At 37.1% G+C, this 72,089-nt stretch overlaps 4 protein-coding genes across 4 annotated transcripts; 1 reads left to right on the top strand and 3 right to left on the bottom strand.

The window, feature by feature from the left end:
* Nucleotides 1-2,361: 2,361 nt before the first annotated feature.
* On the top strand, nt 2,362-5,829 carry LOC137738411 (uncharacterized). Its single transcript, XM_068478048.1, has 6 exons — nt 2,362-3,022; nt 3,114-3,266; nt 3,342-3,452; nt 3,563-3,607; nt 3,817-4,559; nt 4,984-5,829. The coding sequence occupies exons 1-6, from the start codon at nt 2,365-2,367 to the stop codon at nt 5,641-5,643; spliced, it is 2,370 nt and encodes a 789-aa protein (XP_068334149.1). The 5' UTR covers nt 2,362-2,364; the 3' UTR covers nt 5,644-5,829.
* Nucleotides 5,830-27,547: 21,718 nt separating this feature from the next.
* Nucleotides 27,548-28,468, bottom strand: LOC137736141 (vicilin Car i 2.0101-like). The gene has a single exon (XM_068475467.1). The coding sequence runs from the start codon at nt 28,466-28,468 to the stop codon at nt 27,548-27,550; it is 921 nt and encodes a 306-aa protein (XP_068331568.1).
* Nucleotides 28,469-44,724: 16,256 nt separating this feature from the next.
* LOC137736647 (vicilin Jug r 2.0101-like) lies at nt 44,725-48,195 on the bottom strand. The gene is given in 8 exon segments (XM_068475881.1): nt 44,725-44,958; nt 45,309-45,633; nt 45,944-46,223; nt 46,318-46,367; nt 46,369-46,404; nt 46,577-46,752; nt 46,849-47,283; nt 47,394-48,195. Coding segments are annotated over 8 exon segments (2,280 nt in total). The 3' UTR covers nt 44,725-44,782.
* A 10,491-nt stretch (nt 48,196-58,686) lies between these two features.
* Nucleotides 58,687-63,060, bottom strand: LOC137738050 (type IV inositol polyphosphate 5-phosphatase 7-like). Its single transcript, XM_068477654.1, has 12 exons — nt 62,757-63,060; nt 62,545-62,632; nt 62,069-62,225; nt 61,861-61,965; nt 61,024-61,768; nt 60,732-60,925; nt 60,515-60,623; nt 60,278-60,426; nt 59,888-60,153; nt 59,277-59,361; nt 59,007-59,173; nt 58,687-58,906 (listed from the first exon to the last, which is right to left on the bottom strand). Exons 1-9 carry the CDS (start codon nt 62,784-62,786, stop codon nt 59,931-59,933), a joined length of 1,800 nt encoding a protein of 599 aa, XP_068333755.1. The 5' UTR covers nt 62,787-63,060; the 3' UTR covers nt 58,687-58,906; nt 59,007-59,173; nt 59,277-59,361; nt 59,888-59,930.
* Nucleotides 63,061-72,089: the final 9,029 nt, after the last annotated feature.

Below are 72,089 nucleotides of genomic sequence, written 5' to 3'. Positions count from 1 at the left end.
TCAGGAGTTAGAATTAAGGCACACGATCCCTGCATCAGGATACTTTCGCTCGGGCATCCTTAAGCCTCTTTTGTGTAGAACACATTCCTCGGTTCATACCCTTCTATCATAATTCCTTCACTTTATTCTTGATTAGTTGTATGCTCTGAACACGATTCTACTTTGGTTTAATTCGTTATAATTACGTATTCTTAATTGTATGCATGTTTAAAATGGCTTCGTCACCCTTGGGTGTCGGCCAACACGTGCCTACCCTGATATTTGGGGATATTGGGGTTGGGGCATGTCAGTTTGCGAGATTTACCAAATCGATGAAATTTTCGGATACAAGTACAACAACTCAGATCATACTCTTTTCTTAAAGCATAAGAAAGGTAAAATCACTACTCTTATTGTATATCAGCGACTTGTTGGTAAACTAATAAATCTTGCACATACTAGACTAGATATAGCATATGTAGTTAGCATGGTGAGCCGGTTTATGCATGCACCAAGTGAAACACACATGGATGCTATAAACCGTATCTTGAGGTATTTAAAGCCAGCTCCTGGGAAAGGATTAATGTTTTCAAAACATGATCATCTAGACGTTAAAGGCTACACTGATGCTAAATGGGCTGGTGATGTAACTAACAGATGATCAACATCAGGATACTTTGTTATTGTTGGAGGAAATCTAGTCTCTTGGCATAGTAAGAAACAAAAGGTCGTTGCTAAATCAAGTGTTGAAGCAGAATACCAAAGTATGGCACATAGAGTATGTGAACTGCTTTGGATGAGGAACTTATTGAGAGATTTGGGATTTAGGCCCAAGCATGTTATGTGTCTACATTGTGACAACAAGGCTGCGATTGACATTGCTCACAATTCGATTCATCATGATCGAACCAAACATGTGGAGATGGATAGACATTTTATTAAAGAAAAACTTGAGGCAAGACTCATTGAAGTCCCATTCGCAAAATCTGAAGATCAATTAGCAGATATGCTCACCAAAGCAGTCACAAGTATAGTATTTCACAGCTCACTAAACAAGTTGGGCATTCAACTTGAGGGGAAGTGTCAATAAGAGCTACTATTGTCAACAAAAGAGGTTGTTGTCAGTCCACATGCTAGAGCTGCTATTATCAACAAAAGAGGCTGATGTCTGTCCACATGCTAGAGCCTCTATTGTCAACAAAAGAGGCTGCTATTGTCAATGTTAATTACTCCTCACAATAAAGGTTGTCAAGTAAAGAAGGAACATGTAATTAATGGTATTAGATATTAGTTGTATAGTTGAACACAGGGCCGGCCCTGAGGTTAGCCCAAGTAGGTGCCCGTCTAGGCCCCCACTTAGGAAGGGCCCCTAAAAAAATTTATATCTTGTAATTAACATATAAATACAAAAAAAAAAATAGTAAGAAATATCATAATTCATTTGTTAGTGCAGTGGAAATGTTGGCTACATTTTTCTTTGGGATGTTGAGTTCGAAACACAAGGCTCCCTTTTAGTTACTAGATTTTTCTTGATTTTTATTGTTTTTCAAATTTACTGCCAATCCATCTGTCCAACTCCCAATCCATCTGTCCAAATGCATATAAAGTTATAAAACTCAAGTCTCTTTGCAATCTTTTTTTTTTTCAACTTCTCATTCTCTCCATTTCTATCGAATGTTTAAACCAACTTCTCATTCTCTCCATTTCTATTGAATGTTTAAACCAACTATCATATGGTTTTAAAGATTGTACTTTAAGGTAATCAAAACTTTGAATTTATATTTTTCTTTTCAATAACTTTTTATTCAATGGATTATTTTAATATTCAATTCGTTAGTGAGATGTTGATTCTAGAAGAAAAAAAAAAACACAAGAGAAACAATTGGTGTTGAATTTATTATACTCATCAATCAAGTTTTATTGTTATTTAATCTCTTAATCATTAAGTTTTATTGTTCTTCACTCTCAATCTTAGACTCTTGACTGCAAACATTTAGTACATTTGTGTCTAAAAACGTGAATCGTGTAATGTTTAAGTAATGTTTGTATATTTATCTTCTTTTGATATTAATTTTTAATAATATTGATGTGAAAATAGAACTTTTTATGTGTTTAGCAAATTCTTTTTTTATATAAATCAATATACAAAGAATCGGAGATCAGAGAAATTTAGAGCCCCCACTTCAAAGGCTCGCCTAGAGCCCCAAATTCTGAGGGCCGGCCCTGGTTGAACATGTAATTAATGGTATTAGATATTAGTTTTATAGTTTGTAATAGAAAAGCGCTCCTTACGGAGTCAATTGAAGACAATGAAAACAAAAAATTGACCCACATCCTCATTATTTCTGAGACTCAGCTCAGTAAAGCAGAGGAATCAGAGCAGGAATGCATCGAAAACTGCCACAGATGGTGTACTGGAGAGAGGCAACGGAGGATCGGAGTGATCAAAACAAGAGAGATAGTGAATTGAAAAAAATTGAAGACTCGAAACATCCCTATGTATGTGCCATGAAGGGTGACTGGGAAGGCGTGACAAACTACTATAAGGACAAACCGGACGAATTGCTCATTCCAATGACGGTGTGCAGTGACACTGTTTTTCACCTTGCGGCTTCTTGCTGCAGCAGAACACAAGGTGAAAAAGTCCTCGAAAAGTTGATCAATATACTCGGGAATTCGACCAGCTATGACCCTAGAAGCGCTCTGAGGAAATTGAATAACACTGGAAACAATACTCTTCACAGCGTGAGTTTGTCCGGAAATGTGGAAGCAGCAGATTACTTGGTGAGAAACTTCAACGAGCCTGTCATCGTCAGTACTAAAGCTAGTATTGATGAAAAGAATGATGCTCTGCCGCTGCTAGAGACTCGGAACAATTTAGGAGAAACTCCGTTCTTCAGGGCGGCTGCTGTTGGTCACACTGACTTGGTCAAGTTTTATGATGGCAAACAGCAGGAGGATAATCCGGACAATCTTTGGAGGCACTTCCACAGAAATGACAAAATGTCCATTCTTCATATGGCAGTCCTTGAGCAACGTTTCGGTCTCTCTCTCTCTCTGTGAAAATGCACACTTTGATTCTCAATATTGCAGATTAATAACTCTTGCTTGATCTTTTATCTTCCAAAATGCAGAGACTGCTCTTTGGTTACTGGAGAACTATTACGACTACCTAGCGCACCAAAAGGAAGATAAAGGATTGACATGCCTTCAATTGCTAGCCCAAATGCCAACTGCCTTCGAGCCACAATTTCAGCAAAGCATATGGAAGATGCTCATTTACTATTGTATGCACGGTTAATCTACGTACTGCTATATATCCACCCGTGCCCAAATCCTACTTAATGTTGTTATATATGCAGGCCTTCCTGATGGAGGAGATGTGGTCACACCCAATCAGAAGGATGATGTAGAGACCAACTTGGATAGCAACCAGACGCGCCATCAATCTATCTCTTGGAACAAGCTTGCAGGTAACCTAATTAGTTAATCAAATAAAGTACACAACTAGCTAGCTAAAGCGCCCCGTTGATGGCATTTTTTCAATGTTTCTGATGAAGGTGCATGCATAAATGTTTTGCAGGCTTTGCGAAGGTTTACTCTTCAGTGTGGGACTCCCTTGCTAAAAGTTTGTTTACTTTCTGCCTTTTCCTCTGTGCATTTTCATCATAATGAAAACTTGTTACTGGAATTCTAGAAAAGAAGCAGTATTTACTTAATCCTTATGATTTTACATGAGAAGATGTAGCGTGCATGACAACTTTTTTAGAGTGCTGATAACATCTTCCTATGACACGTTAGTTAATATATACATATGCTTGATCATGTGATGGATAGGAAGAGGAAGCTCGCAGAGCGGCATAATCTACAGGATATGGAAGGACAAAAAAAACAAAAAATCACTAGAAAAAATCATCCACGAGCTCGTTAAGTCGGACTACTCTTGCCTGATTACTAATGAGAAAGCAAAACCCAAGACCATTTCTTTAGGGTCCAATCTCAGTAAAAAAAGAAAGGCGACCGCAAAAACATCTAAATCGGATAAGGGAAAAGGTGGTGATGGAGGTGAAAAAGGACCGGAGGCTGCAGAAACATCCAAATCGGATAAGGGTAAAGGTGATGATGGAGGTGAAAAAGGATTGGAAAACGCAAAAACATCCAAATCGGATAAGGGACAAGGTAATGATGGAGGTGAAAAAGGACCCGAAGCTGCAAAAACAAACATTTCGGATAATGCGCCGAGGTATAAAGTTTACAACTTTACACCATTGCATATAGCAACCATCACAGGAATTATGCCCATTGTGGAGGAGATACTTGAACAGCATCCTCAGGCAGTTGAGCACGTTAACTATGACGAACGCAACATATTGCATCTAGCCATTAGGAACCGTCGGAAAGAGATCCTTAATCTTATCAAAAGCAAACCAACTGTGATGTCGAGGCTGAAGGAGTGGATGGACTGCGATGACAACACCATATTGCACCAGGCTGCAGATAGGGGTTACTACTCCAAAGCATTGTCTCAAAAACTAATTGGCCCTGCAATGCAATTGCAAGAAGAGCTACGTTGGATGCTGGTAATGTTCTCTTGCTAGACCTGATAAATTACTTACGTTGTTAGACAAGTACTTATGTTACTAATTAAAGGCTGGTTTGGTATTGCTGTGCTTTGAAAAAAAATTGTTTCTGCTGTACTGTGAGAATAAGCAGCTGTGAAATATAGCATCAGAGTGTTTGGTAAACTTTTTTGTAAAAGTGCTTTTGAAAGAAAAAAAAAAGCAGTATTATAGTGTTTGGTAAACTTTTATGTAAAACAGATGTGAAAAAAGCCGATTTTTGCAGCTCCTAGCTTTTTTTTATATCAACTTTTTTAATAATCACCTCAGTATCAAACCAGGCCTAAGTCGGTTCACATAGAAAAAGACCTATGTTGTTAGACAAATACTTCTATAACAAAACCTATACATCAACATGATAGATGTGTACGTGTGTTTGTGTCAGTGTGTAAAAGAAATACTACCGCCTCGGTACACCTTGCACCGCAACAAGAAGGACCAGACAGCTGAGGAGCTGTTCAACTGCCAGCATAAACGTCTTCTGGAGTCGGCACAAAAATGGGTAAAAGAAACGGCTCAGTCATGCTCAACTGTGGCGGTGCTAGTGTCCACTGTGGTCTTTGCAGCTGCCTACGCCATTCCCGGGGGTACTAGTGACGAAAATGGCCTTCCTCTTTTCCAAAACGATCCTCACTTTTTGTTCTTCACCTGCATGGACGTTGTGGGCATTGCCTGCTCATTATCTTCTGTGGCATTCTTTCTCTCGGTCCTCTCCTCCCCTCTCGAGTACCCATATTTCGTTAACAGTGTTCCTCGCAAGATCATGACTGGATTCATCTTGCTCTTCTTGTCAATGGCATCCACCATGCTTACCTTTGCCGCCACCATTTTGCTCTTGCTTCGTGTAGAGAAGAAATGGACCAAGTCTGTACTTTACCCTATTGCATTTTTCCCAGTCCCTCTATTCGCCCTGCTGCAATTTCCTATGTATCAATCTTTCATTGTCATGTTTCGAAAAATTGATGATTGGATTTTCAGCCCCTTACGCTGCCCCCTCGGCTTTTCCAAGAAGAGATCAATATGGGACAAGCGTAAGGCGTATTGAATCACATAAGCCTTTCGTTGGGGAAGAATTTGTGGTTCAAATTCACAATCTTGCAGCTGAAGTTACTTATGGGTTTGTATTTATCATTTGAATATTTCATTTGGGTTCTTCTTCTTTTCTCCCCAATATAATGTCACAATTTTATTGTGTCTTTGTATTAAGTTATGGGCAATTAGTGAAGAATAAAGAGGCTTGTTTCTATGCTAAAGATCTGGTATCATGCATACTTTTGTTTGATTTGCATTTATAATTTGAGTTTATATAGTATAGCCGAGCAGCGTAGCCAAATTGGAAAGAGTAGTGTGTTCCCCTCTTTACACTCAAGTCCGAATCAGCTCTCTAACTAAATTTTGAAATTCTAAATTAAACTTATGATTATATTTATCAAACACTTTACCAATATACATTAAGCTAATACACAAATTTTTATACTCAAGCTAATACAAAATTTTTATACTCTCCTTTCATATAATAACTTTTTAGAAAGAACTCAGTGGACATTACCTAATTTACAAGTAGCAAGAAATATACAACCAGATAAAGTACAAATATATGAAACTAGTACAGATCAAGCAACAATTAGGTTTAGTAATTACAAGAAATTAGAAAAAACAAAAGAAGATGAAAGTGAGATTGAAAATGAGAGCATTCATATGACTTTTGATGATTTAGATATTAATTTAGTTGAGCAAAATTTTGATCATATTGTAGATAAGCTTATAGAAGATATTGATTATTTAGATGAAGAAAAATATTTAGAAAATATAATTCATATGATTTAGGACTACATAGAATTTTAGATGAAGAGATGAAAAAAAGTTAATTTTAGAAATAGGAGTAGAACATATATTAGGATCAAAAGAATATAATAATTTATTAGAATTGAAAGTAGAATGTTATCCAGCAGAAAAAAATAGTACATCTGGAGTAGAAAATCTAGGACACACGGATAGAACTGATCAACAATTTTTGAGACCAATAAATGAACAATATAATGAGAAAGCAAAAGTAGATTAAATAGAAGAAAGTATGACAAAACCATCGAGCAAAAATAGGATTCCATATTTGAGAGGGTTAGAACAAATTAATATAGCAGGAAATATATTAAACATAGATAATGTAGATCCACAAGACTGGGAGAGAACAATTGAAAGATGGAAAAAAGGTTGCGTACTTGCAGCATTAATGTTAGATTTTAGTAATTCACAAAATATGTTAGATTACTTTGAGCATACTTTAGATGGTTTAGTTTTTTATTATTTCCAGTCATGGAAAATTCAAAATCTAGAACAATATCATGCAGCTAAAACACATTTTAATATTGATGGTTTTGTTACTTTGATTAAACAAGAATGTTTGGATCATAATAGGTTAGATGACAGAAGTGAACAAGAACAAATAAGAGCAATTAGAAATTTAGAACAATTACAAATTTGTGATTTATAGTATATAGATGAGTATACCACAGATTTCTTTAAATATATAGGATGAATAGGAATAATTAGTGATATTAATTTATTAGATACTATATGACAAAAATAAAAGAACCAATAGAAGAAAAGATTTGGAATGAATGGCAAAATCATCCAAAGAAAAATGATATTGCAATAGGACCTAGAATTCAATATGTATATGATATACTTAGATAAGAGTGTAGTCAAATAAAAGATAAGAAACAAATTAGGAAACAATTTTACATGAGTTGTAAAAATATAGATTTACCACAACAATATGGTTGTCATAAAAAAATATATAAAAAGAAATATAGGTCATACAAACCATACAAACAGTATAAGAATTTCAACATAAGACCTTGAAGAACATATAGGAAGAGAAAATATATTCCAAAACAATTTAGAAAAAGAAGTGGTAGACTTTGGGTTAGAAAATATAAAGTGCCAAAAGATAAAAGTAGTTGTAAATGTTATTCATGTGGCGAAGTTGGAAAAATTAGACCTAAATGTCCAAAATTAGGTAAACAGTTGAGAGAAAAAGTATATTTAATGGAGTTGTTTAAGTTAGAAGAAGATGAGGATATACAGTCAATATACAGCTTAGATGGTTTAAGTGATAATGAGAGTATTTGCAGTATAGAAAGTATAAATATGATAGATTCAGACTCGAAAAATTCAAGTAGCACAAATAGTGATCTAGAAGAGTATATGTGTGCATTCGTAGAAGAACAACATGAAGAAGAATATAAATACATTAATTTAGGTTGGCCAAAAAAATGTCATTAGTGTAGTAAATTAGTTGCAAATAAATACTATAATACATATTCAATGTTATGTGAAAAGTGTTATAGTAATAGGTTATTAGAAGTTAATTCAGCAGAATCACAAGAAAGTACTGAAATATTAGGAAATACTTTTCATAGTATAGAAAAGCCATAAAAATAGTTCTTTAATTAGCATAAATTGTGAAATAGAATTAGCAAAAGAACATACAATAAAAACAATAGCCATGATAGACACAAGAAGCACAAAGAGTGTCATAACAAAAGAGTTAGTACCAGAAAAATATAGACAAAAACTAGCAAACCCAGTGAGAATAACACAGTTTGATGAGAGACCAGTTTATTTAACACATTGCATTAATAATGAGTCTATTAAAGTAGAAAAATAACAATTTAATTTATCATTAACATTTGTTTCAACAGTAGGATCATACCCATTCATTTTAGGTTTAAATTTTTTGAAAAGTTTGCAAGGTTTTTTTATTTATGAGCCCTAATATAATATTTTTCAAAAAAGGCTTTACAATAACTAACCAAAATAATACTGTAGAAGCATACAAAAGCATAAGTATAGAAGAGTTTAGTGGCCCAAATAGTTATTATTTAGAAAACTCAAAAGAAAATTATGAGCATAATAATATAGAAGAGTTTGATGAAGAAATATTTGAACATGAATATCCGATTTTAGAAGAAGGAAATTGTATCGAAATATTACAGTTCAATAAATCAAAGAGCTTAGAAGAATTATTATAATTAGCAAAACAAACTATAATTATAGGAGAAGACCCACATTTACATTGGAGTAAAAATAAAATACTAGCAAAATTAGATATAATTAATCCAGATTTAACCATTAAGACAACTGACATGCCTTGTAGTTTAATAGATAAATAAGAGTTTGAGCAACAAATAAAAGAGTTGTTAAATTTAAAAGTAATTAGACCCTCTAAGTCTAAACATAGGTCAGTAGCATTCATAGTAAGAAAACATTCAGAACTAAATAGAGGTAAGGCTATAATAGTTTATAATTATAAGAGATTAAATGATAATACATATGAAGATAGTTATAAGTTACCAAATAAAGATGAGATTATAAATAAAATTCAAGAGAGTAAATATCTTAGTGAATTTGATTGTAAATCAGGATTTTAGCAAATACGATTAGCAGAAGAATCAATTGAGTGGACAACTTTTACTTGTTCAGAATGACATTTTGTGTGACTTGTTATGCTATTTGGACTTAAAAATACTCCGTCAATCTTTCAAAGAAAAATGGATCAAATAAAGATGAGCTTATAAACAAAATTTAAGAGAGTAAATATTTTAGTAAATTTGATTGTAAATCAGGATTTTGGCAAATACGATTAACAAAAGAATCAATTGAGTGGACAACTTTTACTTGTCCAGAAGGACATTTTGAGCAACTTGTTATGCCATGTGGACTTAAAAATGCCCCGTCGATCTTTCAAAGAAAGATGAATCAAATTTTCAAGAAATATAATAATTTTTGTAGTGTTTATATAGATGATATTTTAGTACATAGTAAAAATAGAAATGAACATAGAAAGTACTTAGAGATAGTTTTACAAGAATTTATCAATAATGGAATTGTGATTAGCAAAAATTAAATAGCATTAGAAAAGCAAGATATAGAATTTTTAGGAATGTATATCAAGTCAGGTATAATACAATTACAATATCATATAGCTAAAAAAGTTTTAGAATTTCCAGATAAGTTAGAAGATAAAAAACAGTTACAAGCATTTTTAGGATTATTAAATTATACAAGAAATTTTATCCCTGATTTAGGAAGAAAAATAGCAGTATTACACAGTAAAACTAGCAAAATTGGACAAAAGTATTTTAATAGTGAAGATATTAAATTAGTTCAAAATATAAAAGAAGAAATTACTAAACTTAAGCCATTAACATTACCATTAGAAGATAGCTACAAAAGAGTTGAAACAAATGCTTCATCATTAATCTCAATTATTAAGGTAGCATCTAACTCTTGTTAGACTGCTTATGTACCTTTTAGCGAGATCAAGCCTTTAGTAGTTCATAATTCCGTTTAAATCTTTTCTTATAGCCATTTCCGAAAATATTCTAGAAACGAAAATATTCAACATTAGCTGTCACAATCGAATCACATCAAATGGTTACCAATTATAGATTTAAAATATCTAAATTTGCATAAAAAGGCAACGTCGGCCCATTGGCCACGCATCGCCACAAGTGGCGGTCGGCAACCCCGGCTAGCTGGAAAATTTGTCTATTTCTAAAAGTTCTCAAATTTTACAGAAATGTAGGGAAAGCCAAAGGAAACAACTTTTATACCTAGGTTGAAGTCCAATTCGGCCGGGAAAAACCCCAATTCCACTCAAACCCGCCGGAACCCTAGATTTTGGGTGGCCCCGATCTGTCACCTCCGGTGCTTCAGTGCCTCAACCAAGGTTTGGGACATGTTTCTGGGTTCACGAGGAGTCCATTGATAGTGGTGGTGGTCAGAGTTGGCTTTAGAAACGACTGAAAAACCATCGAAAACCACCGGAGAAAACGAAGGAAACGGGTTGGGTCGTCTGGTCCAGTGTGATTCGGTGTTACTTCCTTGTCTCTCCCTTCCCCCTCGGTTCCCCCCAACTATTGGTCCACCATTTCCCTCCTTTTCTCTCCTGTAACCCTCTCTTCCTCACAGCCACACACATGGCATCATCCCATTGCTCCAGATTTTCTGGAGCCTTCCAAATTAATGGTAAAATGTCTATTTTGTCCTCCACTTCAAACGTCAATAACTTCTTCGTTATAACTCCATTTCACGAATAATTTTTGCCTACACGCTGGTGAGGTCGAGTTCTATCCAAATATATCAAGAAATACGATAATTTATATGAGAATAAAATATGTCCTTGCAAAATTATGTTTAGTCAACAAGGGCATTTCCAGCTTTTTCCCTTATGAATAAATTTTACAACATAAATTATAATAATTTCTGGACACAAAACTTTGAAATCAATTCAATTCTTCATAACCATAAATCGATTTATTTTCGATTTTCTCCACATATAAATATTTAAATTTTCAGGGTATCACACAGTCAAGATGCATAGGGTTGTCTACCCTACAGTTGACCATGTTAACAAATGATTGATCTTTGGCCAAAATGTTTTGAACCGTTCATAAATAATGAATTTCGCATTATTAGAGACCCGATAAAGTTTAGTGGACCTATCTTGGTCAGCGAGCCATACCAGATATGTGTATCTTGGTTTACTTACATGTGGCACCATACTAGGATTTACGTGTTTATTGAGTTGCTAGAAGACCATAGTGATAATGTGCTGTAGATAGTATGAAAGGGTAAGCTGAAAATTGAATTAGAGTTATTCTGTAAAACTTGTATGTTTGTATGACTAGATATTGATTAATTAAGAGGAATAGTATGTACACTTGAAATGTGATTCATGATGAACTAACTTATGTTATAAAATGTATGATGCCTGATGATTTGACGTCACTATGTAGCAGTGCTCATGAGTGATCTTGCTTGGTTAATCCGCATTAGGGGACCACGTCATGATCCATGCATATGATCCTACTTGGTTAATCCGCATTTGGGGTCACTGCCTACTTGGTTATATGGTGCTAGTGAAATAGTGAAAATTTAGATGGAGACCTCAACCATAAAATACAAGTTGGATGGTTAAAGTGGAAAAGTGCTGAGTGTGTTGTGCGATTGACTTATGTCACTAAAGCTCAAGGGAAACTTTTATAGGATGACAATAAGGCCAACAATGCTTTAACAAGGAATGTTGATAGGTCAAAAAACAAAACATGCAAAAAATGAGTGTAGCAGAGTTGAGAATGCTTTGTTGGACGTGTGGGCACACAAGAAAAGGTAGGACTAAGAACAAATATATCTGATAAAGTACGAGTTGTCACAATTGAAGATAAAATGAGAGAAAATCGGTTAAGGTGGTTCCGACATGTGAACCAAAGACCTACAGATACATCGGTTAAAATATGGGAATATGGGACTATGAGATGGACGCTCAAAGCAAAATGGGTAGATGAAGACTTAGGAAGACTTGGAAAGAGAAATTTAAGGAAATGTATGGAGTACTTGGAGTTAATGGAAGACTTTGCGCAAAACTGAGCACAATGACGTTCTAGGATTCATACAACCAACCCTACTTAGTGGGATTGATTATTGTTGCTATTATTGATCATCTTTAAGATATTTGTATTGGAAAATGGAGATGTGCCGTGATGGGTTGGATGTAAATGGAGACAAACAAAGGAATAAGAGAAAAGAGAAAAGGGAAAAATAAATAAATTAAATTGAATTTTTTTAGCTAGATGATCTGTTTTGAACAGTAGATTGGTTGATCTCGTAGATCCAGATAGAAATGATCCGGAGCGGATCTTGATCCAAGTTGTCCTCCTAGCCTACATGTTTAACATACAAGCAGAGTACATACAAAACTCAATATATGTTGAAGACTGAAACAAGAAACAACTCTCAGTTTCTCGAAATTTGTTCAAGTTGAAGGTAAAAGACGAATTAAGCAAAGAGAAACCCTTCACTTTGATAGTGATTAACTAGAAGAAAGAAATTTCCTTCATCTCTCATCTATCATCTACTTTCAATATTTCTTGTTTTGAATCTATAAGTTATCCAATCTAATCCAATACTACCCACCAAACGAGCCTAAAGAGTTGAAATTAATCAGGAGCAAAAACAAAGGGAGCTGCCTAGCTCTGAGGATCACCATGGTGGCTAATTGCTCAAGAACATATGACGTCGACAGAGCACTCTTCAAGTGCTCATAGCTAGAGAAGCTGAGTGTGCATGCATATTGTAAATTTGGCTGCACATTGCATGCAAGGTGACTAGTTTCTTAACTCTCTGACCAAAGTCATACCACCTGCAAAAGTAAGGATTAAAACTCTTAAAAATACTTGCAAGAGTATAAGGTCATCGTAGTATAGCAGTTCAAGTAAGGACGTTTTCCATAGGGATTGAATGAATAATTTGTAGTTAAACTAATCATTAGCTAATTATTTAGAACAAAGTTTCAAAAAGGTTGATTTTGAAATTTGAAATAATAAAAAAAATAAAAATAAAAACAATTAAATAGATTAGCAAAGTAAAGAAAGCAAAAGAAAACGGTTTTGGAAAATAAGTTAAACACTAGGGTTTTGCCATCACCATTAACAATCCTATGCAATTTTACCAATTAATTAAGAATTTCCACATACATGCTTTGAAGGTTAGGTTTTCCTAATACATATTTTCCTCGTGATGTTCAAGCGAAAACGTATATTTAACATGCAACCTGTCTGTGATGTTCAGATCAAATATAAACATGCAAGACTCATTAAGCTTTGTGAAAACCCTTTGAAAAACCATGCAACCCTTAAGAGCGTGATGTTCGCCTTAAGTGAACTTACAATTACTAATCACAAGAAGCCTACTTCAATTTCAGGGTGATGTTCCAACAGAAATTGCATCAAATTACTTGTCTAAAGACCCTAATGGTCGCGAATCACTAAGACAATTAGATAGTTTAATCGCAGTGATTAATAATTCAAAACAAGCATGCATCAATTCATAAGCAAATTAATAAAATCACCTATTCATGCTAAGGCTCGTGGCTTCGCCCTAACAAAAGAACTAGTTATGAACAATCATAATAAAAACTAAAGAAAATATATTAACTAGAAAAAGGATTGAAAACACCTTGTAGGTAAAAAGTCTGAAGTTCTCCAAAATAATGCCTCATTTCTCTCAATGTTGCATCCTCCCCCAGAACCCTAATGGCTAAAAAGCCTTATTTATACTACTCCCAATTAAAACCTTCATAGAAAAGGTTTTCTAAAAAAAACAAAAAATGAAATAATAAAAGGATAACTAGGAATTACATTCCTATTCTTACTAAGAAATCTGCCCATCAAAGAGATAGCCACGTTTCTAGACCTTTAGGGCTCCAAAACAGGCCCAAAATGACTCGAATTAAATATTAGGATCTACTCTTCAAGTTCTAAGAAGAACCCAAGTCCAAGATCCATCATCTTTCAGCCCAAAAGTCACAAATAAGCTCTGCAGCCCAATCTGTCAGCACTGCGCTGGGCATAAATTAATTCACCACGATCTGATGCTTCAAGATAAAATTATGAAATTTTGACACAACCTTCTTGATAGATTCATGAACCCATTCCAATTAGAAACATTCAAAAATTCCACTGTTTAATTACTTTATACTCTGATGCAGGACAAAACCAAGGGTATCGAGGAGAGTGGAATAGATAACCTGGGATTCGCTCAACCAGGGGCAACGGAGCTTGCTCACGTCACTAATCGTGGATTCACTCACACGACCAAGCCAAATGCTTGATTTTAGAAGGAGAAACAACTCACTTCAAATGCACAAAGCAAATAATATTTTAATTCATTCAAGTCTAGCCCCACAGGCTTTTGATACATCAATATTTAAAGGAACTCAAGATAAAGGAACATAAATATACTACAAGTTCCTAAGAAACTCTAAAAATAACTTAACAAGTTCCTATGTCATTAAAATACACAGCCATATTATTCCAATGCATTATAATGGTCTTTAAATTGTTTTCTTCAAGGTCTGTCTCCCGCATCATTCTCCTTTTCTTGAAAAAAACTCGTTCTCGAGTTTTAATTGACCTCTTTTTTTTTTCTTTTCCTAGATCTTTTGGATGTCCAACCAAGATGTTCCACAATACCCAATTTATCACCAAAATTTTCCAAGTTCCTATAGACCATGCACAAATTAATCTTTTCTTCTTGAAAATAATCACCTTGGAATAGTGCTTCCAAATCACTATTTCAAATGAGCCAAGAGAATTCAAATCGTGTTGAAAAGTTCTTCTATCAAAGAGCTCTCCTCTCGTATCTTGAGCAACAAAACTGCCCCAAAAAGGATCATGAATGCTACGGATATTAAGAGCTTGTACTCCATTATATAGTTGTCCATAGAACTCTTCAACCACAAATTCATCACCTTCATACTGATCATAAACCGGGGCGGAATCCCATTCGGCAAAGTTATCGACTACATCACTGCTTTCTGTATGTTCCCCTTTCATGCCAAACTCCATGTTAAAACGTTTTTCAACTCATTACATGCACACCAAATCTCACATGAACCATCTGGACAATAATCAAAATTTGGAGGAAGATTGAGATTTAGAAAATCATCACCTGAAAAATCAAAGACAACCGTTTATAGAATCCATCCAACCTCATTTACTGGAAGCAGCAACATGCTTTAGTAAGTTGAAGATATTGTTTTGTAGAAATAACGGATTGAGGAATTGCTTGAGAATTTAGAAACTAGACTGGAAGGGCTTTCAAATGATATATGGCATCAAGGTCGAGAAATGCTTAACCAAATCGAAAACTGACCCGCAAGAGAACTGATTTTGTTTTCGCGACAGCACTGATGCTCTGTGGTGTTTTGCCAATATCTACACATACAAAATTCAGTTTGATGCACGGTTTGTTGCGTTGGAAACTAGACTTCCACAACTTTCCAGTGATATATGACTCTCTAGATAAAAGTCACGGGAACTGAATTGGTTTTGAGGACGAACACAGATGATGTGCGCAGCACTACCACCAGGATTTCAGATAAAAATCTGAAAACCCGCTTTGATGCCACTTGATGCAGGACAGACCCAAGGGTATCGAGGAGAGTGGAATAGATAACCTGGGATTCGCTCAACCAGGGGCAACGGAGCTCGCTCATGTCGCTAATCGTGGATGCGCTCACACAACCAAGCCAAATGCTTGATTTTAGAAGGAGAAATCACTCTCTTCAAATGCACAAGGCAAATATAAATTTTCATTCATCCAAGTCTAGCCCCAAAGGCTTTTGAGACATCAATATTTAAAGGAACTCAAGATAAAGGAACATAAATATACTACAAGTTCCTAAGAAACTCTCTAAAAATAACTTAACAAGTTCCTATGTCATTAAAATACACAGCCATATTATTCCAATGCATTATAGTGGTCTTCAAATTGTTTTCTTCAAGGTCTTTCAAATGATATATGGGAGACAGACCTTGAAGAAAACAATTTGAAGACCACTATAATGCATTCGAATAATATGGTTGTGTATTTTAATGACATAGGAACTTGTTAAGTTATTTTTAGAGAGTTTCTTAGGAACTTGTAGTATATTTATGTTCCTTTATCTTGAGTTCCTTTAAATATTGATGTATCAAAAGCCTTTGGGGCTAGACTTGGATGAATTAAAATATTATTTGTCTTGTGCATTTGAAGTGAGTTGTTTCTCCTTCTAAAATCAAGCATTTGGCTTGATCGTGTGAGTGAATCCACGATTATCGACGTGAGCAAGCTCCGTTGCCCCTGGTTGAGCGAATCCCAGGTCATATATCCCTGTCTCCTTGAGACTTTTGGTTCTATCCTGCATCATACTCCAAACAAGTTCTCATGTCCTACATTAAAAACACATAACAAAGCATTAAAATCTCACCGAAATAATAACCAAAATACACCAAGAATGGAGAATAACAGATAGTATAAAATCGACTCATCGGTGTCACTTCTTGATCCTCACCTCACGTGAGTGAGAGAGTAGATGAATTTTAGTAGTGTTGTAGAGAGCCATTGACATATGAGACTTTAAAAACGTTACATTCGATATTGGTGGGGGAAGAGTGGGGAAAAAGCAGTTTACTTTAATAGAAGAATGCCATTAAAGAAATTTTTTTAACAAGATCAAGGTTAAACACTTTTAGTGATCAGGTGTGTTTTCAATTTTCTAATATTAAGTAGAGGGATATTCTAGCAATTCATAGGACATTCTTTCAACAGTTCAATCTTCTCACCCTAGCTACATATAATGTTACAAGATGATCTAAACATCGTACTTTCAGATCACTTTTTAAAAATCATTTCTAGAAAAGAATAAAAAAAAATTTAATCCTTTAGCCATTTAACAATTATTCAATAAATAGATAAATAATGTTTTCAATTAAACACTGAAATTGTGATCACTATGTTAATTGAAAGGTTAAATGATTATGATTTTGTTGATTTTTTTAGAGAATCTTTAAAGAGTAACGTAGAAAATAAATGGTTATGATTATTGATGAGTCAATATTTTACTGTATATTTTACCCTAATCTTAGTATTAATTTGTTGATTATTGTGGTGAGATTTTGATACTTTGAATTATATTTCTAATATAGAACATTCAACTTCCTCTTGAGTGAAAAGTAATCAAACGGATGAATTTTGGAGTGATTCCAATTGGAGGATGTTCGTGGATCTTTCAAGATGATTATATCAAAGTTTCAGATTTTTCTACCAAGCTGTTTGACCGTGGCAATAAAATAAAGGCCCAGTGCGCAGCTTTTTCAGATTGACATTTTTGTACATTTTGGATATTTTGGAGGCCAAGATGACATATTTTGAGGAATATTTCTTCTGAGGATTTGTAAGGGATGTCTTAAACTTTCAAAAGAGACCTTTTGGGACCAAACCGAAGTTGATTTGGTCGGTCAAAAGTCTTATTTTTTTAGAAGTCCAAATTTTAGATCAAATAGGAAACCTTTTATTTTCTGTTTTATTATTTTATTATGTTTCCTAGTTTTATTCAAAGACTTTTAGGGTTTTATTTTGTAGTACTATAAATAAAGATATTTTAGGGTTACAAAAAAGGGAGAAGGAGAATGCACACACTATTTTGGATTGACGATTCAAGTTTATTTTCTATGTGTTTTCTATTCTTATTCTCAATAATATTTTGTTTTATGATTGTTCGTAACTAGTTTCTTTTGCTAGAGCGAAGCCTTGAGCCTTGGCAATAATATGTAGTTTCTTTTAAATTTACTTATGATATTATGCATGCATGTTGTTTGTACCATACTTGACCAATCCCGAAACTACTAAGCACCGGTCAACAGCATACCGTCAAGGACCCACAAGACTTTTCCTCCAACCAAGAGGCCAATCACAACACGACACATGTCGGTATCAGAATTCAATCACAGCGCGAAACGTGTCGATATCAGAGGCCAATCACAACACGACACGTGTCAATGTCAGAACAAAGCTAGAAACTCTCTTCTATAAAATGGGATCATTCTCCCACAATAATCCCTAATGTCATTTGTACTAAACTATTCACTAGAACTCACTAAAAGAGAGCTTGAACCTATGCATTTGTGAAAACCCTTTACAACTAATGAGAACTCTTCTACTCCGTGGACGTAGCCAATCTGGGTGAACCACGTACATCTTGTGTTGTTTGCTTCCCTGTCTCTATTCATTTACATACTTATCCACACTAATGACCAGAGCAATTTAGCGAAGGTCACAAACTTGACACTTTCTGTTGTACCAAAGTCCTCGCCAATTTTGTGCATCAACATTTGGCACCGTCTGTGGGAATCGCACTTATTCCTACTCTCTCCAGCTTTGTCAAGCTGGTTTCCACCATTTGTACACATTCTTTCGACCAGGCACCTCTCTCCAACATGGGGAGTGAAGGGAGCCACAACACGCAGAACGACACCCCCCTCGCACTTAGTGCGAAGCAACGAAAAAAGGAACGAAAAAAGTTTGCTCTTCAGGCTAAAGTCGATGAGCTAGAGGCTCAGAACAACAAGATAGCGATAAAGAATGAGATCCTCCAGGAGCAGTATAAGAAGCTCTTCAGGATGCTCCATGAAGCTAGGCATACTCAAACACACGAACTCATCGTCCCTGAGGAAGTCAACCACCACCTGGGTGTCCCCAAACACGAGGGATCACCTGCCTTCAACATGGATATCCCTAATAGGGAGCGAGTTACACATCAAGGTGTTAATCAACATGAAACGTCTCTCGACCCAGCTGCTTTGACCCGAAGAATGAGAAATGGAGGAATGCACCTTCTTGCAGAAAGAGTAGAATGATCAAAAGCCGTTTATCGCGACTGTCGGGACTTCCTGAGGCAACGTCGAGAGAACCCCATCCACATAAGCTCGAAGTTCAATAACCCAAAGGTTTCTGAAAGATTCAGTCATCTCTCATGCCCCAAGCCAACTACCAATCTAGGGAATGAGCGACATGTCCTAGAGGAATATGAAGGTATAGGGGACTCGGGGGCGTTTCGACAGGCTCGCCCTGGAAGTCAGTACGGTGAGTCCAAAGAAAAATCACATGCCCTTGATCAAGCTTTCCTACTTCCAAGAGGAGATGGAGACTTACGGAAGAAGGATCCAGCAGTACCTGACTCCACTCAGGACCCCCTTGTCCTACAACTCCTTGAGGAAGTAAGCAAGTTGAAGGTCGAACGTCAGGCCGAAATACCTGACTGGAACTAACCTAGGCCTGGCCCTCTTACAAGGAGGATCTTCGACACCCCCTCCAAGCAAAGACAAAGCAGAAGCTTGGCTTACAACTCTACACTAGAAGGGAGGACCCGATTAAACACCTTAACCTCTTTGAGTCCACCATGGGATATCGGATGCACACCGACGAAGAACGATGTCTTCTCTTCCCCTCTACCTTCTCTGGCGGAGCTCTGAATTGGTATTGTCGTCTTCCACCTGAGACAATAGACTCATTTGAGGAACTGAGGAAACTGCTTATCTCTCAACACATCTTCAAGACATATCGCTTGCATTCCGCAGATGACTTGTACACTATTCGCCAGAAGCCGGACGAGCTGAGGCAGATGACAAAACGACCCTCAAAGCCTTCACAGCAAGCCTACGTGATTGTTTCTTCAAGTACATGATCAATGCCAACACTTGGAAGACTTACTCTGGGGTGATGGCACAGGCTTACAACCACGCCTCCGCCGAAGCAAGGACATACCAAGGGAACCCCCATATGGTTAACCCCTATCAACAAGCAGGAAGTGGAAGTCAAGTTCTACCAAGTGAGGAGATCTTGGCCATTCAGACACCCATTGCATCATCTCATGCCTCATTTAGCTAATCGCTAAGTCACCAAAAGTATTTGTCTCTTGGGAAGAGGAAGAATTTTTACTCTCAGCAAGCTTATTACAACAAGAGGGATAAAAGTTTGTATCAAGACAACCAGGGATGAACGTACCGTTGACTATTATGACTATAGGGCCAAGCCTCATTTTTTCAAAGTGGATGACTGGGTACTGAAGGAAATGCTATTATAAGAAGGCATACACATTACAAATGTTTTGACTCTCAACCACTTAAGATCTTTTGTCACACAAGCCATTCAGCAAATATTTAAAGAAGAAGGAATTCAGACAACTTATTCTGAGTCTTTTGCATTCCTAGCACTAGAACACTTAGTCTACACTGACGTACCCCTATACTCCAACTCAGAGCTTCAACATGCGTACTTTGACACAAAGTATGTGATACTAAGTGTTACAACCAACATGGTTCACATATCGAAAGCATGGATCCCTTTATGCATAGCAAAACATTCATAAGCATCACTCATGTCAATAAACATGAACATCATACATTCCAACACATTCATACATAAACATCATACATTCCAACACATCCATAAATAAGCCAACTGTGCTTCAAAAGGGTTCAACATACTTTGTGTCATTCGACACTTGCTACAATGCGCCTCGACACCTCGCCCATATTCTCACCAACCAAGTGAAGAATGAACTCATCTTCGTGCCACCAACCAGGTGATGAAATGTACAACCCGTACTCTAACATCATTTGGCAACTTGCCACTCATGCCACTAACCAGGTGAAGAAGGAACTCATCTTCGTGCCACCAACCAGGTGATGAAATGTGATGAAATGTGATAAAGAAACTCACATTCGTACCACTAACCAAGTGATAAAAGCAACTCACCATTCATTCCACCAACCAAAAGACGAGTGGTACAACTTGTACATGTGAACTCCTAGCATTCATAAATAATCAAAAACCCTCAAGCTTTACAACTCAACTAGGGGAGCACTTATGCCTAACAAGAGTTATAGTCACCAACAAAGTCTTATTGCAAGCCAACAACGGCTAGTGCATGATATACGAAGATCAAGCTCTTCAACCCTCTTGCATCTGCTTCAGACATTTCTCCTCTGTAACAATGCAAACACTACAGCTCATAGAAAGCTTCACACACTCTTGATCAAGACTGTTCGAAGCAAATTCAATTTATATGGTTCATCCAAACCCTTGACTACTACAAGGTGTGGCTTGCATCACAATCTCTTGCTCAACAGTGTGGAAGCAAAATTTGCATATGTTGTCTCTCTTCCACAAAATTTGTATTCTGTTGTCTCTCCCACATTTTCAACTTTCTAATTTTTCCCCAAAAAAAAAAAAAAAAAAAAAAAAGGAAATTAGGAAATTCAACAACTTCAACAAATGGAGGGTAACTACAATTCTCAAAAGCTTCACGCACTCTTGATCAAGATAGTGTGAAGCAAAATCAATTCATGGTGCCCAACAAAGCTTCAACCTCAAAACTTCACCCACAAAGTTTCAACACAAAAGCTTCACCACAAGAGCTTTAACAAATGGAGGGCAATAACAAACGTCAAAAGCCTTACACACTCTTGATCAAGATAGTGTTTGAAGCAAAATCAATTCATGGTGCCCAACAAAGCTTCAACCTCAAAGCTTCAACCTCAAAGCTTCACCCACAAAGTTTCAACACAAAAGCTTCACCACAAGAGCTTCAACAAATGGAGGGCAACAACAAATATCAAAAGCCTCACACACTCTTGATCAAGATAGTGTGAAGCAAATTCAATTTATGATGCCAACAAAAGCTTCAACAAGTGAAGGGCAACAACAATTCTCAAAAACTTCAAACACTCTTGATCAAGATAATGTGAAGCAAAGTCAATTTATGGTGCCCAACAAAGCTTCACCTACAAAGTTTCAACACAAGAGCTTCACCTACAAAGCTTCAATACAAAAGCTTCACCACAAGAGCTTCAACAAATGGAGGGCAACAACAAATGTCAAAAGCCTTACACACTCTTGATCAAGATAGTGTGAAGCAAAATCAATTTATGGTGCCAACAAAAGCTTCAACAAGTGAAGGGCAACAACAATTCTCAAAAGCTTCACGCACTCTTGATCAAGATAGTGTGAAGCAAAATCAATTTATGGTGCCCAACAAAGCTTCAACACAAAAGCTTCACCTACAAAGTTTCAACATCAAACAAAGTTTTAACAACAAAGCTTTATCAATGGAGAGAAACTACAATTCTCAAAAGCTTCACACACTCTTGATCAAGATAGTGTGAAGCAAAATCAATTTATGTTGCCCAACAAAGCTTCAACACAAAAACTTCACCTACAAAGTTTCAACACAAGAGCTTCACCTACAAAGCTTCAATACAAAAGCTTCACCTACAAAGCTTCAACACAAGAGCTTCACCTATAAAGTTTCAACACAAGAGCTTCACCTACAATACAAAAGCTTCACCTACAAAGCTTCAACACAAGAGCTTCACATACAAAGCTTTAAGACAAAAGCTTCACCTACAAAGCTTCAAGACAAAAGCTTCACCTACAAAGTTTCAACACAAAAGCTTCACCTACAAAGCTTCAAGACAAAAGCTTCACCTACAAAGCTTCAAGACAAAAGCTTCAAAAAAAAATAAAATAAAAAAAAAAAACATTTTCGAAAATTCAAAAATTCGAAAATTCAAAAAAAAAAAAAAAAAAAAAAAGAAAAAGGGAAAGAAGGAAAGAAAGATGAGCCTAGGCCTTCCTTTCTTTGGGCCTAACAACTTTCATACCAAATATATATGAAAGAGGAATTTTGGGCAACCACTTAGAAAGGAAAATGGTGAAGTTTTGTTTGGAAAATTGCCTACTAGCAAGACACCTTCCTCGTCAACTCTCTCGACCGAAGACTTGAAGGCTCCTACCATATACCACTACACCTTGGTATTCAGAAATTTCGCGACTACTCAGTGCCTTGGATTTTTCAAGTCCCCAACCGAGAAGTTTTCCTCACTCAAGAAATTTAGGGAGTACTACTTCAACCTACAGGGTCCACCCACGAAGTTTCAACATGCAAACTTCAACAAAATAAAAAATCCAAGCTCAGTATCATTGCTCTAACTGAAGAGATCAAGAAGCCTCAACAGCCATTTGCCAACACCGTTGTCGAAGAACAAAGCTTCACCATACCACATCTACTACTTTGTCAAACAGCAAAAGTATCCCATATCATTAGGATCGAACATACTCCAGGTTTGACGGACTTGTTTTGACCCTCAAATTCTGGAGTCGGCTCGCTCCTTTGGAGGAAACCAGAAAACCTTCCAGCCCAGTTCAAGAATACACTTGTGGAAAGTCAAGTACAACAAAGCACGTACCGATTCGTCCGTCTTCTCCAAAAACAAGAGTACCTCATATCATCTCTTCTCCCTGTTTCTTCTCTTTATCCTTGTTGCTGAATGAGAGACAAGGAGAATGAGTACAATCAGCCAGAACCCAAGATCAACCTACCGATCTGAGACTGATTGCTTGGAACCCTGATTGTTTACCTTGCTTGTCACCTCCTTAGGCAGATCTCCTCGCTTAGAGACTTGGGGGACTCCTACTATATGGTTTGTATCGCACTTGACCAAACCCGAAACTACAAGTAAGCTTCAAATGAAAATGATACATTACCTTGTGCGTCAATGCCAACTAAAGATACGACTCCTGGATGAAGGAAAACTACTTCCAAGAGAAGATGCCACATCTAATTACAGGACAGAGAAGGCAAGTGAAGGCGACACCACACTTCGGTACTTGGAAGTTTTGTGATTACTCAATGGCTTGGATCTTGCAAGTCCCCAACCAAGGAGCTTCCCTCACTCAGGAACTTAGGGGAGCACTGTTTGTACCATACTTGACCAATCCCGAAACTACTAAGCACCGGTCAACAGCATACCGTCAAGGACCCACAAGACTTTTCCTCCAACCAAGAGGCCAATCACAACACGACACATGTCGGTATCAGAAGCCAATCACAGCGCGACACGTGTCGATATCAGAGGCCAATCACAACACGACACGTGTCAATGTCAGAACAAAGCTAGAAACTCTCTTCTATAAAATGGGATCATTCTCCCACAATAATCCCTAATGTCATTTGTACTAAACTATTCACTAGAACTCACTAAAAGAGAGCTTGAACCTATGTATTTGTGAAAACCCTTCACAACTAATGAGAACTCCTCTACTCCGTGGACGTAGCCAATCTGGGTGAACCACGTACATCTTGTGTTGTTTGCTTCCCTGTCTCTATTCATTTACATACTTATCCACATTAATGACCAGAGCAATCTAGCGAATGTCACAAACTTGACACTTTCTGTTGTACCAAAGTGCTCGTCGATTTTGTGCATCAACACATGTTTTGAATTATTAATCACCATTTTAAACTATCTAATTGCCGTAGTGATTCGCGACCATTAAGATATTTAGAAAAGTAATTTGTTGCAATTTTGGTCGGAAGGTTTCGTGAAATTGGCACTGACTTTTCGTGGTTAATAATTGTAATTTCACTTTGGATGAACACCACATCTTAAGGGTTGCATGATTTTTCAAAGGGTTTTCATAAAACTTAATGAGTCTTTCATGTTCATATTTGATCCAAACGTCCGGATGGATTGCATTTTAGATATATGCTCTATGTTGGAGGTTCCAAGTAGAATATATATTAGGAAAACCTAACCTTCAAAATATGCATGGGTAATTCATAAGTGATTGGAAGAACTACATAGGATTGTTAAGGTGACGGCGGAACCCTAGTGTTTCTTTAAATTGTTTTCTAGTTGATTTATTTAATTGTTTTTAATTTAAATTCGTTTTTATTATTTTAAATTCTAAAATCAATATTTTCCAAACTTTGTTTTAAATAATTAATTAAGAGTTGGTTTTAAATAAAAATTAATTATTCAATCTCTGTGGAAACGACCTTGCTTGAGCTGTTTATACTACAACTACCCTATACTCTTTCAAGTATTTTTAAGTGTTTTTATCCCTACTTTTGCAGGTGGTAAAAATCCTATCAATTATCAATCAACACTGCACGATTATAAAAAGCAATGAAAAAGATGAAAGGAGTAGGGATGGTAATTTAAACCATTAAGCTCGATAAGCAAGGATAACTGCCCGAGTGGAACATATTTTGGTTTAAAAATTCAGGTATATTTTGGGTATGGGGGAAATCCGTGAATAGTATTCGGTTTATAGTTTTAGATATGGTTATAGGGGCCCTCAATCCGTATCTCTCCCCAAATCCGTCACAAATAATATGTATAATATATAATATAATTTATTTATAATATAATAGTATATTATTCACAAACCCATTACCTTGAGAATACAAAAGTTGCATTATATGAGTTGTATTATGTGGAAAAGTTCAAAGGTTTTGAATCAAACTCAATGAGAATTCAATGGTGCTTAGGAGAGATAACAAAGATCAGCCAACATCATCAATATTTTAAATTCAATGCTTTAATTTTTATCATATTTGGCTTATCATGAACAACTCCAAAGAATGTGTATTTCTTTTATTTATTTTTTATGACTGGACGTGGATATTTATTGACAAAATCAGTATATACTAAATTATAGTGCGTTAATTGAATGAATATATTTTTTTATATTGATAAAGATGGATATAACCGTTAACCGATGGATAATTTGTTACCTGGTGAGTATGATTATGGATAATCTTCCATGGTTAATTTGCGATTGTGAATATAATTAATTTTCATGATTATGGGGATGGATATAACATTTCTGTCCCCAAACTGAACCATTGCCATCCATAACAAAATTGGTAGCACCCTCGTCTAAACAACGCGCCTCACAAATTGGTAATAACCGCTTTAATTATTGGTAATACTCTTTTTTTTTTTTCTTTTTTTCCTTTTTTGTATGTATTTTGTAATGAGAAGCCAAAAATCAAATTAATCACAATATTATAACTCGTCATAAGTATCATGAGGTCTTCCAAATTAACACAAAACATTGAACTCATTCTCATTATATAATTTTCTAAACAGAAAACTAGGGCTCTTTCATGTCCGCGGAAACAGCGCACTTAAATATGAACTACTCGAGTACCTGCGTACAGCGTTGCAATTGGTGGCCACAAATCTGTTGGCATAGCCTTGGTGATGGATGAGTAGTACTACTCCGTAGGCAATGTTACAGGCACTCTAGGTGTTGCGCGTGTTGCCGCAAACACATATTTTGGCATCGTAGCTTGTTGCCTAATTGGGTCGACTTGCCTCTCACAGCGTTGATGACATTGAGCCAGCTCGGACATCATGTACGACGCCGCAGAGAGGAAAAGAGTGGAGAGAAACAACATAACAATAAAGGAAGCCTAGCCTTGATCATGAACATCATGTTAAATGGTAAAATTAAAGATAGCTGCAGATAGCACTTGATCAGGTATTTATGGAAGCTTGCTAGCCGGCTCAAGCTTTGAGCATGCATGCATGTACATTTGTCTATGGACATTACATGCAAGGTGACCAGTGTCATACATGACAAAATCACATTGACGTGTTTTCTGAATTGGATAAATTGAGATTGGAGACATTAATTTTGTCTCACTTGATCTCATCACATGCATGGTATAGGAGAACAAGGACGGAACTATACGTACGGTTACGTGGTGAATGACTTCTTAAAATTAAGAGCTAACTACAATTTACTCTTTTCAAGTTTGATATAATTTTTATATGGATCACGAATTTTTAAGTTTCCCACATTGCATGTCTCAAAAATGGTATCAATTTATGCGTTTTATCTTTTTAAACATATATTTCATTGAATTGATCATTTTTTTGGCAATGTGATGAGTTGTAGCTTACACGCTAGCCTATGTAATGGTCATACACTCCATTGTCATCAATTTAATGAGAAATTAAACAATCAATCCGACTAAAGATAGAAATTGGCCCTAAAATTAATGTTTAACGGACGCATGCATTTTAAAATTGAAACTTCATTGTCCATTTGAAAAATCACCATGAATTTGAAGATTATGAAATATAATTAGCCCTAAAGTTAATGTTTAACGGATGCATGCATTATGTATATGATAGTGTGACACTAACATTAACGTATTTGGCCGACACTAGGACGGGTAAAGATTGTTCATATGGATAGCTATGGTATATACCGTATCATAATGCTGAGTATTTAACTTAACATTAACTAACATGGGGGAAGCGACCCTGAATGGAATACTTTTATCTCCAAGTTTCAGGTTCGACATGAGGATTTCTTTCTCTAAATTTTAGATGGTTTGCAGATGATGAATTTGATAAGATACCAAATTATTATGGTACGTTATATTTGATAGCTAAAACCAGTAACACTAAATATTGGAAAATGTAGGATGCATGGTAGTAGTATGTGTTTCGTCTTTTAGGGCTTATAGACTGATATTGGAACTGACAGTATCCAATCTCAAAAGAGCAGTTATGCATGAATAAACACAAACGGAATTATAAAACTACTCATTTTTATTTATTTATACGGCGGAAAGCTAGAGCTCTTTATTTCACATACAAAGTTAACGCTCACTCTACATGAGCTACTAGTAGTAGTAGTAGTAGTACTTTTTAAACTCTAGCAAAGCCTAACTACTGCATGCTTCTATACATGCAATTTTAGATGACTGGATAGTTGACCACCATTTTTATGCCCTGCCCTTGTTCAAGCTGCTGCCTACACATACGTTGGCATTGGTGTTGTGGTTGCCCCTGCATCCGGCACTGTTCTTGGCACTGATCTAGTTGCCTCAGCTGCTCTTCGCACTGCTCCTGGCACTGCCGTCCCTGGCCCTGGCAACGCTGCTGGCACTGCTGCCTATATTGCTGCTGCTTCCCCTGATTACTATTAAATCCCTGCCCTTGTTCAAGCTGCTGCCTACACATCTGTCGGCATTGGTGTTGAGGTTGCCCCTGCATCCGGCACTGTTCTTGGCACTGATCTAGCTGCCTCAGCTGCTCTTCGCACTGCTCCTGGCACTGCCGTCCCTGGCCCTGGCAACGCTGCTGGCACTGCTGCCTATATTGCTGCTGCTTCCCCTGATTACTATTAAATCCCTGCCCTTGTTCAAGCTGCTGCCTACACATCTGTCGGCATTGGTGTTGCGGTTGCCCCTGCATCCGGCACTGTTCTTGGCACTGATCTAGCTGCCTCAGCTGCTCTTCGCACTGCTCCTGGCATTGCCGTCCCTGGCCCTGGCAACGCTGCTGGCACTGCTGCCTATATTGCTGCTGCTTCCCTTGATTACTATTAAATCCCTGCTCTTGTTCAAGCTGCTGCCTACACATCTGTTGGCATTGGTGTTGCGGTTGCCCCTGCATCCGGCACTGTTCTTGGCACTGATCCAGCTGCCTCAGCTGCTCTTCGCACTGCTCCTGGCACTGCTGTCCCTGGCCCTGGCAACGCTGCTGGCACTGCTGCCTATATTGCTGTTGCTTCCCCTGGCTACGAGAAGCAAGAGTGCAAGACAAAGAGGTGGCGAGGACAAGAGTGAAGAGGAACAAAAACAAGGGAAGCTTAGGTTTGGTGATGAACATCATGGCTGCTTTCTCGGTTACTATGTATTGAACAATATCAAAAGGGATTTTTTTTTTTGCTGTGGGAAGAATAGCAGAGGGTTTTGAGGTATTTATAGAAGTTGGGGCTAAACATGCATGCGTACACTTGGCTGTGCACATTACATGCAAGGTGACTAGTGTTAAAGGTGACAAAATCGACGTGCCTTGTAAACATATTTGGGACCGGGACACCGCGTCCAAACTTGGGAAAATCATTTCTTACGTGGACGAATCTGGAAAATATGGACGAATTGGTTGCAGAGGTTGGCTTTAAGGGGATAGTAATGTCCACACAGATAATTCTTATCATCGGACTGCGTACACTTGGCCATGCACATTACATGCAAGGTGACTGGTGTTAAACGTGACAAATCGACGAGTCTTGTAAACATATTTGGGACCGGGACACCGCGTCCAGACTTGGGAAGACCATTGCGTCCAGACTTGTAAACATATTTCCACACGGATACTATTTATCATGGGAATGCACATATCTTATCATTGCGAATAATATATCTTTTCTCTGTAAATTTTATAAATGGAACTGTTTCATTTTTTAATCTTTTTTTAAAGATAATTTCAACATTAAATCATTCATATTGGAGACTGAGTAGTCATCTAAAAAAGAGAATTTTTATTAGCACTCCAAATTTCTCATTTTACATTCCAAACTTTTTATATTTTAAAAGAAAAATACACTTGTGAGGAATGTAGAATGAGAATTTTGGAGTGCCAATAACACTTCCCCTAAAAATGGACGCTTTGTCATAAATAGGTTATATGAATACTTATATCGTCGCTTTTCATACATTTGGATGACGAAACATCTCCAATATGAATGATTTTTTTAGGAATGGTGTTTAAATGAAGAAAGATATTGAAAGATTCCAATTATGAAATTTGGAAATAATAGTAATGATATGGAGTAATACTACACTTACCACATTTTGTATATCACATTTGTACCAACTTTAGTAAAGGTAAAGTCCACCAATACATATGGGTCTTATCTCTATTAAATAAGTACTACTAGTGTAGTAAAAGTAGAAATTTTTTTTAACATTGTATAGAGATCGGTGTTCCGAATATACTAAAAAATTACTCCATGTTAACCACCCCTCCAGTAAAGGTACGCGGTATACCCTACCTAGCTATGCCTCTAAGACTAGTTTGTATTTAACAAACATAGTCCAAAATAACAACATTCTTATATAGGGGTGTGTATATTAGCAAGACACCAATAATACGAAACAGAAGCCGCCAACTAATATAAATAAGAAGAAAGAAAGGCTACAACTCATAGACAAACACCACACACGAGAGATTTTTAAATGTGACCGATACATGGGGTGGTACACGTACCATTTCATGTTACTATATAAATGGTGAGCTGATGTGTGCTAAAAAGTTAATAACTTAAAAAATAAAATTTCACATCACTCCTATTAAAATACGTGGTGTACCATTTGTGTTCCCGTCACAACTAAAAGTTTCTCCACACACACGATGTATGTATACACTTTCTCATCGATCGAGTATAAATTCAAGATCTCTTTATTTAGTTCTATGTTTCATAGTTTTTATCCACAAATCTCAAATTAATCCCCGATTTCGTAAAGTATTTTGGAATATTGGAATGTCAAAGAGGTTAAGTTCTTATCTTATCTTTTGATTCCATCCAATTTCATGCAAATTGTATGTTAGTTTTGTCTTTAAGAAATGATGTAGCTAGGAAAGGTTAAAGGTCTCGAAGAGGCGGGGCATAGATAATTTGAGAATTACTCAATTAAGGGCAACGGAGTTTGTTCGATGTCACTAATCGTGAATTCAAACTCATGACCAATCCAAATGCTTGATTTTAGGGAAAAAAACATTTAGTTCGATATTGCGAAGTAGGTACAATTTTTAATTAATCAAGTCTCTCGTAATGTACGTATGAGTCCTTTAAGTAGAGAAATTAACATTGGTAAGATAGATACTTAATACTAATATTATAATTACTAAAGCACCTAATAAAAGCATGCTTTAATTAAAAGATGAGAAACCACCAAACGTATTTAATATAGGGATCATATTTATCGCTGTGCACTACATCAAGAAATGTAAAGGGCATGTTTGGTACTCTACTTGAATTCAAATTTTTTTAGACTAAAAAACAATTTTTAAATTTTTTTACTTTTGAATACTTATTTGATAGTATTGTTTAAAAAAAAACTAAACTCAAAACTAATTTTAAAAGTAGCATACTTCTAGAAAACACAAAAATGAGTTTTTAGAGTTTTTAAACTCCAAACTCCAAACCCACTACTTTGTCTCTTTTATCTTGATCCGGTCCCTTCTCTCATTTCTTTCTCTCTCTCCTCCCCTCCGAATCTTTCTCACATTTCTCTCTCCTCTCTCTCATCTCTTTCTCCTTCGACCCTCTCTTTGGATCTCTATATCTATCCAATTGAATTTAGTATTTCCTGAATTGACATGGAGTTGCTATAGGGTGTTTTTCTTTGCTTTTTAAATATTAAAATTTAAAAACACTTTTAAATCTTAGACCAAACAAGTTCTTGGATCTTAAAGAAAAATGTCCTTAAAAGATGTTTCTAAGGAAAGTTAAAAAAAAAACTATGATTTTTTTTAACACGATACCAAACATGCCCTAATTTTCCGAGATATGAAAACTAAGTCAGAAATTGAGGTTCTTTGTCGCCCGGCTCACACATGATCACTAGTTATACTCAGTATCATGACATCATAAATATACATTTGGATGAGATATTTGTAAGGGAAATACCCAGAAATAGGACATTCCTTAATCTTAGGACAGAAATAGGATATTTCGAATATGCATATGACATGCACAATAATCGGATAGAAATAAGATTTTTCCTACACCTTGAAATGACTTAATTGCCCTCGTACATAAATGGGTAATTCTTCCCATTTTCTAATTTCTCTTTCTCTTTCTCTCTCACTCTCCCTACTTCTCTCTCTTCTCTCACTTTCTCCCTCACGCACTCTCTCCCATTTTCAATGTGCACACACGGTGCACAGTCGTCCCGACCAACACCGTCTATATCAAAGCTACCACCAATTCCATCTCGTCCTCACAAGTCCAAAACACGTAGCCTTGTCACGAATCTCATCCTCGATCATTGGGATCAAAACTTAAGCAGGCTGCGAGTTTTTCAACCATTTTCTGGCAACACGGCAGACAATCGAGGCTCAAGACCACCACCACTGGACTCGCATTGAGAGTGGGAACAAAGCTCAATCATTAAATGCTAGTGTTTTGTTGGATGAATTTTTCCGGATTTGCTCACTCTATGTACACGACGTGTGCATGATATGCTCACCGATCTGAGCCAACCCGAAAACCCAGAGCTCACAACTCTCTCTTTAAAATCAGAAAAATAATGCTGTAGACATCGAAATTTCAGTAAAATAAATGTTAACCAATGTATTAAAATTACAACATCCATTTACTTCACCAACCTCACACACTTACTTCACCCACAACATCCACTTACTTCACCTACAACATCCACTTACTTCACCTACAACCTCACACACTTACTTCACCCACAACATCCACTTACTTCACCTACAACCTCCACTTACTTCACCTACAACCTCCACTTACTTCACCCACAACATCCACTTACTTCACCTACAACCTCCACTTACTTCACCTACAACCTCCACTTACTTCACCAACCTCACACACTTACCTCACCTACAACCTCCACTCACTTCACCAAAAAAATGAATGGTGGTGATTCATTCTCAAAACCTATAAATAGACTTCTCCATCAAGAGGAATAGAACCAAGAAAACCAATTCACAAATACATTTCTCTACTCCCAAATTGGAAGAGAATTCCCCAAATCCTTGAAGCTTTGAAACACCAAAGCTCTCAAGCATCCAAATTCCCAAGAATTCCGAAGGATCAAGAAAGCACTCTTCGTTCTTCGTCAAATCCTCCTTCAAGATCAAGCCCCAACGGCCCTTGAAGAACTCCCACCAACTCAAGATCAAGCCCCGACGGCCCCTTGAAGAAAGTGTTCATCATTCATCATCCGTTCATCCTAAGATCAAGCCCCGACGGCCCTTTAGATCAACAACCTCAACAAACCCATACACCCATTCTTCAAGATCAAGCCCAACGCCCCTTGAAGATCCCTTCAACAACTGTTCATCCAAGATCAAGCCCCGACGGCCCTTGGATCAACAAACAAATCCACACATCTATTCTTCAAGATCAAGCCCAAAAGCCCTTGAAGAAAACCAATTGTTCATTCAAGATCAAGCCTCGACAGCCCTTGAAGAAAACCAACCGTTCTTCAAGATCAAGCCCAAAAGCCCTTGAAGATCCGCTCATCCATCAACATTCAAGATCAAGCCCCGAAGGCCTTTGAAGAAACTAACAACTGTTCATCCAAGATCAAGCATCGACGGCCCTTGGATCAACAAATCTACATCTTACGGAGATAGAATCAGAGGACCAAATTTAAGAGAGATCGTAACCCCAAAAATCATTAAACACAAAAATATTATTTTGTGCCACGTATTCTTGTTCCTCGTCGTCAGGAATTTTTCGTGTTCACAAATTTGGCACGCCCAGTGGGACCATCTCTACCTCTCATCTCTTTCTCCGTTCAAGAAAACCAAAGCACACCTCCAAAATCAATGGCATCAAGCAAGGGACAAGCCATTCTTGCAACCACCAAGGGAAGAAGCATGAGCACTTCCGCCACGAATAGAGCATCCATTGGTGCCACAACCACTCCTCAACATGCTGCTGCAAAGTTGATACCGTTAAACAAGCAAGAGCAACACTAAAGGCGCGAGTCGGTCATCAACCTAACCATGTTGGGGGCACCAAAGCATGCTATTGAGGCGCACAAGATGACACCCCAAAATGGCCAATGGGGTTCTTCATCAGCACTATGGATGTCTGAAGGAAAGTCGTGTCTATTGGTTGCACAAGTCATGACCATCGGCGTCACCTCTGTTGAAGAACAACTTGCTCAAATGAGCGAAGCAATTGCAAAGCTCACACGGACTGTGGAAGAGAAGGACTTGCAGATTGCCGTACTTGTCAACCAACTAGATGCGCAGCTTGACGTGAAAGTCGACCCAAATGTTGGTCCATTAAAGAAAGAAGTCGACGAAGAAGAAGAGCCTCCAGTGGAGAAAGTCGAAGAGAAGCTGAAGCTAGACCAAGCAACGGCGTTCATGGGATCTCTCTCTATCCAGCAACTACAGGAGATGATTGCAAGCACTATCAAGACACAGTACGAAGGAAGTTCACATGACTATGTACTGTACTCAAAGCCCTACTCCAAGAAGATTGATGTTTTGAAGATGCCAAGGGGTTATCAGCCCCCAAAATTCATGCAGTTCGATGGAAAAGGCAACCCGAAGCAACATGTCGCCCATTTCATTGAAACTTGCAACAATGCTGGGACAGAGGGAGACTACCTCGTCAAACAGTTCGTGCGTTCGCTGAAAAGTAACGCTTTTGACTGGTACACTGACCTCGAACCTGAGTCTATCAACAGTTGGGACCAGCTAGAAAGGGAATTCCTCAACCGTTTCTACAGCACTCGTCGTACTGTAAGCATGCTAGAGCTGACCAGTACGAAACAGTGGAATGATGAATCTGTCATCGACTACATCAATAGATGGCGTTCATTAAGCTTGGATTGCAAATATCGGCTTTCTGAAACCTCCGCCATTGAGATATGCGTTCAAGGCATGCAGTGGGGACTACACTACATCCTTCAAGGCATTAAACCACGAACATTTGAGGAGTTAGCCACCCGCGCCCATGATATGGAGTTAAGCATCACCCGTCATGGAAAGAAAGAACAGATCGCCGACTACAAGAATGACAAAGTTTTGGGGCCAAAGGTGGATAAGGCTGCGTGGAAACCCACCAAGGAAGCAATGACGGTCAACACAACTCCAGTCAAAATCCATACACGAGGCAAGGCGATTCAAACAGAAGCTTTTCGTGATCAAGAGATACGTAGACGCACTTTGAAGAAGCTTGAGGAGAAGACTTATCCATTCCCCGACTCTGACGTGGTTGCCATGTTGAAAGACTTGCTTGACAAAAAGGTGATCGACCTACCTGAGTGCAAACGACCGGAAGATATGAACCGTACTGACAGTCCAAGGTACTGTAAATTCCACCGCTTCATTGGTCATTCGACGAAAAAGTGCTTTGTGCTAAAAGATCTCATCATGAAGTTGGCTCAGAAAGGGATCATCGAGCTAGATCTTAATGATGTGGTGAAGTCAAATTATACCACCGTCACTTCTGGCTCTTTGAACTCAAAATCTTCACCTCAACCGCTGAGGGCATGCTCCAAAACCATGTCAGTCAAGTCAAGTGAAGTTGAAGGATGGACTTATGTCACTCCAAAGAAAATGCACAAGAAACATAGGTCTCCTCCACAAGTTCACCAATCGGAAAGGGGGCAAAGCAGCTACCGTCAACCTTCAAAGCTACATGAAAATGTTGAAGATGATGAAATTATGACACAAAGATCGTCTGTTGCCATCACGATGCACGATTTCTTCCCCAAAGACTTCTTCAATCACTCAGTCAAGACTCCTTGCTATGAAGATTGCAAGGAATGCCTCCCTAAGATCGTTTGACAAATTCAAAAAGTTCCTCGTTCGCACGAGCCTAAAGGTGACAACAAACGCTCATTGCCTGCATGAGCTGAAACTGCAAACGGCACCAAAAGCTCCTCGCTCGCACGAGCCTAAAAGGCGACAACAAACGCTCCTTGCCTGCATGAGCTGAAACTGCAAACGGCACCAAAAGCTCCTCGCTCGCACGAGCCTAAAAGGCGAAAACAAACGCTCATTGCCTGCATGAGCTGAAACTGGAAACGGCACCAAAACCTCCTCGCTCGCACGAGCCTAAAAGGCGACAACAAACGCTCCTTGCCTGCACGAGCTGAAACTGCAAACGGCACCAAAAGCTCCTCGTTCGCACGAGCCTAAAAGGTGACAACCAACGCTCCTTGCCTGCATGAGCTGAAACTGCAAACGGCACCACAAGCTCCTTGTCTGCACGAGTTGAAACTGCAAACAACACCAAAAGCTCCTCGTTCGCACGAGCCTAAAAGGTGACAACCAACGCTCCTTGCCTGCATGAGCTGAAACTGCAAACGGCACCACAAGCTCCTTGTCTGCACGAGTTGAAACTGCAAACGACACCAAAAGCTCCTGGCCCGCAAGAGCATAAACTGTGTACGGCAAAATCATTATCAAAATCACCAAAAAAAAAAAAAAAAAGAAAAAAAAAAAAGAAAGAAAGAAAGGAAATAACATATCTTGGTGATATATATGTTTTATCTATATTTAGCACAATACACTGAATAAAATAAAGCATGTCCATTGATCTCCAAGAAATTACAAGTGCGTACAAAAAAAAAAGGAAAAAAAAAAAAAAAAGATGGAGCTTTCACAAAGGTTGTTCACGTGAAGCCCCACTACTTGGCAAAACTCCAGGAGCGGGAGGCATCGAAGATAGATCATTCGAGGCCTCAATACTTGGTGGAACGCTAGATGACACAGGAAAAAGGTGCCTCTGGAAGAAAGCCGCAAGCCTTTGACGGTCACTTTGAATTCGACCTTCAAATTCTTGCAGCTGATGAAGCTTCCTCTTCATGCTCGTTGAATAATTATTTGCAAGCACGTGCAAACCTCTATTCTCGCGCTTAAGCTGTTGGATCTCTTGTTTAAGATTTTCCACCTCCGCCATCAATGATTCAACTTGACGGGATCGAGCAAGTAGACGTTGGCCCATGTTGGACACGGAGCCCGCACACTGAACACTGAGAGCTAGGGACTCTTGAACGGCCAACTTATCGGACAGACCTGAAAGCAGCCTACTATCTCTAGGAGTGAGGAGGTTCCTAGCTACTATTGTAGCTGTTGTTGCATCCTTCATCACGGAGTCTTCACCTGTAAGAGGGCCACTAGAAGATAAGAAAGACGGGCACCATACATTACCCTGACGCTGCGCACCCGTATCACTGCTGAGACTCAAATCTAAGCAAATGTTAGATGGGTTAGCCATTTTCAAAGGTGTTAAAAGAGAAGGGTTGGATGGAGTAAAATCTCAAAGGGTCGTTAAAACAAAATACACCGGAGACGATTTTCACAAATGGGCAATCTTCAAAGTGTGCATGTTGGAGGTGATCGATACCTCTATAAAAGGAGAGGCGACACAACCACCAATTCAAAAAAAATTGAAGAGACACCACTCTTCAAATCTTAAAAGTCGGATTTTCCTGCGTAAAGTTCGGCAACGCTCTTCAGACACAATCTCGGCTTTTCAGATAACACGTGCAACTTTGTCAAAGATCTCTGACAAAGTTGAAAACGCGTGGAGGTCATTACCCCAATTACCACACTTTTGCCGACAAGCGTGGGTAACAAAGCCGCATCCGCACTACTACTTGCCATTAAAATTTCTATATATGTCAACATTCATGGCAAGGCATACATCCAAAAACGCATGACTCTTCTTCTCGGCCGAGAATGTAGCTGCAACCAAACCTCTCAACATGGCTGTTTATTCATAAATTGAAGAGGTATTTGCTCAAAAATCGAAGAAGCGTTTGTTCAGAAATCAAAGAGGTAACACCCTTCGAACCTCAAAAGTTGGGCCGCTTATTCAAGGATCGAAGAGTCATCACTCTTTGAATTTCAAAAAGCCGGATTTGCTGGATCAAAACTTGTCAGTACCTTTCACATGTAACCTCAACTTTGCAGACATTACAAGCAACTTTGTCAAAGATTTCTGACAAAGTTGAGAACGCGTGAATCTTACTGTTTCAATTACCCAACAGTTGTCGACAATGGTAAATGAACAGTACCACCACTTGCTATTGGGAAAGCCCTATATATGTCGACCTTCATCTTTTATGGCAAGGCAAACCTGCAAAAAATGCCCAACTCTTCCTCACCTCTGAGGGCGCACTCCCAGCAAAGCCTCTCGAAATACTCAATTTTCTTCTTCCCTGAAAGACAAAGAGAGAGAGAGAGAGATCAGTCGGCACTTGGAATCAAGCTTCCCATTTGGAGCCGACTGCCCGAAATCCCTTCCCTGATTGCTTATCCAGCCCTGCTCTCAAGTACTCATCTTCAACTATTGATGTACCCCCAAAGAAGATACCAGATGCCTGGAGTACAGATGAGGCAGGAGGAAACGGTAGATCAAAGCATGTGGAGACAAGCACAACAAATATATGTGTTGATTCATTCGCTGCTTTTTCAAAAGCAAAAGTATCTCATATCATCAAGGGCGAAAGAAAAGGTATCTCATATCATGCTTTTTCCCTGTCTTTTCCTTTGCCCTTGTTCTCACCTGCCAAGACAAGGACAGAGAAAGCAATATGTCGGAACCTCCACTCAAACTTGTGCTGCCACTAAGAAGTGATGGTTCATTCAAATGCAAGGTTTGCATTCCACTCCTGTATCAGAGGACAAATACTACAAGAGAAGATGCCAAACCTGCATAAGGAAATACCATTTCTGCAAAGAGAGCAAGTAAGGTAAGTGAAAATGATACATCGAAGCATGTGGAGACAAGCACAACAAATATATGTGCTGATTCATTCGCTGCTTCTTCAAAAGCAAAAGTATCTCATATCATCAAGGGCGAAAGCAAAGCGTTGCTCTCGAGTGCTCGTCTTCAACTGTTGGTGAGTCTTGAATCCCCTCAGCGCATACTTCAGGACAGGTGGCGGAGTGTCGGCTCTTTACACTGAAGCTGCCAAGTATAGATGAATTGCTGAGAAGTGATGCCTTGAAAGACCATTTAAAGGCAAAGGGTTGCGCACCACCTGGGCTATGTAAAAGAAACAAGCAGAGAAGAATGCGGTAGGAGCTGGAACAAACTGCTGGAGCACGACGCCTTCCCCTGCAGCACCATCCAAACAGAAGAGTTTAAGTCAAATCCAAGCTCGACATCATTGTTCTAATCAAAGAGCTCGAGAAGCCTCAACAACCCTCCGCTGGCGCCGTCACCAAAGAGCAAAGCCTCGCCGCGCGACGCCGTTAAATCGTCAACACTTCTTCAAAAAGCAAAAGTATCTCATATCATGCTTTCTCCATGTCCTTCCCTTTGTCCTTGTTCTTACTCGCATGGCAAAGAGGAAGAGAGCAATCAGCCGGCACTTTGAGTCAGTCATCCGATATGGAACCGACTACCTGGAATCTATTCCCTGGTTGCTTACCTAGCGTTGCTCTCGAGTAGTCATCTTCAACGGTTGATACACTTCCAGAGAAAGGACCACAATCTGCTTAGAGAACAGCTAAGACGAGTAAAAATGAAACATCAATCTTGTGTATCATCAGCAAACGCAACAACTGCATATGCTGAGTCATCCTCTAACCCTCTTCAAATATGAATTGGAAAGATTGAACAAAGAAACAGGTCATCACCTCCACCTCGTGCTTGCCTGCCATGTGTCTGAATCCTGAAACCGCTCATGGTCTTATTTTCAAACTTAAGATCAAGCCTCGATGGCCCTTGAAGAAATCACAAGTCCAATTCAAAATCAAGTGTTCACCACCCTTGAATCAAATTCAACTCCAGATAAAAGGAGTAAGTTCAGACCTTCGGAGGAGACCAAAAGAATCCTCCAGCCCAGTTCAAGATTAAGCCTGTGGAAAATCTTCCAGTCGAACTCAAGATCAAGCCTCGATGGCCCTGGAAGAAATCACATGTCCGATTCAAAATCAAGTGTTCACCACCCTTGAATCAAATTCAACTCCAGATAAAAGGAGTAAGTTCAGACCTTCGGAGGAGACCAAAAGAATCCTCCAGCCCAGTTCAAGATTAAGCCTGTGGAAAATCAACAATTGGAGGAAACCAGAAAATCTTCCAGTCGAACTCAAGATCAAGCCTCGATGGCCCTTGAAGAAATTTCCAGCCCAATTCAAGATCAAGCCTCGACGGCCCTTGGGTTGACATCTACATTAAGGGACTTCAAAACGCATCTTCTACACGTGACAAGCACATGTCTACGACGCGCCTTGAAGTGGGGGCATTTGTAGACATCGAAATTTCAGTAAAATAAATGTTAACCAATGTATTAAAATTACAACATCCATTTACTTCACCAACCTCACACACTTACTTCACCCACAACATCCACTTACTTCACCTACAACATCCACTTACTTCACCTACAACCTCCACTTACTTCACCTACAACCTCCACTTACTTCACCAACCTCACACACTTACTTCACCTACAACCTCCACTCACTTCACCAAAAAAATGAATGGTGGTGATTCATTCTCAAAACCTTTAAATAGGCTTCTCCATCAAGAGGAATAGAACCAAGAAAACCAATTCACAAATACATTTCTCTACTCCCAAATTGGAAGAGAATTCCCCAAATCCTTGAAGCTTTGAAACTCCAAAGCTCTCAAGCATCCAAATTCCCAAGAATTCCGAAGGATCAAGAAAGCACTATTCGTTCTTCGTCAAATCCTCCTTCAAGATCAAGCCCCAATGGCCCTTGAAGAACTCCCACCATCTCAAGATCAAGCCCCGACGGCCCCTTGAAGAAAGTGTTCATCATTCATCATCCGTTCATCCTAAGATCAAGCCCCGACGGCCCTTTGGATCAACAACCTCAACAAACCCATACACCCATTCTTCAAGATCAAGCCCAACGCCCCTTGAAGATCCGTTCAACAACTGTTCATCCAAGATCAAGCCCCGACGGCCCTTGGATCAACAAACAAATCCACACATCTATTCTTCAAGATCAAGCCCAAAAGCCCTTGAAGAAAACCAACTGTTCATTCAAGATCAAGCCTCGACGGCCCTTGAAGAAAACCAACCGTTCTTCAAGATCAAGCCCAAAAGCCCTTGAAGATCCGCTCATCCATCAACATTCAAGATCAAGCCCCGAAGGCCCTTGAAGAAACTTACAATTGTTCATCCAAGATCAAGCCTCGACGGCCCTTGGATCAACAAATCTACATCTTACGGAGATAGAATCAGATGACCAAATTTAAGAGAGATCGTAACCCCAAAAATCATTAAACACAAAAATATTATTTTGTGCCACGTATTCTTGTTCCTCGTCGTCAGGAATTTTTCGTGTTCACAAATGCCATCACTTGTCCATATATATTATATGCACACCACATGCATGTCATATGTATAGTACATGGACATGATATGCACAGAACTGGAGATAGAGCAACGAGCTGCTTTTCGCATTAAGAAGAAACTTTAACGGCAACCTATTTGTATAGTGGCTACAATTAAAATATAATTTTATAATGGCAGTTTGAAAAGTCTTGTTACGTATATCAATCACCGCTTAACCGTGCACATGGAAAACATGCTACTCATTTTCGTTATTTCATAGACACACATGATCCTTAACATCCTCTAAGCTTTTTCTTAATTTAGTTTTTCACCGAGGCCAACTAGCTTGTGATCATACTTGCTAATTTCTGGGGCACAACATATGTGCATCATAACTAGTGAACATTCCTACTTCTCATATTAAAATGTAGCCATACACACCATATGCACATTACAGAAAAAATTTCACAAATTTCTACAATTGAATACTTGAACCAGAAATTGTTCCATCTTAGTTTTGTAGCACATCAAAACTTGAAATTTATTCTACAACCCATAGGCCCCAACATGAAACACAAACCCTAATTTAACTTCTAAGTTTTAATTCATCTTACAAACAACTCATTTATTCCATAAATCAATGATGAAGGAACTTGGAACTAAACACCCTACCTTACTATGCTTGCTGAAGCTTCAGTCGCCAAAAAAAATAGAACTTTTTGGCCAAAACAGAAAATATGGTACAAAACCCAGCTCACTCTTCTCACCTTTCTTTGGACTTCCCTCTCTTCAAAATCGAAGCTCGGAAATTTGAGCTCAGCCCAGAAACCCAGAGCTCACAGAGCTCTCTCGACATCCCTCTCTTCCAAATGAGAAAAGTGATGTAATGGGCTTCTGATTTTTAGTATTTATATGTGGGTATTTTAGTAATTTCGATTGTATGCATGGTGTGCATGACTTGTGCATGATCGGTTTGTCCTATTTCTGTCCTAAAATTAAGAAATTGTCTAATTTTGGGATGTTTCCCTATTTTTAAATTATCAAGAACTTCAAAATTCAACTATTATAATTGCACAAATGAACTACTCAAGTTGAGATGAGAGGTTTTTGGAGACGTCCTTTGGCATTGTTGTTGATGTTAAATGTATTGTCCATGTCTCTCGCAACGTTGCTGGCAATATCGTTCTCAATTCGCTCGACATATTGTTGAAGGCACTGTTCCGATCTGCAACGTTGTGGCATTGCTCACTAATGTTGTTTGTGATGATCAAAATAACACCAAACACTTTGTTGTTTATAATTCGCAAACTACCCCTTCAACTTGCTCCCAACAAGTGCTTGCTTCCACATTGCTCTGACATTCTTCTCGCAATTAGCTCCGACAGAATTTTTCCATTTCGGATGTTTAGTGTTTTTTAATGCCACATTTTGGGCCTCATTTGATGTTGATATGGTCATACAATGTGGGGATTTCTTGGCTGATCAGATTCTTTGTATTAGAATAGGAATGTATTTTATATTGTTTCCTAGTTTTTATTATAAGACCTAATTTAGGTAGGACTTTAATTTATGCACATTATAAATACTTAGCTGGGTCTTATGCTAAGTTTTAGACGTGATATTGCATTGTCAAACTTGGTTGCAGGATTTTGGACCAATTTCAACATATTTTACAAGGGTGTTTTCTATCTTTCTTCTAATAATATTTTGTTTTTCAATTATAAATACATGTAACTAATTCTAGTTTGTTAGGGCAAGGTTACGAGTCTTAGCATGAATATGTAGTTTCTTATTAGTTTACTTATGAAATTATGCATGCATACTTTGAATTATTAATCATTGTGTTTAAACCGTCTACATGTCTTAATGCTTAGCTACCACTAGGATGTTTAGGTAAGTAATTTGATGTAATTAATGTTGAAACATCACCATGAAATTGAGTAGGACTTCTTGTGATTGATAATTGTAATTTCACTTAAGGCGAACATCACACTCTTAAAGGTTGCATGGCTTTTCAAAAGGTTTTCACAATACTTAATGAGTCTTTCATGTTCATATTTGATTTGAACATTACACACTGATTGCATGTTAGATATACATTCTAACTTGAACATCATGAGCCTAACCTTCAAAATTGCATGTGTTAACTCATAAATAATGAATAGGATTATATAGGATTGTTAATGGTGACGGTAAAAATCTAATAACTTTACATTTGATTTTTCCAAACTATTTTCTTTTATTTTTGCTGCCAAGCTTTACTAAAATTATTTTCAATTATTTTACTTTCTGTCTGTACTTTCAAATTCACAATTTCAAATCTTTTTAAAATCCTATGTTAAATAGTTAATTGAGAATTGATTTTAAATACAAGTTATTCATATCAATTCTTGTGAAGAACCTGCATTGAGCCATTTATATTACAATAACCTTATTCTCTTGCTAGTACTTTTATTTTTAACTCTATTTTCATAGGTAGTAAAAATTAGATCACCTCTCTCAGTGATCTTGACATGATCAAGACTAGTGGAAGACCGAATACACAGAGGTGCAGACGCTACCATTAATGGAGCAGAATCAGTAACCAGCGTTACATTCTAAAACACAATCTTAACATCACTATGCGACCAGGGAAAAATAGAGTATATAGAAGATACCACTACCCTGTGATTAGTACATCATCAATAGTTTATGATGATGGAATTGGAAGCCTAGAGAATTTCCAAATGAGGCTTCAAAAAGCCCACATTAGCAATTACAATAAAAAAACAAAGTTTTAGTGTTTTCCAATCGAAATCTCAATTCCTATGTGGCATGATATGGATTGACATTAAAGATGGTTGTTGTCAAATTTGACATCAATTTCAAATCTATTTTTAGCGATTAATAAGTGTTTTTTTTTACTATTTTTATTATCATTTTTTGTTCTAAAAATGCTTATTACAATTATACAAAATAAGTAATGCAATAAATAATAGTTTAAATTGACATTTCAAGTGGGGAACAAAATTATAAAAAAAAATAAAAAAAAATCAAAGTACAACGTACGTCTTCAAACTTAAATTGTTTGAAATTTGACATCTCATTCGAACATGACCTCTTGACTTCTCACAAATGATTTTGATGATGTAGTACTTGCACTCAAGGTTCTAAAAGACGCTAGGCACTAGTCGGGCGGCGGGTTGGAGCCTAGCGGTTAGGCGGGGCCTAGGCGAACTAGGCGGATTTAAGTAAATTTATTATATTTCATGTAAATAAGTGTCTGTTTATACTTAAAATATATATAATTTTATCATAAACTACAAAATAGAATGACATATATATATATATATATATATATATTATGAAGTATTATAACATAATGAAAATATAAGGAACAAGCACATAATGTGTGTTCATTTAATTATTCAACTAGTCTCTTACAACTTATTGAAAAAATAAAATGCAAAAATAAAAGTTATCTGTTTTTTGTTTAAGTGAGTCACAACTTAGGCAGGTGCCTAGGAGGTCTAGGCGCCCTTTGTTAATTTTCAAACGCCTAAGCATTAATCGAGACTATGACCAGCTGCCTAGCACCTAGGTGGCGCTAGGCAGGAATTTTTAAAACAGTGTTTGCACTACAAGCTTAAAAACCACAAATGATTTTGATGATGCAGTATTTGCACTACAAGCTTAAAAACCACATGTCAACATGTAATGAATCAGTTTAATGTAGTAATTTGCGCGTTCTCTTTTCTTCCTGCACTTCTCTTTTTAAGAGGATAAATAAAAAAGAATCAACAAACAAAAACACGAGCAAAAACAGAGAATAAATAAAAACTGATTAAAACGGAGAAGAACAAAGCGTGAAGATCACAACCCTAAACTACTTAGCAATTTCATTTGCATAACTCAAAGAAATAAGAACTCATTTATTTAGTTTTTTAAATGGCACAAAGCTAGAACTGTTTAAGCCTTTCCACACACAAAAAGCTCACTCTACATGAGCCCTAATTCAAAAGTATTCCAGCACAGCCGACCAGTGCTACTACTGATCTCTGCTTACACTACTTTTATTATTACGTCCCATATGACGTAGTACTTATACACATTAGTCTCTCTCTGCATTCGTATTTCTTCCCTACTAATATTACTTAGATATCTTAACTAAACAAGTTAATTAGATTACGCCAGCAAACTCCAAAGTTGAAGACAACGGATGGCTTCTCCCTCTTCCCTTCTTAGTTGGCACAAAGTAAGATTCCTGCTGCTCGCCAAAGATTCTTTCCATCTCTTGCCCAAATGCTAGCTGCTTAGCCTCCCTATCCATCTGCTGCATTATGTTATCCTTTTGCCCTGCATTTACAACAATCCAGATTACATATAAAACTATTAGTTATACAATTAACCTCGCCTCATTCGTTTTACGGTGGAATCTTAACTTCAGAGTTATTTCTCCTTATTTATTTGTCGAGGACAATTTGATATATATACTTGACATATATACAAAGATATCTCATTAAAACTACAAGCTACTAGTACTGGTCTAGCTAGTAAGTAGGAGGTTTCAGGTTGAAATCCCCACCCCCCCCAATATAAATAATATCGTTCTATAAAAAAATAAAAATTGTACAATTAAACACACCCGATTGGTTAAAAATTGTAATTAATTAGCAGTAATACTGTTTCTGGCTTGATTAGTCTACCTGCAAGGAAGTTCCTCATGTTGTTTTGGGCATTGAGTCCGAATCCCAGGATTCGGATGTTCTGGTTTTGGTTGCCATTGTTGTTCTGGGCAACAAAGGCAACAGGATGACCAGCTGGGACAACGAAAGCATCACCAGGTGACAGCTGAGCAGCGACCTTCGTGAAACTTCCACTGTGCTCTCCCTGCTCTTGTTGTTCCATCATCTCTTGGCCTTGCATTTGGCTTGCCAAGTGGGGGCACGCCATTTCGACACGTACATTTCCTTCCACAACGTACATCAAGAATGTAGCTTCCGAATTAAAGCGTGGCACCATCATAGTTTGCTGCAAAAATTTGATTAGAATTTCATTAGCCACAGGTACTAATCAAAATTAGCATACAATAAAATTACATTAAGGCAGGTTTATGCCTGGCCTATTGGATTTAATTAAAGAAAATAGGCTGAAAGGAGAATTTTTCAAATTCCAATTGCTGAAATGATCCAAAAATATGTCGTCGATCAAATATTGATGGCATATTAATGAAATCTCGAAAATTGATCATTTTCAGCAATTGAAGATTTGTATTTTCATCATTTCAACTGATTTCCCTTTAATTAATTTGTTTTGTGATATATGTTTGCGTTAGCATTACTTGGTTCATCTCTATGCAACTGACTGAGACATCCATGTCCTGGAACTGATTGAATTCTTCAGGGCGAGCCTCAAAGAACTGGCCATAGTTGTTGGAGTGCACAGGTGTTTGTTGTCTCAGATTGAACGGACCCTGAGACTGTCGGCGTCCTTCACGCCTGGCTGAAGAAGGACGTTGACTCAATGCCTCAAGTTGCTCTTTTGGGGCTCTCATGACTATGCGTGGGCCCCCTTGTTGGCCCCTTTGTTGTCTAAAGCCCTGCTTTAGCTGCTCTCTTGGGGTCTGATCAAATAGTTAATAGTTGTTAATTAGAGCCTAACTAATTTAGGTGAACAAATGAAATCAAATAAAGGGTATAGGACAAAAATTAAGATTTGTGGAAGGCAGATTCAAGAATGTCATTGCTGAAAACGCTGAAGTATGTATGACTCGGGATTTCCAGAACCAGCAGGGAAGAATTCCTGCAAAAAGTTGGGCACTGTTTTAAGTTGCCAACCCCAAATATTAACTAGAACAAAATTCAAGTTTTTGTGTGGAAATTTAAATGGGTTTGTGGGTAATTAATAGCTGAAAAATATAAAAATAAAAAAATACCAAAACAAATATTGATGAAACGAAGTGATGATTGGTTACCTCAAATCGGCCAGGACTGTTGACAGAGCGGATGAGCTTTGCAATTTGAAGAGGTTCATCATTGTTATTGTTAATTAAGTAGGTAGTAGCCCCTGCAGGAACTCTAATCACATCTCCATGTTCCATGTTGAAGGACTCCTTTCTATCTTTCATCAGAAGAGTACAGATACATTGTCCTGAAATCGCAGAGTAAAGAAAATATGAAGATATTAGAGCTTATGATAATATAACTTCATCTAAGAAAAATGATTGGGAATGGAGGACTAACTCACCGTTGAGAACAACGAAAATCGCTTCAGCATCACAATGGTGTGGGAGAACAAAAGTGTTAGGCATTGCCTCCAAGATGGCCAAGCGGTAGTTCTTAATGCCGCGAAGAAGCTCACTCTTTCCGAACCTCTCAAGCACATGAAGACTGCCTTCATTGGACTGGAACCGTGACTGAAACATCTGTGATGGGAAGTAGAAGGGATTGTTCCTCTGACCCCCAATCATCTGCTCCTCTTCTCTTTGTCCATTTGGGTTCTGATGAACTCTTCCTGTGCTGCCTCCCTGCTGCTGCTGTCCTTGTTGCCTCATTTGATCTTGGCACTCTTGAAGACACTGATGCTGCTTTTGGCCACGCTGCGATTGGCAACGCTGTTGACATTGCTGTTGTCCCTGTTGCCTCATTTGATCTTGGCATTCTTGCATACACTCGTGCTGCTTTTGGCCGCGCTGCGACTGGCAACTCTGTTGACAATGTTGTTTCTCATATTGTTGTTGTCCTTGTGTCCTTGTTGCCTCATTTGATCTTGGCACTCTTGCAGACACTGATGCTGCTTTTGGCCACGCTGCGATTGGCAACGCTGCTGACACTGCTGCTGTCCCTGTTGCCTCGTTTGATCTTGGCATTCTTGCATACACTCATGCTGCTTTTGGCCGCGCTGCGACTGGCAACGCTGCTGACATTGCTGTTGCTCATATTGTTGCTGTACTTGTTGTCCTTGTTGCCTCATTTGATCTTGGCACTCTTGCAGACACTGATGCTGCTTTTGGCCACGCTGCGATTGGCAACGCTGCTGACATTGCTGCTGTCCCTGTTGCCTCATTTGATCTTGGCATTCTTGCATACACTGGTGCTTCTTTTGGCCGTGCTGCGACTGACAAAGCTGCTGACACTGCTGCAGCTCATGATGGTTAGAAACATAACTTTCTAACTCCCCACCTTGTCCTCCCTCAATTTGCTGGCGGCAAATCTTCTGGCATATCTCCGACGACTGAATGATCTGTTGGCATTGTTTGTGGCACTGCTCGAACTGACGTTGCTGGATGCACTGCCTTTGACAATGTTCCAGCGGGACCCGAGTTCCCTGCTTCTCACACTCCTGTCGGCATTCCTGACCATGAGATTGGCTGTACCACACCAGCTCGCCAGCAACCGGAGGACCCGACCAGGGCCCCATATTCTTGCATCGGGCCAAACATGCGGAGCGCTTTGGTAGGCCTTGGAAGTCCATACATTCTTGTTGACATTGCTGGTCTTTATCTAGACCAAGAGTGGAAGACACAGAGAAAGCAAGGAAAAGAGAAGACACCAAGAACAAGAAAGGAAGCCAAGCGTTGGAATTGATCACCATGGTTGCTAAATTTCTTTAATTTTATGCTTCTGTGGGAAGAATGGCTTAAAGGGTTCGCGCATTTATACAAGATTAAAGGCTGAGCGTGCATGTAAATTTGTACGTTTGTCCATACACATTACATGCAAGGTGACTAGTGTCGATGGCGAAATCTTGACGTGTCAAGTTTTTGAAATTCAAACGGCAGGGTATCCGAGGCGATTTGTCCAAACTTGATCTTCACATGGGTGCGAAAAAAGGACAAATATATGGTTTCAGAAATCGTGGATGTATGTGGAGAAAATGGTGAGGAAGTGTGAGACTTTACGGAGAGGACAGGGTTTGTTTTTTCGTTGTGGCATTTTGATATAGCAGGTCGGGGGGGGGGGGGGGGGGGGGGGGGGGGGGGGGGGGGAACGTGTTGAGGTGCATGTAAGTGAGAAGACAGGAATCGGAAGTGGGTTGGTGGACGCGGCGATGCTCATCCATAATTTGGATATTGACGGATTACTTTTGGTGGTGGTAGAAAAAGCCAAAAGGGTGCTGCTGAGTCTGCAGAAATGGCGACTTCTGCTGCGGCGAAACTAACACAAATTGATAAAAAGTCTTAATGGGGTAGGCAGGGCAAAGGCCAAAAAAGTTTATTGCTTTAATTTGAACAAAATCGTCGCCAAAACATTAACAGGAAAAATCTTATTATTATTGGAATCCTTGATGCAAGTGATATTGACGCCAGAAATCATAAGTGGTGGATTGTGGTGGATATAATATTTCTCTTTAATTCACAATGACGGTTAATTTAGACGAATTTTGTATACATTATCATATTTTTCTCAAAAAAAGAGAAGTTAAAAACTAAAAATATGGGCGCAGGAATTGAAAGGGTCTTTAGAATTGGCTGCCACTTGGCATAGGCATTTGCTTGTGTTGTGCCAAAAATTGACTCATTTTTTTTTTTTTTTTTTTTTTTTTTTTTTGAAACGATAGATTTTGTTAGATTATCAACAAAGTTTAAACTTACGTCAAAATTTGACTAATTAATTATCATGATGTGTTCACAACTTTCAACAAAAAACTAATAAATCTCAACAAAAAATTATTGAAATTAATAAATTGGCAAACGAGTAAACTTGTCATTATCCCTCATTATCCCTCATTATCCCTTTACCCTCTCTTGGCCGAATTGCAATGTTGAAAGCTGCTTCAAGTTCAAGTTATTCATTCCCATTGATGATTAGAAAAAGGAGTATTTCACCGGTTTCTCTCTGAACTTGTACTTCTTTGCCAATTTTTGCTTGAATTTTTATTTTGATCAATTTTCCTTGATACAAAATTATAAACTACTATACACATTCTCAAATTATAAAAATACAAAATACCATTTGTCATTTTCGGTTTATAAAAAAGTTATTCAAAAATCATTTTGTAAAATTTTTATAAGAATACACCCGAGTTTTTTATTTGCTAGAGTGTTGTTAACATTTGGGAGCAAAAAAGAAAACAAAAGGATATCCCATAATTGTATGAGAAAGCCCCAACTTTCAACGAAAAAGAAAAATAGCTAGAAGAAAGCTCCAAAGCTCTTGAAGGCCCAATTCCATACAGCCAACCAAACGCGGCATTAGATTTTATTACTTGCACTCCAAACAAAATACCATGAGGGTTGCCGTAATACAATGGATGTGTAGAGAAGCTTTCCTGCCTTTGGACTCCCTTCCCCTCTCCTCTTGTAAGTGCCGTTTTTGCCTTTTATTGATGAATCTCTTCTTCCAATCTCATATTTTCCCTCATTCTCTTTTATTTGCTCATATAGACCCTTTGATTTCCTCACTTAGTGATCAATGTCATAGAAGTAGGTGTTGTTGCAGCAGAGAGATAGAGTGATTTGTGCTCGAGAGAGTCTGAGAGTTGAAAAGAAGAAAAACACAAACCCAATAGGTTGATCATAACCCTGCCTAGCCACCCAGCGCCCGCCTAGGCCGTCCAATCTCCCACCTAGGTCGCGCTCCTGTCTACTTCCTTTCCCGTTCTCACTCGATTACGGCTTATTATCGGGGGCTAAGCACCGTCTATCGGCTAGGTGCTGTCTAGGCCAACTGTTAACACTCAAAACTAGGAGGTCAACAAAGACTAGTAAGGTTAACTCTTAGTGGGTTTAGGAATATAAAATTAAAAATTTGACAACATGATTTCGTGGTTCACCCTAAGAAACGATCTACATCCATTATAGTGATCTAATATATATATATATATATAATTTGATATGAATTACAATAGCTTTGTAAACAAAGTAGTGAAATTTTACTCTTCAAGATCCAAACGCTTAGTCTTCGGCCTATTTATATAGGCCTTGAGTGAACCTCAAAAGTAAGGTTTTAAAAAATGTTAGGCGCTAATCGGGCGGCAGGCTGGAGCCTACCGCCTAGACGGGCTAGATGAATTTAGTTAAATTTATTAAATATTGTATTAATTAATTAAATTTACTACATAATATATAAATAAACAATGTTATTTCAAAAGAATATATTATATTATAAATAAATTATACTTTGCTACTAACTTTGTAACATATTTATGTATACTATAGGTAAGGTGGGAGTTTTAGGTTAATAGTTGGTGGAAAACGGGTGGGCCCTTAAAAGAGAAAATAAAAGTTATAAGAAAGATGGTGGGGTCTTTAAGAGAGATAAACAATTGAATATTTTAAAAAAAATATTGAATATTAAAAACAAAAAAGAAAAGTCAGCAAGGTAAACAAATTTTGGCCGAAACGACGACGTGTGGATCATATTAAATAAACACGACACCCAAATCATCTTCTTCTCCACGAGTCCCATCGGCTCTGCATCTAAGAATTTTTAGATTCCGGCAAAGTCCTTCACATAGCCCCACTTAACCCCGTCTTGCCCCACCTAGACCCACCTAACCCCGCCCAAGCGGCCGCCTAATAAGATTAATTTCGTAACCGAATAGGGATTAATCACGATGACGACTGACACTTAAGAGCATGTCTAAAGGAGATGTCAAAATGTTCAAATCAACACTAACAGTAAAAAAAAACAGTTGCAATATCTTTCAACCGAGAAGCGAAAGCTGATGTAACATGACATGAAATAGCAGCTCTCACCTTTGTTGTCAATTTGACAGCAATGTTAAATATTTTTTTATTAATTTTTTTATCAAATCTAGTTATCGGCGAGGTTGAGGACTGTGAGCATCTTGAGGTTGCCAATATCGGTCGGAATCTCGCTCGAAATCTTGTTTCCGACGAGACCGAGAACTCGAAGGTTGGAGAAGGTGGTGAGGCATTGGGGGATCTCGCCGGTGACTCCCTTCCAGTCGGCGAGAACGAAGGTGGTGAGAAGGTCGAGGCTGCAAATTTGGGGCGAGATCGATGCTGACATGAACCTGGACTGACTAGATTTCATGAGTATGGGATCCTCCGATTCGCCTCGGAGATTAATGTTGACGACTCTGCCGATTGTGGGATCGCAGCTGACCCCGTACCAGTTTACGCAGCAATCGGTTCCGACCCAGGAGTTGAAGATTCCCAATGAGGAATCGATGAGTCTGGTTCTGATGGATTGAAGTGCTCCTAGGTCTTACGGGGAACAAGAATAGCTCATAGTTGAGACAATGGCAAGGACTGTCACTGAGATTAGGAGCAACCTCATCATCTTCATGGTAGAGAGAGAGAGGTTCTATCTCGCTGTTCACTTGATAAGAGTGGATGGATGTCTGTGACTGTGTTATTGCGAGAGAGAGAGAGAGAGAGAGAGAGAGAGAGAGAGAGAGAGAGAGAGAGAGAGAGAGAGAGAGAGAGAATGGGCATAAAATAATAATTTAATAAAATAAAAAGAAAAGAAAATAGTTTAATAAAATAATATTTAATTTGACATATCGAGTGGAGAACAAAATTTTAAAATATGTCAAAATGCCATATAGGCTATCAAATTCAAATTTTATGTTTAAAATATGACATTTCTTTTGGAGATGCTCTAATGCTTAGATGGCCGTCTTTTCGAACACTGCTTAAAATTCATGGGCCTTTAAATATCATATTGCCTTATCATTTAATGGCCCAAATATGTAGATACGACCTATAAGCTATTCCTCCATTATCCACTTGACAAATAGAGAGGAAGTGACATTTTCGCAGAGTTAATTGCATGGTTTTTCGAGTCGACACGTACCGAGCTCACCACTTGGCTACAAGTGGTTGGAAAGCACTTTAACCAAGTGCTAAACGTTAGACCTGGCATTCGTGTCGTGTTTTTCATGTTCGTGTCATTTTCGCGACATCCCCGATATCTTAACGGATCGTGTCATGTAACACCCTTTAAAGTAAACAGGTAATATGACCCGACCCAATAATATTATCAGGTAATATGACTCAACCCATTACTCATTAAGGAAAATATATTTTAAATCAATAAATAATGAAAATGAAAAACATAATTTGACCCCAAAAATTGAAAACATAATACTAAATTTGTATATGTATATCACATTGTCACATAAATATTACTTCAAAACATAAAAACAACATTTATCTTTTAAGTATTACATTCCCCAACATAAGAGTCTAGTGAAAAAACATTAGTATATTACTACAAAATACCAAATGTTTAAGGATATGCAAAATGAAAGGAGTTGCGTTTCAAGGTTGATGAAACCTTACACGTTTTTGACAATAAAACCCTTCAGATTTCATCAATCATCAAGGAAAATGATATTGGTTTATTTTGAACTCCCTTAAAAATACTATTCATTAGGGTTTGTATAGTTTTAAAAATTCAAACGACGATGTACCCATCTTCAAAGCGTAGAGGATACGATCACAAGCGCTTGCATATTATTTCATATTTTTCACATTTGTAAATTAATTATTATATTTTTTAAGGTCCTCCCTCTTACTTAATTTCTGCCTTCACCCTATTAATGAGACATGACTGATAATAAAGGATAACTGAGTCTTTGGTGCCAAGTGAATGAGAAATGGCGGCAAAGGCGTGGGGGACATTGGAGACAGTACACGATAAGGATAGAGGATGAAACCCATCCTTATAGGGGCATTAAAAAAGCAAGAAATCATTACGTAAGTTATAAATTTGATAGAAAGTAGGAGCAAAAACACAAAATTAAAAACCAAAATTTTCATCAGTAAGGGGAGCAACATAGAGATTTCGAAGTTCAGGAATAAGAAAGACATTATGAAGATGAAATTTAGTAGGACCAAGAGTGAGAGAAAAGGTATCAGGAATAAGAAAGACATTATGAAGATGAAATTTAGTAGGACCAAGAGTGGGAGAAAAGGTATCAGTATGAGTAACATTCATGGCATCACCATTGTCCATATAAACCTGGGTTGGACCATTGTAAGGTTGAGAAGCAGAAAAGATGAATGATTGTCTAGTCATATGATGAGTGGCACTGGTATCAAAATAATATTTTGGATCATGCGGGTGTAAAGTGTGAGTGCCAACTAAAGGTGGGAAAAGGTGTGGATCCAAATGATCAAGGAGGGCATGCGGCTTGTGTGGCCTGCAGCATCATTGGTCTTGGATGCACATTAAGAGGAGGCCTGCTGTTGCTGAAAGTGGGGCAAGAAAGTTGACCATGGGGCCTGCTGGGCAAATACTGGGTTGACGCAGGAAGCTGTGCTCTTGCGGGAAAGGGCGTCAGGGATGGTATCCTACTATCCTAGATGTTATTAGAAACGTCCAATTTAGTTAGACTATCCAACTTCCCAACCTCTATTGGAATGAACCTGCATATTGATTATTAGACAAGTCCAAACTCCGTTAACTATCATGTCCTTAGGTATATGGTTGATCAGAGCTTCAATGGAATTTTGAATTCCTGCAAGCAAAATCCAAATTACAGAAATTGAAAATTGATAAAAGAGAAAACCTGTTCACACACAAACTAAATAATACAGGAATCCGTACACAATTCGGATACAAAAGTAGTGGCGCCAAATCGTATCTTAACCGTTAATGGAAAAGAATCCTAACGAATTATCAACAAAAATATATACCTTCTCCATATCTATGAAGAATTAAAAGAAACTCGTATACAACCCAACTCCACCGCTTTCTTACACTTTTCTTCTTCTTCATGCCAAAACCCTAATTCTAGTTTGCTAGCTCTGAAGCTCTAAACGTAAAGAGCTTGCATCTTGAGCATTATACCCTAAACCCTACTCCCTACGATTTCGGCTTCCAAAAGTATTAAAATCCGATTCTTTTGTTCTTCATCCACTATTCTTAACAAAACCCAGAACCCAGTTGCAACCAATATTGGCGTCAAAACGGTCTCGTATTGTCCCCTCATCGACAATACAGCCTCAGAGACCAAATATCAAACAGCTGGAGCAACAGCCTCTGCCTCAGCCTCGACGGAGTATCTTTACGTTGAATTCGCCAATTGTGGAGACAAATGGCTTCGTATCTAAGAAGCCGCCTCATGAAGGGTTCAGGGCTTTTCTTAAATGTTGTTCCTTGTGCAAGGAGAAACTCAGACAAGATAAAGAGGTTTACATGTATGGGTACGTATCAAGTATTTTCTTAACTTTGTTTCTATTTTTGTATTCTAATTCGGTTTTCTTGCAAATATAATTTAAAATATTGATTTGATTCCCCCAAAAACTGTTAATATTTATCTCTGTCTTTAGTCTAATTCTATTTTATAAGTTATTCTTCAAATATAATGTATATCAATACAAATTATTATTATCACGAAATACAAGTAGGTGGCACCTCTAATGATGGTGTGTGATAAACAAATAATGTGATTCACTTAGCATTACTGTAACTTGTGTATAAATTTTCTTGCCAGCCAATAGTATATATAATTAAGAAATTAGGTACAGAAATTTGTTTTTGACTGATTGGTAATAGACGCCAGGATATTATGCATTTTTAGCAACTTTCTGAAATGTTGCACTTTTCCCTTTGTTTGTTTGATGCATCGAAACGACGGGGTTTTAAACTTACATTAACATTTGAATTGAAATTTTGATGATTCAGATGCCTAACTGCATTTTGCTCCCTTAAATGGCGAGACGATCAGATGGCGTTGGACAGGTTGAACAAAAAAAATTGATGCAGAGCGTAAAGTAAAATGACGGGCATTTTTAGGTAATTCAAATGCAGCAAAGCAATGAAAGTTCAATTTTGTATGCAGAAGGAGAAGGTGCTTTGGAATTTTTGCAGTCAGCTGGCAATGTAGACTATAGTGTAGTAGGAAAAGTTGTTCTAACAAATCTTTTGGTAACTTGGCATGTTAATTGTCAATCTGTTTCTTCAGAAACAGAAATTAAGATGCTTAATAAGCTACAATTTTCATTAATCAAGGGAAACCTGCCACTTTACTAATCGTTTTTTTGTGGCAATTTAGATGGGAATTTGTTTATTTCTATTTAATTATATGATGGATGTATACAGCTAAATGTGGATTTGTAATACTCTCTTCCAAATTTCCAGTTCCACTTCAAATACTTTGAAACCCTACTGCTTTGGATTGGACATCAACTTTGCTTTGGTTATATGTAGAAAATATCCACTGGATCTGTACAATCTTTGAAGCTTTATTGGTGAACGAGCTAATTTCAAAGGGTTGCTTGAGAATTACTCGTGTTTGCCCAAATCTTATGGTGTGGTTGCTTTGTTATTTAAAGTAGCGCCATCAGGATTTAATTTTTATACTGAATAGCTAGCACTTGTTTATCCATTTCGAATAGAAAATATTATGCGTCACTGAGTGCGTCTACATCTCTTATAACATTGATAAACACAAAAGTGTATACATTGGTAACATGTTGGAATTTGCCCATTTTCAAACATAATCAAAATTTGTTCACTATTGCAAAAAGAAGGTATGTCAAAAATTCATTTAGACAGTGCATGGTTCTGTGTCGTAAGGTGGTCCGGCAGCTCCTAGTGGTATGGTTTGTGACTCCAGAATGCCTGTGCTATCTGATATAAATCGTAGTGGTGGTGGTTAAGTGATACTAAACTCAATTTCTTTACCACTACCAAATGTGTGGGTTATACGTGTACACCACATTAGCAAACTAACAGAAATTGTAACGGAGTAATTTACGAGACTAATGAATCTAATAATTTTAATTCGATGAACAAATTTAAAGTAGGGTTTCCAGTTTAGGGGGTAAAATGCTCCAATTTTGAGACCTCCGAAAAATAAAAAGACCAAGCCATGTTTTGCTGCTGCTAGTTTGGTTTTGGTGCTTCTGACTGTTGTGTTTCAGACACTGAACAGCAACATACAGAAGGGGTGCTGAATCTGCTGATGGATAGAGAAAAGAATTTTTAAATCATGACTTTTCGACATAAACTGCCAAGCCTGTAAATTTTGGTTTGCTTGTCAATTCCTTGAGCAGGAAGTACACTAACTTTTTCAGTAAAATATTTACCAAGACCCAGATATCTATCAACCCCATAAGCCTCCTTTATTCTGTGCTAGCTCTGCTCCCACTTTAGTAAATAAATATTCATCAATATTCTTTTTATTTACTTATATCAAAAAGTAGAAAAAATAACTCAAATAATATATTTGACATAAGCATTGCTTGACTCTTTACCGTTAAGAGAGATTGCAAATTGAAAAATGACTCATACGATAACGATCAAGCTTTATCCTACCAAATTGAGTACTGGTTTGGTGCTGAGATGCTTTTATAAAAAGTGGGTATAAAAAAAAAGCTAAGCTCAAAAAGGTGCTTGGTAAACACTTAAAAATAACTTATTTTCATAGTTTTGAGTGAAAAAAAAATTGAAAACATGAAGTAGCAAAAATGAGCTTTGAAAGACTGGCTTCTTTTCACCAAAACACAGATGAATAGTGTTCATTAAAAGAAACTTCCAAATTCCCAAACCTACCCTCACCCATCTCTTCGTTGTTACTCAATTTCAAAACATCCACAACTCAAATTTTTCATATGCTGCACGTAATTCTCGTCTACCACAAGATTTACAAAATTTCGATAAAATAAAAACCCTAATTTCAAAATTTCACTAATAAAATGATTGAATTTCGAGGATGTAGAATCAAAACCTGCAAAACGCTGTTAAAATAGCAAGTATTGCCGAAATTCTCGAGTCTGAAGTATCACTCACCTTTCGGAAGCTGGTCACCGAGAGCCTTCTCGAGTTTGGACCCCGTAGCACCCATCAGACCCGGTCAATACACAATTTAGATTATAGTCAACAACTCAAATCCTCTCTCTCTTCGATTCAAGTCAACGATTCACATCCATGGACAACTGAGTTGGTCACCAAGCTTCTCCCAAATCTCCGTCGAGAGAGCAGGGATTGTGTTCAAGGGATTGCGATTGGTATTGCTGCGGTGGTGGTCTTCGATAAGGGAGTGAAATTTGTTGGCGACCCAGCCTGCCTTAGGATATGGCAGAGAGAGACAGAGATAGAAGGATTAGAGAGGGAGTAGGGGGCGGAAGAGGAAAGAAAATACAGGTTTTGCAAAAGAGGAGAACCGAACCTTGGAGAAGAAAATAGAAAAAAAAATTATGATTCCATAATAAAAGAAAAGATAAAGAGTAATAGTTGTATAGTAAATAGATATTATAAATGTTGGATTATATGTTGAATGTTGGATTATGATTTCTTGTTAAAGATTGGATTATAATTTCTTGTTAAACGTTGGATTATATGTTTAAGATAAAGTTTACAAATATTTTTCTTTTAAAAATAAAATATATTTAGTAATTCACCTTTATTTGTTAAGAAAATTAAATTAATGACACATCTAGTATTATACCCTTTTTTGTCATTTCATAGTCACAACTGTTTTACATAAAAGTTTACCAAACACTTTCAAAAGCACTTTTACAAAAAAGTTTACTAAACACTCTACTGTTTTATTTCACAGCTGCTTATTCTCACAACACAGCAGAAGCAGCTTTTTTTTTCAAAGCACAACAATACCAAAATCAGCTTAAAAAAAAAAAAAAGGAAAAGTTTCTATATATCTACAGTTCAAACCCTGATTAACATATTTATAAGGACAAAACTCCTTATATATAAGTGGCTGATTATTTTCCAAGTTAATTGCACATTTTTCTTTCTTCAATCCTCTTCACATTTTAATAGAATTTTCTTTTCCTTTTTGTTTCTTGGGTGGGGGTTCAAATGCATGCGAAGAAGATTAAACGCGCGCGGCGCGTGTGCACATTTTAGTTTTCGGCATTACGCAGTTTACTCGTTTCTCCATTTAAAATTACCAAGTGATGCTTACTAGAATGTGTAATCATGACAGTTTAGTGAAAACTGGCAAAGACAAATGTGGAAATTCATCCCCACTACAAAAGAAAGAGGAGATCAGTTTCCAAATCATAGCTGCTCATCCATTTTACCTGCCAAACCTGTAAAATCTGACTCATGCTTTCCCCAGTCTGTTTATCACCACATAGTTAAAAGTAAAAGCACTAAGAGTAACTTTTCAGTATAAATCAATTGCCACAACGGTCAGAACAGGAGGCTTTTGGAATTTACTCGTAAAACACCATTGTTGCTCTTTCTATTTTCTTTGCATTTATAACAAAAAGGACGTAAGCAAATCATTATTTTTACTCTTTTCACTTTCATTCAGTCATCATATATTTCCTAATTCCTAAACAAATAAAGAATCATGAAAAATTAAAAGAAAAACATAATCTTTTCCACTTGACGAGTTTTGATTGGCAGAGGTTATCCTGCAAGACAAAATTTCAAAAAAAGTAAGCTTAAGGGAAATTTAATTATTATTTACTGTAAGAACAGAAGTAAAAACACTTTTTAACACAGCTATAGTACCTGATAATTGTGGGTTAAGTGCCTGTTAACTGGATGACCAAATAATCTGACTGCTGAAACTGTTTTTTTTTTTTTTTACTGCTACCAAGTTATGAAACCAACTGTAGTTACTGTACAATTTTCTGTTGATGTGTGGAGTTAACTGATCAAAATTGCAAGATTAGCACCTGGTAAGAGAAGAAAGTAAGATGGTCAAATTAGACAAACCAACCCTTCAAGGATGTACAGAAAAAGCAAGAAAAAAGGTCAATAAAAGAAAAGAAGACTCACCTTTTTCGATTTGTGGGCTAAGGGAGTGCCTCTATCAACCCTACATGGATGTGTTCTTCAAAGTGATTCCCGCCTGCAACTGCAACTGGGGACCAAATTCTAAATAAGAACAAGAAATAAGCAAGAGATATATACTTGTGAAGAAAAAGAGAGAATGAAAAAATTTGGACACTTTCAGGTTTACTAAAGGAGGCATTATTCCTCTCATTGCATGAGTTTTCATTTTTAGGTATATTCAACGGGATAAAAATCTATGTTTGAACCGTCTGATGGGCAAAATACTCGAGTGTGACACATGAAACTATGGTGAAAAAAAAGTCGATTTGATTACGGATCCGTACCAAAAACAAAAGTTGGTACTTGTTCAACTGATATTTCTAGGGTACTTCAATGTATGATATACATTACTGAATTTAACAACTATATGTGCGGTCAAGAATTCAAGGGAATTTAGAAGGATCCCTTATTCAATAGGTATTGGGAACCCTTAGGAACAATTAAATTATTTAACTAGACAAAACCTGCAAGTGTGACGTACACTCAGACGACCATGTGATTTTTGTATCCAGGCATGACACACACAGAACAAACAAGAGAAAGAGAGAGCATACCTGAATGCAGGACCGATGCGGGTCATCATTGTTCCCTCATCCTTCAGAAAAAGTTTAGCTCGGTATATCCATGTGAATATGGAAGAAGCTCCTCAACATCTATCCTGGAACTAGAATAACTCATGCTTTTCTTCAACCGGTTCTGGCTTGACTCAACCTCAGCCCAAAATACGCCATAAACTGGCCTGTGATCTGAGAACCTAGATTCCCCACGGACATACGATAATTGTTGGAGACCTTCGCCATACCACAATATTCGATCACACCTTCACAGATGAATAATCAGCACTTCAAGATTTTGGATAACCAATCCATTTTTATTCAGTTTACACTTCATCTTCCATTTTATTTCATGCATAATTCTCCGTAAAGTAGGGAAGATGGTCTTACCAAGCAGGTGTTCGACGTTTCTCCTTTGGGTGCATATCATCCCCTGCATATCTGTCTGAATTTGTTGAATACTTGTAAGTTGGTGGAAAATAAATCTTCCCCTCATTCCAGCCTGAAAAAACACGACCACGTTTCTGCTCTATCCGTAACTGTTGCAAAAACTAATGTCAATTGCCCATTGAAGTAGTGACAATGGTTTTGTTAAAAAAAAAAAAAGTATAATGAATTGAAACATGCCTGGTCATTCTCTAACAAGGCCCTCCAGTTTTGCATCTCAACTAACGCTTTAGCAGAGCGGTAAGAGAGGGAAATTCGATAATTTAAATCCCCAAGCCAAATAACTCGACTAGATAAGAAGTCAAGAAAAAACATAATTAGAACAAGTGGCATATACCAACTGCTGAACGCCTACAACGAAACTATGCAATCAATGGTTGCTAAGGTAAAAAATTACTCATGCTCCAGGATTGTTTCTGGGGATTTCAGAGCACCAGAGCCATTAACTTTTGGAAACCTTGTCTTCCGAAGGATCTCCATGACATCAGAATTTCTTCTTAGTTCATCACCCTCCTTCTGTCCGGAGGTTAAATGAGTACAAACAAAGCAAAAGGTTGTATCGTGCAAAGACATGCTCACTGATATGGATCCCTGGAAATGCAAACAGAAAATTATCTTTGTTACTTAGATTGAAGAATGCATAAAAAAGAATAAAAAATAAAAAAAACCACAACTAAGTGATTCAGTACCTTATTTCCAAGATAACCCATTAATCCTCTTCCAACACATGATACTTTCATGTCTTTAACAGAATCCCTCAGTTCACTCCTGACCCATACTGTGAGAAATATGCCAACCATTTGCTTGCTTGCAACTAAGTTGTACCTCGAACGCCCCGGCATTCTATATCCATCATTGGACGCAGATCCGCCATAGGACATTGGTGAAAATAACACGGTACTTGGTGAATCGCCTGGTCCGTTATCATCATCAGACGATGCCCACCTAGAATAGTCACTCGGCCTAGAGTAGTCACTTGGCCTTGAGTAGTCACTCGGCCTTGAATAGTCACTTGGTCTGTGACCCCATTTGAAATTGGGATCATAGTCACTTGGCCTGTGACCATATTCACTTGGCCTGGGACCATAGTCACTTTGCCTGTGACCAAGGATCACCCGATCACAAACACTGAACCTTCGATCAAGTCGAGGTTGTGAGGTTGAAGGGTCATTCTCTGTTCTCCAGCTGTGGGTTGCTTGAAACGATCGGCGTTGGAAGAAAGACGAGCTCTTCTGCCTAGCTGATCCCTCAAAATCTGCATGTAGTTCTACAATTGGCTGTGGGATGGGAGATGGTGTATAGCACCCGCCACCCCCACTGGTCCCGGGAAGATTGTTTAAGGTCTTCCGAATGAGAGCCAACCATTTCTTGGCAGGGCCATTGTCTTCTGCCCCCAGAATATTACCAGCATTTAGAGGAACTATCTCTTGAAACCTGAAAGAGAGAAGTATAACGTATATATGAGCAACATGCCAATAATTAAAGTTTGTTTGAAAGACGATAAGATAAAAACAGCGAAATCATACCCAAGAACATAAATATCCGCAGGAGGTGAGGCATGAAGCCAATCATCCAGTTTCAAATTACTCGGGGGAGATCTTCCGGCCACATTCCATGTAGCAACAAAAATGCTGCCCCAATTAAAAAATTAAAAAAAAACTTGTAAGCAACACATTAGAGATACAATATACTTTATAAGAACAACACTGAAAAGAAGATATATGGACATTTTACCTATGGTTCTCTACATCTATGATTCGAGGATGGTCGAGATTCATTTTTCGCCGACGAACCCGCTCCGTGTTCTTGCTAAACTTCTCTGTCTTGCTTTTCTTAATTGTGCATGGTTCCCTCTCTGAGAAACTAGTCCTGTATTCAACCTGATCACCTCCTGAAGAACAAAATATAAATCTGAAATATTAAAATATAAATCTGAAAGAGAGGTCAATAATGCAAAAGGATTTAAATTTTTCACATATAGGCCAAAACAGATGGGACAATTATGCAGCAACAGAATAGGAATACAAAACAGAACAGAGGCATTGGTGAGACAAAAACTCCAATTATCCAAGACTATTATTTAAATCGATTTTATGTACTTAAATTAAGATTATGTCACCAAAACCCCCAAAATTTATATAATAATTGCAAAAACCAATCATATGAAATAACCATTTGGGAAAGAAAACAAAAATAATAAGGATTTGCACCTCCGTGGTCAACATCATCTGCCTGAAAGTCTTCATTTTTGCTCTTGATGTTGAACCACTTTCTGACCATTTTCTTTGACCATGAGAGCTTCACCAAACAATAAACAAAGAATCAGCAAACAATTCCCAGAAATCAAAACATAAACAAACTCATTATATATTTCCAGGAAAATAAATGCTTTTTCCAGCAGAATTAGAAAGTGAAAAAAAACCTTGCTTTTCTTGGAATTCTCATCTCTCATTGTTTAACTATTACTTCATACAGCTTCTGGGTTTGTTCCCCCCTTCCCCAAATATGAAAAAGCTCACTTCTTCAATCCTAAAACTCTAAAAACAATCCAATAATCTGCAAATATTGGAAGAAAGAGAGCAAACAACAAATGGGTTTTCTTGTTTTGTTGGTGTTGTGCTATTATACACACTCAATGGTGTAGGCTCAAAGAAGCAAAATCCAGATGAATAAGAAGGCTCAAAGACTGGTGAGAGAGAGAGAGAGAGAGAGAGAGAGAGAGAGAGAGAGAAAGAGAGAGAACGCTTTAATGCGTGGAAGTGAGATGAGATTCTGAATTTAGAACAAGACAATGCGGCAGACAGAGAGAGAGAGAGAGAGTCCCTTCTCTCCCTTTGAACCAAAGGGCCTCGTTCTTGGTAACAACAGCAAAGTATCGAATTTGAACAGTATAAAGTGCAAGAGGAGAGAGAGATTTAATTTTGATTAAGAAATATTTAACCCCAAAGCTCAAGGCAGGCCCAACATAATGGGGCAACGGGCATGTCGTTTAGCTTTAAACTTGTGAGCAGAAACGACCGGGTCAGCAGAGGAAAGGCTGCCCGCGGTCAGCAAAGTGAAGGCCATGTTTAGAAATTCAGAGATGTACATGTACAGTATAACCCTAGACGGAGAGGGATAGCTGTATCCTTGTGCACCATTTTGGTCTACCCATCAAAGTAAAAGCAGTTAAAGATGGAAAAAAGATAAAGGGAATGTTGTATGCATCTGCCGTTGTGGTACTAGTACTAGTACAATATTTGTTTTCTGCTGCTTTTCTTTCTTTGTTTTATTTTGTTTTATTTATTTTATTTTATTTTCTTCTTTCGCTGGCAAAGAATGTTTGGGGTTGAAGAAATAGTGTATTGATTTTACCAAAAAAGAAAGTGTATTGACAAAAATATTATATTATCCCTACATGGGTTTTTTTGGTTTTTGTGAAATTGTTGGGTTGTGGAGAATCTCCTCAACAACTTCATTTGTTGCCCTTTTAGGTTTTTTTTTCTCTCCCAAAGTTCTAAGCTTTAATTTTTGAGCAATGTGTATGTGTTATGTGTGGTTCTCTATGTTATTATAGATCAAATGATTGTGGATGTTGGGTTGGGGGAATGTTTTTGAGCAATTTGGAGGGTTTCTTGGCTCAATCTAGGCTTTGTGTACTTGGAAACACATGCATGTGTCCCAAACTTAAGGTGTTGGGGCTCCCTTTTTAATTCTTTAGAAGGTACCAACATATGAAGGTTGGTGAGTTTTCCAAGTAATATTTGTTGCTTTGTTTTTCCTTTGCATGGGGAGCTTTCCACATGAAAAGTGGTTCCTAATTCTTGTTAGATTTATAAATGTTAAAAATTCTATTTTGTAGTCAAGAATGCTAAATTTATTTTGTGACGGAAAACAAATTTTGGACTCATATTTTTTTCTTCTTAAGAAACAAGTTACAAATAAGATCTTCAAAGGATCTTTACACCAAACATATCAACATGTAACCAAGAAATGATCTCCACTAATAAACTTAGCAAACCAGACACATGAATAACATAAAGTATTTATGATTTTTTTAATTTTTGATTTAAACGCTTTGATTTTTATCCTCATCTGTATTTAATTTTTTTAACAAAATCCTTATCTGTATTTTTAAAATTAAATTGTGTGTACGGGTCATTATTGTACTCATTCAAATCAAAATGCCATCTATGGATTCATTTACATTGAGATAAAGCCAAACAATCAATTTTTAGAATTGTATTGCAAAGGTGTATCTAAAATATGGAATAGATGGAACTATAAGAATGAAGTAAAAAACATAGAAAGTTTTGAAAAAAGTACTCTATTTATTAAGAATGAAGTAGAAAAGGTCATCTCTCACACGCGATTATTGCCGAAGAGCTAATCTCGTCTAATTTTTCTTTATTTGAAAAAAAATGAAGTAGAAAAGGCGCAAGGGTACAAGGAACATTTAGTGAGCCTCGCCAGAAAAAATGGTTAGAGCTTTCAACATGGTATAAAGAAAGAAGAGAGTCTCTCATTATGATTAAACATGTGAATTATTCTATAGTAAATTTAAAATGACATTGGTGATTGGTTACACTAATTAAGTATTTTATAAATAGACAAATTGTCCTACTTCTAGTTTGATGTGCCCGCCGCCGCCCACGCCAAGCTCTAGCTCTTCGTGGCCGTTCAACGAGCCATGTTTGAACAAAAGAAGGTCTTCTCACCCTTTTTGGTTTACAGGCTCTCAAAGTTCGAGGTCTTAATTGGTTATTAAACTCTTAATACCCATGACTCCATAAACCTCCAAAGGCAAAGAGCAAGGCTGTCTCTTATAATTGTTTTAGTTCTTGCAGATCCTCATGATTATGATTAAGGGTTTTTCTTTTTATGGTACTAGACAAAATATAGCGAGGAAACGGCGGAATAATTGTTGTTGAGGGTACCACAATGGTATAAAATCACATCCACTCAAATTCCAAATGGAAAACCTTAGTCACTTCATTAGCCTCCACTAACTAAATTCAGTTTTTGTGATGACCATTTCGTCCCAATTCCCAAATAGATATGCAAGATTGGAACTTGCATAAAAATGCATTGTTTCCTTTGAAGTTCATATTATTGTGCTTTAACAGTCCTATAGGGGGAGGGGAGGAGCTGGAGCACTTACAATAGTAACTAAGTCTCACAATAGGTTAGCAATTTTAGTTAGGTTGTTTATCCCTTTTTGTTGGTACTTTCCAAATCTAAAGGTAAATCAACATTAAATAAATACATCGGTTACAACATGTGTTAAATTGTTACGCCGTGTAGTAACGTGAAAGTCATATAAAAAATATGTCTAGAAAAATAAACAAATGACCACTGGTCAAAATCAAGAAAAATTTGGCATTGGACAGAAATAATTTGTCAGTTTTAAGCTGACAGTAAATCTTTGTTGAAAAATAAATCTAATGCTTAATATCAGCAATAGCCACTTTTTGTCAAAAAAAAAAACCCTATATTTCTAGGCTCCACCCAAAACAATATCCAGATTTTTCTGAATCTGTCACTGTACGCGCCCTACCAAGTTTTAAAACATGTAATAACGAGTGGACTTCCATTTTGTTCATCGAGGTGATCTAATCAGCATTAAATCATTTAACCTTGATGAAGTGGTGGTAAATTGTGTGCTTTTGCTTTTGTATGGATTTTGGGACGACAGGGTTATTGTTTTGGTTCGCTTAGGCTAATGTGGGTCTTATGAAATGATTTGAAGCAATAACAAGAAAAAAGTGAAGATTGACTAGTGCAAAGAAACTTGTGAAAGTGAGAGGGATAATATCAAAGACAAAGGGTAATGGGGTCATCCCTTGCAATTGGAGATCTAAAGGGAAACAAAAACTCGACAAGTGACCCTACTAGGATTGGAAACATACTCCATTCTTCCACAGTTTGACAACCTTGACGATTGACGAAGAATTTCATGAAATGGTATCTAACAAAAATAATATTAGTTTGATTCAATGAGGACATGATGAAAAGGGAAATTTGGACATGCATACTCATCAAATATGCGCCATTATAACAAGAGAAAAGGATGCGAGCTAGTAGAGAATGTCTCCTTGTCCATAAATTTGGTTGCTTGTGTGCAAATAAATGATGCAAAATTGTAACAATTTTCATAAGAAATATTTCCTCGCATAATTAAGCATGCTATTGTGGATGCAAATTTCTTCCTTCTTGTTCTTGGACAAAATTGCACCTACAAAAAACAAATAACACCTTAGGTCAAGGCTAAGAGCCTCACACGCCCACGATGAATGGGGGAAAGGCTTTGGCCGAAGAACCTCCGATGCCAAAGTTAGAATTTAGAGAGAAAAAGTGTTTGGAGAATTTTGAGTATTTAGCAAGAGTGTAGACCTAGGTTTTTAGAGAAAATGGGGTAGTATATATAGGGCATGGGGGGAGAAGGTGGCGGCCTTTGTGGTGTTTTTGAGTGTATTTTGTAGTTAATTGGTAGTTTAATTAGCCATTAATAGATTAATTAGGTAATAAATCTATTAATTAGCTAATTAACATAATTTAAAGGGAATGTTTTGGGGGTTACCTTGTGGAGAAGATGGATGAAATAGGTTTTGAATAAATACTTATTTTGGGCACTTTTGACTTGATTATAGGATGCTTGTCCACTACTCGCGTGTGGGAATTCTGGTGCTCCTCAAGGGTAATTTTGTCTTTTCTGCCCAAAAATTCACGTGTCGTCTCTTGATTATTTTTTGCTCCATAGCTATGTTATTAAATTGTTGATCTAAACATTAATCAAATAGCTTTTTGGTTTTTTTTTTTTATAGTGTTGTTAAGAGTGTGTTTAAATTGAAATTTTTTTTTTTTTTTTTTTTTTTAACAAACAATAGTATTAGTGGGTTAAATTGTTAAAAGTTGAGGGGGAGAGTTGGCGGAGATTGGTCCCACACAGGGTGCATAAGTATTATTACTTTTTGCCAACGTGGTAAAACGTCATCTACAGTGTGGTTAGATTGATGGGTATTAAGCCAAATTTCTTGTCAACCAAAATCCTTGGAAATACCATTTTAGCCCTTTATACATAATTGAAAAAAAAGAAGATAATTACTAAAATTTGGCTTTTAATTCAAACCTCAACAAAATTAATTTCTTTTTTATTTACAGAAAAAAATATCAATTGCTTAACAAAAAAAAAAAAAAAATCTCATTTCCACCACTGTATAAACTGTTCATACTGTGCGTGCAACAATACTAGTACATGTTAGAAAACTTTTTTAAGACGGATCAACCGCATTGCAATATGATGATCCGATAAAATCGCTCACCCATCCAAAAAAACAAAATTCTATGGTGCTCTTTTGTATTGGATATTTTGAGGTTTTTAACTGTTAAATCTTAATTTTTAAATTTTTAAAAAAGATGTCACTTAATACTACAGTTATATGATATTTCTCTTCACTTGCAAGTGAGAGTCTTAAGTTCGATTTTCGTCAAAGGTGAGTTTGAACTACATTATTACTAGCTCATTGTGAGGCTAAGTCCACACTCTCCCCATTAGTGTAGATAATATCTTTTGTTAAAAAAAAAAAAAAATTAAACAAAGACTTCACGGTTAAAACACTTAAAGTATCACATATTCCAGAGCATCGTAGGCAATCACATAATATCAATGAAATAAAGAACTATTTAGTCATCTAACAACTACAATACAACAAATAAACGAGCACAATATTTGCAATGAACACCTTAATGTTCGAGAATTGAATTGGTCAATAAATTTTTTTAGTTTTGTGAATTTTATAATGGGGATTTATAAATTGAATGATTTCCAATTCTTTAAAAAAAAAAATTGATGATTCTTAAATTGGGATCTAAAAGCTAGACGATTCATATGCGGGTCTTCATATGTGTTGTTGGGGTTCCAAGATGTTGCACAGTCGAGATTTTCGAAATCCTTAGAGTTCTCCATAGAAGAAACTTATTTTTCCTCCTCCACTTCGTCTAGTATGGTTTCTGTTAGTTGATGGAGGCTAAAATCTGGAATCTAGCTTCTTCGCCTCATTTGGTAAGTGCAAGGCCGAATCAAGGTGCGCAAGCTTCGCTTCACCTAATTGCCCTCGACTTCATCGATTAACCAACGATGATCAGTCGTTGCCTTGTTGCTATAAGGCCTTCCATAATAGGCTAAAAGTTTGAGTTTGTTTAATTTGATAGGAATCAAACTCCTACAATGGATCGAAAAATTTGATTCTATAAGAATGATTCTAATTTTGAGTTCAATATATTGAATTATGAGTTTGATTCCTACATAATAAATGAGCTACTTTTCTTTTTTTTCTTTTCTTTTTTCTTTTTTTTGTTTTTTGTTTTTGTATTATTTTTGTTTTTTTTTGTTTTTTGTAATCAAACGATAGTATTACACAAAGGGGGTGGGGGTGGGGGAGTAAATGAGTCCTACATTTGATAGTTAGAACTCATCTCTATCAAACTCAAACTATTGTAGCAACTGCCTTATAGGAACATAAAAAAGTTGAGTGTCTTTTTCAAAATATAAAATTAAATTAAATAAAAAAACCTTGTCTTATAGGAACAAACAAACTCAATGTACATGATTCCTATATCTAGGAATCAAACTCACCTAAATTATTGCGGAAAGCATAAGTGTGTCATGTTCCATAGCGATGATTTATTGACTCCATAACAATAAGCTATTGATGTCTCGATATATGTAGAGGGTATTTTTGTAATTTTCTAATTGTTTTAGCAGTTTTTTTTTAAATCATTTTGACAGCCATGATTTAATTTATCAGTTTGCCCAATTTTTCTTTGTTTTTATGGTTGACAAGATGATATATGAAGGAAAATAGGTTGTATATGACATCCAAATTGCAATGAAAAGGTCCTGCACTACACCTTAAAATCAAAATGTTGATCGATGCTTCTATAGAACACAAGCAGTTCGTGAAGTGGTATCTAGGGAACACCACGTTCATGGATTCAGACCAGGCATTATGAATCCATGATTTTGAAAGGCAAAAAAAAAAAAAAAAAAAGAAGAATGGTATATGGGAGTTGATTGCATCTAATTAGTCCCACTCATTGACTATGAGAGCATAGGGAGTGGCCATAGACCCTTGGCAAATCCCTTCCCTAGTTCCACTGAAAGCAACTGATGAAAAAAAAGAGTGATTATTTGATTATATTTCAATTAGCACCATCCACTCTGATGTTATGCATGAAATGAAGACATTTCTATTTAAGGCAAAATCCCCAATTATTTCAAAGGAAAATTAAATACTCTTTTGCAATAGGCTTTGGTTTTTTATTTTTTATTGTTGATGTGTTCAGATTCATCGCGAAATCTACAATATGCTTTCAACATTTATAATATTCACACGTAGTACAAAGTAACATATGTTATTAGACATATATTACTACTTAGTCAAAAGAAATGGTGATATAAAATTAACCTTAAAGTTCCCACATGATTAAAAAAATGGAATATAACATATATGATTACTTATCTTCTAAAGAGTAAAGATTAAAAATAGATGTTCACAATATTGTATGGCTATGAGAAGATTTGCGTTATCCGAATAAAATAAGATTCATGCAAAAATAGGTCAATAAAACATAAAGAAACTCAAGAGAAGATTTGGTACTGCTGCTTTTTCTTTCTTCTTTTATGTTTCCCAAATCACCCGCCTTGCCATGCCCTTGAATCTGAGGCTAAATAATGAAGATTTACGAGGCAGTCAAAGGTATCCGGCAATTGATTTTTCTTCCAAGATTCTTCATTGCTTTGTTTTTGCTCATTCCTCTTCCTTCTTTTTCTTTCATGAGATTTGTATCCGTTTTTAAGACATGGTTTTGTTCTTTGTTTTCAAAATGTGACAAAGCTTTCTCACATGTCATTATCCTTGGCAGATTCTCTCACCACAGGATCAAAACTTCATTTTCCCTCTGTGTTTGTACCAAATATTATGTATATAACCATTAGATGTAGACCTCTCGCATACGTTTATCATCCCTTGGAAAAAGGAATTTATTTACACTATTCATCAAAAAAAGAAAAAGGAATTTACACTAATTTGTTTTTCTTGTTTATATATATATATATATAATTTTTGTATTTTGGGGATGAGATATGAGAACCAAATGGAATATTCATTGGATGGTGGTGCTTTCATTGCTTCATTGATTATATAGATGAGATTAGTTAAATTATCTATTACAAAAATTTCAAATTTAAACTTGTCTAACAACCATTAAAGAGGTAATGAGCATCATTCACCACCACTTAGTAATGATGAGCAAAAATATTTCCAAGATTTGCTAGTAATTTAACAAGTAAATAATCCATTCAAGAGAAATTCTTATATACGATTACCCTAGTGCATTAAGATTTTGAATCAGGGTCTCTCCCTCTCACCCCAAAGTGTAGGATCCATCATAAAGATTAATCATTTTCTTACGTTTGAAGTGCACAAAACTTTTTCGCTAAACATTCCGTATAAACTCATATTCATAATCCTCCTAATGTGTGCACGTAAATCTCACAAATATTGAAATGATTATGAATATTAACATTGTTGTGCAGTGATGATGTTAGAGATTTTACTCCTTGATCATGATCATCAGACCATTCTACAAACTAATTATTACCGACAATAGTTAAAATATCACTCACGATAGTTGTTGATAAAAGAAAAAAACAAGATATATAAAAGTAGATATATATATATCTTTGTATACATAACATATTATACATATGAACTTACTATATATACTTGACGGGATATTCCATGCATGCAAAAGGTTTGTATTAATCATACACATGAGAATATCAGAACTTTCTGTTGGTTTTTTCTTTACTTGTTACTTTTACTCTAACTATGCATATTGGAAACATGAAATTCTTTTGGCAATTATTATTACTTCACGTCCATGAATAATTGGATAATTATTCTGGACTATCTTTGCGATATTGTTCTTCTTTCTCTTTCTCTCCCCAGTTTTCCACAGTTTCCTTTTGGGTTTACGAGAAAAAAATTAGGTTGTTCCTTTTGTACATTCCCAGATCCGATTGTTCATTATTTCTGCAACTGTATCCTGATTGGTAAGTATGTATACCTTGCACGAGATTTATGTCAAGAACTAGGGCATGGTCCGGACTACGTACTCCAAAGTATATTTATAAATAGGACCACTGTCTTTAGGGTTTTGAACAGAAATAAATCATTTGACCTAATCTAGTAATCTTTTTCTAGAAACAGCAACCTTTGAAGAGTTTACATGCTCCCTATAATTAGTGTGACACTAATCATTCCTCATAATTCATAATGTGCATGCCAATATTATAGAGTGGAGGACTGGGCTGTACTTTAATCACATTTTAAAGGTCTGCAGTAATTGACTTTGGTTAACGGATATACTATGATTTAAGACGTCCTTTTGATTATTAACAATACCCTATTTAAATCAGACAGACTTCATCTCTACATCTTACATGCTACAAAAGTGTGTGTGTGTGTATATATATATGTACATTTGTTAGGGTGACATTTAAATTTTTTACTAAATTAGAAAGAAAAGAAAAAGAAAACTCAGACAACCAAATGTTTTATACAAAAAAATATCAATAACTCATTGAAGAAAAAAAAAACTCTCTTCTATCCACTATTTCAATTGTAATACTCTAATTTATTCAAAGTTACAAAATTCTTTTAGAGCACTTCTCCCATTAAGTAAGCTTGAATTTTTCGTTTAAAATAATAAG

This window comes from Pyrus communis, chromosome 6, assembly GCF_963583255.1.
Source record: "Pyrus communis chromosome 6, drPyrComm1.1, whole genome shotgun sequence".
Taxonomy (NCBI): domain Eukaryota; kingdom Viridiplantae; phylum Streptophyta; class Magnoliopsida; order Rosales; family Rosaceae; genus Pyrus; species Pyrus communis.
The sequence above is the reverse complement of the archived record's forward strand: the minus strand, read 5'-3'. Positions and strand labels throughout refer to the sequence as shown.

What these genes read in the sequence shown, in the direction of transcription:
- LOC137736141 (XM_068475467.1), bottom strand. Translation starts at nt 28,468, where the DNA reads ATGATGTTCATCACCAAACCTAAGCTTCCCTTGTTTTTGTTCCTCTTC.
- LOC137738050 (XM_068477654.1), bottom strand. Translation starts at nt 62,786, where the DNA reads ATGAGAGATGAGAATTCCAAGAAAAGCAAG. An exon ending in AGAATTCCAAGAAAAGCAAG is followed by an intron (nt 62,633 to 62,756) that starts GTTTTTTTTCAC and finishes TGTTTGGTGAAG; the next exon opens with CTCTCATGGTCAAAGAAAAT. An exon ending in GAAACAATCCTGGAGCATGA is followed by an intron (nt 60,624 to 60,731) that starts GTAATTTTTTAC and finishes CTTCTTATCTAG; the next exon opens with TCGAGTTATTTGGCTTGGGG.
- LOC137738411 (XM_068478048.1), top strand. Translation starts at nt 2,365, where the DNA reads ATGCATCGAAAACTGCCACAGATGGTGTACTGGAGAGAGGCAACGGAG. An exon ending in GTGGGACTCCCTTGCTAAAA is followed by an intron (nt 3,608 to 3,816) that starts GTTTGTTTACTT and finishes TGTGATGGATAG; the next exon opens with GAAGAGGAAGCTCGCAGAGC. An exon ending in AAGAGCTACGTTGGATGCTG is followed by an intron (nt 4,560 to 4,983) that starts GTAATGTTCTCT and finishes TGTTTGTGTCAG; the next exon opens with TGTGTAAAAGAAATACTACC.